At 35.4% G+C, this 72,089-nt stretch overlaps 1 long non-coding RNA gene across 1 annotated transcript; it reads right to left on the minus strand.

Annotated features, from left to right (window-relative positions):
* Window positions 1–17,808: 17,808 nt before the first annotated feature.
* On the minus strand, window positions 17,809–42,462 carry LOC119708243. Its single transcript, XR_005258993.1, has 3 exons — window positions 42,329–42,462; window positions 19,981–20,142; window positions 17,809–18,004 (listed from the first exon to the last, which is right to left on the minus strand). It is a non-coding gene; the product is annotated as an uncharacterized LOC119708243 (long non-coding RNA).
* Window positions 42,463–72,089: the final 29,627 nt, after the last annotated feature.

The raw sequence follows: 72,089 nt of genomic DNA on the forward strand, positions 1-72,089 counted from the left end.
CAGACTTGGGGAATTTAATGTAATTTATTACCAATCAAATCAGAGTAGAATAATGACAAATAAAAAATAAATCTTTAAAATACCTTCCCTCATCCCTCCCTTTTTCTTGTGCTCAACTTCAATCCCAGTTTTCTCCACCTGCATTGCCTTCCCAGCAGCACAGGGGAATGAGGAATGGGTTCTGTAATCAGTCCATAATACATTATCTCTGTCACTCCTTCCTCTTCATGGGGAGGACTCCTCACACTCTTCCCTTGCTCCAACATGGGTTCATCCCATAGGTGACCATCAGAAACATCAGAAACAAGTCCTTTCCACAGACCCTGCTCTTCATTAACTGCTCCAGCTTGGGTCCCTTCCACAGGGTGCTGACCTTCAGGAACAGACAGCTGCAACATGGATATCCCATGGGGTCACAGGTCCTGCCAGCAAACCTGCTCCAGCATGTGCCCTCCAGTCCAGGGGGCCACAGGTCCTGCCAGATATTTTCTGCAGTGCAGGCTTACACATGTGTGTGTATGTGTGTGCCTTGGGGCTTTGAGATCCTGGCTGCCAGCAGCTGGGAGAATAAGGACATAAGGGCTCTAATTAGCACATAGACTGTAAGGCCAGCTCCTGGCCTATATCACACAGATACAGACACAATATCCACAGAGATGTACATAGACATGTTTCTCACTAATGCATCTCCAGTCTGCTCAGCCTGTGATGGAAATAGGATAAGGCTACTGATGCTGTTTCTGCTTGCGTGTATGTTGTGTTTGCTGTCCGTGCTGATCTGTGTGGCTTGCCAAGGGGATACATATGTGTATAAAATACATGCAATCGTCTGTTTGCATATTGAGAAAATGTGCCCAGTCTTGCTGCTGGAGCTGAATCAGCCTTACTTTTCTTGGGCTACTCAGTTCAGCAACCCTAGCAACCATATGACTCTAGCCAGAGGGTGTCAGAACTATAAATGTTTCCCTAAAGTGTGACCCTTCACTAAAAGTGTAGATCAAGAATACCTATAGGATTCTTCTTGACTCCCTTCAGGTATGGGCTTCTCACTGTGTAACACACTTTATAGGGCTCTTTTGTAGGCTCTTTCTCCTTTGATACCCACCCCTTTAAAACTGAAAGTACAAGGCAAAAAGGGGTATTTTTTAAACATTGTTTTGAAGGTGCTTTCAGCTGGATGGCTGTATTTAAAATCAGAAATTGACAGTTTATGTTGGCTAAAAGCATTTTCAGTGGAGAATGTTAAGTCTTCAAAGGCATGAGAATGTTACAGACTTTCTCTTATGATTCATTCTCAGCTGTCTGTGAGAACTTCTTTTAACTATCAGGGATTTCACGACACAGTTACTAAATGTAGATGCAGCCAGGCTTTTTTATAAATGATGCACTTATTCCTAAAATGAATGGGTTTATATCCATTTCTCAATACAAATTATACAGAGATATGAGACGAGGGGTGAAATGGAAGGTGAAGTCTCATCCTACTCTGATATGTCTTACAGAATCTGCAATCTCAAAAGTGTTGCTTTTAAAATAATGTTAAGCTAGTGGTGTTAAGTGCTCTCCCTTCTCTTGGTTGTGGTTGAATTCTCTGTTGCAACTAAGCACCATGCAGCTGCTTGATTACTCCCGACTGGTGAGGAGGGGGAGAGAATGCAAAGAGTAAAAGTGAGGAAACTCAAGGTGGAGATGAAGGCTGTTTAATAGGTAAAGCAAAAGATAAATGTGTAAGCCAATCAAAACAAGAAATTAATTCACCAGTTGCCGTGGGTAGACAGGTGTTCAGCCTCCCCAGGAAAGCAGGACTCCTTCACACCTGATGCTCACTAGGAAGAATTTCTTCCTCTTTCTTCCTCTTGCCCCAGCTTTATATGCTGAGCATGATGCCATATGCTCTGGAATATCCTCTGAGTCAGTTGGGGTCAGCTCTCCTGGCTGTGTCCCCTCCCACCTCCCTGTGAACCCTGGTTGCTGTGCTGGCAGGGTGGGGTGAGGAGCAGAAAAGGCCGTGACTCTGTGCAAGAACTCTACATCAATAAGAGAAGCATCCCTGTGGTACCAACATAATTTCCAGCACAAATCCAAAACACAGACCCATACTAGCTACTGTAAAAAAATTAGCCCTATTTCAGACAAAGCCAGCACACGCTGGCAAGTAAGGATGAAAGCAGGGAACTTTAAAATGCTAAAAGGGCTTATGCAAACTGCATATACTTACAGACCTTTTGAATATTTTTGCGCAAAGGGAACTAGAACATACTTATGACCACGGATTATAGAAAAGATGAAAGCATGATTCTTTTATAAACTTAACTGGAAGAGCATCATGGAAAACTTTATATAATTCATTATTTATTAACTTAATTTAGAAATAGGGACAAGTCACAGAATTGAAGCATGAAAAGTTCTGTGACTGCTAAGTCCACTCTAGCCAATCACTCAATTTCTCTTATTTTGATCAAATCACAGTGTCTGAACATGTATGTTTATATATCTTCTGTATTTTCAATTTTCTCATTAATCTAGCTTTCATATTCTCATAAAGAGAACTTTGGAATATAAAATGGATGCTCTAAACACTACAACAGACCGTCATTTATTTGTGAATTTAACTGGATAAAATTTGATGATGAGAGTCTGAGGGACTTGTTGGCTGAAAAGAGAGGCTGCTTTAAGGAAGCTGAATAGCACCTTTCTAATATTAGGGAGAAAATCACCAAGTAGACAGAGCCAGGCTCATCACAGAAGTCGAAGGCAGGAGGGGAAGAGAGAATGAATATTCGTTTAAATGAGAGTTGGCATAAACAGGACTGTCTAACTAGACATAAGAATAAATGCTTTCACATTTATAATAATAAATAATAAATGTGATAATAAAACCTTGAAGTGGGTTGTCCAAATAAAGATTTTTTTCCCAAGTTTCCATCCTTAGGTGTTCGCCCAACAATATAAATCTCTGAGCAATCTGATTCAATCTCACAACTCTTCCCTGATTTGAGAAGTTTTGACTAAAAACTAAACTAAAAACAAAACTAGTTTGACAGTTTTGACTAAAAACAAAACTGAAGTTTTGACTAATAACTTCAATCTGAGTTATCCTATCATTCTGTGAGTTACACTGAATGTCTTCCCTGAATATTTGGAAAACATTTTTCTCTCTACAGAAGATTGGGTAAGGCTGTTTTGAGCTTTTATTAGAGATGTGTGGAAAATACTAGAGTTTGGGTTTCATTGTTTGGTTTGAGTTTTGGTGTGTGTTGGTTGGGGTTTTCTTAATTTTCTGATTTGGGTTTTTTGGTTTTTTGGGGTTTTTTTTCCAGTTTTTATTTACATTGGGAAAGCTGTGATTTATGAGATCAGGTGATCATGCTGGTGAGTTGATGTGATACATTGGATCAGTCAGTTACCCTTCATTCATACACAAACCTCAGAGCTGAGATTGCAAAAAAGGCAAAACTACCAGCAGGCAAAGACATCTTACATTATTTTGGAAATCGTGTTGGACAGCAGTTTATGCAAGAAATTTTGTGGTCATGGACAAAAATCTCATACTGCCAGAGTTTAGGGCACAATCTAAACCAAGACTTTTAGAGCCCAAAGCACAATGGATGAACCAGCAGGAATTGAACTGTAGAAAGAGAAGACAAGAAAGTCTGTGTGTTTCTGCTCCCAGCAGTACTAGCAGCAGAAACTGCTGGACTGAGTTCTAGGAAGAACAGCTGATCACTGTCCCTCTCATACTGGTTTGCCATGTTCACAATTTGCTGCTTGACTTGCTGCCAGAGGGAGTCTTTCAACTGAAAGAGAATGGAAGAAACATTTGAGATCCTAGTCCCTGACAGATGAATATATTTTGTATTAAATATTGAAAAGCAGAAGCGGTCATGGAAACAAAGACCACATCACCAGGCCACTGTTCCGTAAGTTTATCTTGTATGTTGTATTCTCACAGAAGAACCATCTTTTCTGGTTTTTTTTATCATTTCTTTCTTCATTCATAAGTCCTGTTCAGATGATGATGATGTAGGATTTAGATGATGATTAGGATTTTAGCATAGCACTGCTCAGTACATTGTCTCCATAACAGGACACTGATAGACTGGTCAGGCACAAGTCTCACCTTTCCTGGGGCACTGACAGGCAAGTCTAGCTCTAAAGGTTGAGGAAATCTCCCCACACTAACGGTCAAAGAAATCTCCCCTTTTCACATGATAAACGAGTAAAAATGTTTTGGTGAGAGGTCGTTAACAACAAGAAAAGTACTTGGAATTTTATATTTGTGTATATAAAAACTTGGATAGAATGTAGTAGAAACTTTCTGATCTTTGTCAAACATGAAAAAAGGATTTTGTTGCTTACATACTGTGCAGGGTTCATCCTTGAATAACTTTATAACATTTTATTTTGTGATTTTGTTTATACACAGCTAGAAAATGCATAATCTATGGAGCTGCCAAATATTTTTCAGTGCACTTTGGTAGGATTAAGCTCCCAGACATACTAAAATCTCTGAACACTGATTGAAGTTTCACTTGAACCGCACACTACAAGAAAGTCATAAGGAAACAAATAAAAAACAAGAGAAAATTCTGCCCTCCCAAACTTAGCAGGGTGAATATATTTTTTATCTTTACCTTTCAACATGTGAGGTACTCAGTAATATTTGAGTTTCTATGAATATCTTTCATAACTTCTGTGTCAACTTGAGCCATTAAAGCAACAGGTCATTTTAAAAGTACTGAATAAAGTTCTTTGTGTAATAGTATCTGATTTTTCAGTCAGTTAGGATAAATATATTTGGAGCTGTAGGATTCTTGACATTAAATAGAAAGTAACCTTTATTTTTAAAATCAATATTTATAGTACAAATGTGCGATTTGTAGTTGATTTCAGATATTTTCTTTATCCTACTTTTAATTTTTTTTTGTCTTTCAAATCCTAAATCTAGAGTTGGTTTCCTGTAGGAATTAATGAATTGTGACTTTCCCCCCAATTTTTAATCTCAGGACCAAAATTAAATTGTGTGATTAGAATTGGCTTCCCATTGAGTTTTATTAGGATGAGTTCTGATTTCTGTGTGAAACCCTGATGTTCTCCCCCATTCAGTCGACAGTATGTGTATTTTGGTGGCATTTTATTATCACACAGACTTAAGTTAAACTAATTATAAAGACATATAGGTTTAGATTTATTTTAAGCAAAACCTCAGAACTACATCAAGTGCCCTCTGAAAGTGCACTGAAATTGCTGTATGTTGGCAGGGATTGATTGAGGCTATCAGATCTTCTCTGTGATCATTGCTCCAGGCTGCAGTTTTTTTTCTGTGCCTACTGAGCATGGATAGTGGAGTAGTGGATGAGCACTCTATCAAAGCATCTACCAGTAGGTGATAAACTTCCAGATTGCTACTGGCTGCTCCTAGGTTGTCCCAGTGCCTTGCCAAACTCTTCTCCAATACAAAGTGTTGGTTGAAATATTCTTGAGACTCGATACACAATAGTTCAGAAAATACTATATATAAATCACACTTTATCTGTGCATTTCCCAATCGCTGATTCACAGTGAAAAATTCATGTTGCTCTTTAGTGAGGAAGAACTCTTCTTCCCTCCCTTTTCTTTCCCTCTCTGCTTTTTCTGTCTGCTTAATTTTTTTTCTCATTTAAGTCAGCAACATCAAGGATCATTCAAGACGTGATTATGTCCATTTCTTTTCTTTTGCTGTTACTATTAAAAAAATATACTAAAGGTCTATTTAAAAAAAAAAAAGGTCACATTATTTTGGAGAACTGCACAACTAACACTTGAGAAGTTATAGTACTTAAATATATTTCAAATAAGGACATCACCAAGGTAAAGCAGAAGAAAACAAGAGAAGCAGTAGTTTAATCCTATTTCTGGGAGATAAATACCTCAGATTTACAATATTTGTTGAGTTGTTTCCAACCCTAAAGGACCACAGATAGTTCCCTCAACAAAGCATGAAAAACAAGAGCTGGCATTGCACATGGCTTCTTCTTTTAATATGAAAGATGTTTGAACATAAGTTTCCAGAGTTCCTTTTTCAGAAAAATGTAGTGAGTTCACAAAAGAAAGAATTTCAGAAGGAATTATCAAACTTAGAGGAAAGGAGGTGCTTTCAGGCAGGAAATAATGCAATCAAAGGGTGACCAGTTGTGGCACATGGGAATCCTCTCAGGGGTAGGTGTAAGGATTATGTTTTAGATCTCAAACTGCAAATCTTGTTCCTTCCAGATATGCTTTGCAGCAGTCCTTAAGAAGTGAAAATCACCCAAACAGTTCCAATACTAAGAGTTATCCAAGTGATACTTGTTCTTTCTGCATAAAGACATCCTGAAACATATAGCCTGAAATTTTACCTATTGAGACATCATATTTCAAACACACTTTCTAGACATTGAAAATATTATGGAGATATTGCAATGTCATAGGCATTCACCAGCAAAAGTAAATCCCTAAGTTTCAGTTTCAGCCATTTGTGTACTTCAATACCTAAAATCACAGTTACCCACACAGCATATATCAAGCAGTGAAATAGGAAAATTACAGAGTTTAAAGTCTATTATATCTTTGCTGTTCTCAGTAAATTCTTTAAATATTAATCAAGGCTCCTGGAGATTACCAAAGGGATAATTCATAAAATATAGTTCTTTTAAGGCGCTATCAAAGGCAATATGAACTTATCAATTCAGCAGAAAAACACAACAAAAAGAAAAAAAAAAAAAGAGAAAAAAGAAAACATTGGAATGGCAAATTTATAGCTGCCAAATAACAAAACAGTATGGAGGAGAAATAATGTGAAGAAAAAATAATTAAATGCAGGGAGAAGCAAATATTCTAATGTCAGCCAAATTATAATGTCTTTACATGAAATTAAAAGACATTACTTTTCTACAAAGTGTAATACAGAATTTTTGACTGGAACATAGAGTTAAGTACTTGTGTCAGTAATAAGGCCATCTATATAAAAATAGAATAAGATGCGTAGCTTACTAAGTTCCAATCAATTAAAGAATATTTTAAAATATATTGCATCTATGTAAACTTTAAACCTTATAGCGTGAAGACTATTTACATTAAATAACATTAAATTCTGTGCTACTGACTGAGGTGCTAACTAGATTACTCTCTTTTAACTAAGTGCATTTTCTGTATCTGTGCCCTGACTCCACAAGGCAGAATTGTATTCATTTTGCTAAGAAATCATACAGAGATAAATAAGAAACAAATTTTTGAACCTCATCTGTTTTTAAGCAACTTTTTCCTATTCTTGAAGCAAATAAGCATTTTTTCTTAACTATGGCAGAACATTTTTAAATTGTTTCCAATGGATATACTATATGTGCCTCATGTCCCTAATTAAAATTAGGTTGAAAGTTAGAATAAAGTCTTTCACAAATGTGTTTATGAAATTCTAGAATAGTAATCCAGTAGGTGGCTGCTTGAATAATAATCCAGCTACTTTTAAGATGCTTCCATGTTAATCATTATGCTGAGTTTATATGACACTGTTTTGGTAGTGAGAGGCATCAAGAGATTGTTTCTGTAAATCAATGCCAGAAGTTGCACCCATGCCTGACAGAGCAAATGCCAGCTGGCTCCAAGACAGACCTTCCCCTGAGCAAGCTCGAACTTGTTGGTGACAGTGGCACTGAAAACACAGTCAAGGAGCGGGAAAAGTGACTGTGCAAGAGCAACTGCAGCTGTAGGGAGTGAGAATATGTTAGACAAACAGCTCTAGGTCAGTGGGAAAGGAGTTCATGCAAATCTGCCCATGGGAAAGACTTTGGTTGGAGAAGTTCATGGAGAGCTGTCTCCCATGAGAGGGATCCCAGGCTGGTGCAGGGGAAGGGTTTGAGGAGTTCTCCTGAGGACGAAGGAGCAGCAGAGAAAAAATGCCATGAGGTAACTGCAAGCCCTATTTCCTGTCCCCTCACACTGTTGGAGACAGAAGTAGAGAAGTCTGGAGTCAAGTTGAGCCTGTGAAGAAGGGAGGGGTAAGGGAAGGTGTTTTAAATTTTAGTTCCCATCTCTTATAAATTAGTCTGATTTGATTGGTAATAAATTCAACCTGTTTCCCCAAGTCAGTTTTGCCAGTGATGGCGACTGTTCAGTGTTCTCTCCCTGTCCTTATCTCAGTCCAGAAGCTTTTGGTTATATTTTCTCTCTCCATTCCAGCTGAAGAAGGGAGTGATAGAGCATCTTTGGTGGGCACCTTTTGTCCAGCTAGGGTTTACCCACCAGTGCCAAGCTTTTTTTTATGGATGCTGAAATTAGGTCTTATACTACTTTAATGCTCTTTAGCCAGCTTCTGTATTTCTTCTTTCTCTCCTATTGAGTTTTGATATGATACTGCAAAAGAGTATCTGCATCTACAATGATGGCATCAATTAAGTAAACCCAAAACTGATAGAGTCATTAGGCTTTTTGTCTTAGGAGTAATTTCCTGATGGAATCAAGGACAATCACCTTTAAATTTTAGAACTGCTCCTCATATCCTTGATTCTTGTAAAATGTCTTCTCTTTTTCCATTAAATAGCAAAGACCTTTTGAACTTGAGGAACCTATTTTCTCAGAATTTATGTTATGAAAACGAGGTCGTGGGTACATGCTCAAGACCTATTATTTGTCAATTTCAAAACATGCTATATTCCTATTTCACATCTTTCTTTGTTGGAAGAGTTGGATTTTTTTTTTTTTTTGCTTTTGTTTATTTGTGGTTTGGGGCATTCTTTCCTTTGTTTTGTTTTATATTTGGGGTTGTATCAGGCTTTTTTCCTAGTAGTGTAATTTCTGTCTTCCCAAGGCTTATTTCAGAGTTTATATAAATTGTGCTGTCACCAAGAGAAGATTTTAACTTTATGCTGCCCATTAAATCTGATCAACAAAGGATTTAATCTTAATTTAGTTTTTGTGCAATGAAATTTCTGTTTGATTAGGAGAAAAGTCTCTGCTGGCACATCTCTCAAGGTCATTGTAACAGGCTTCCAACTACGTCTTCTTTGTCTTGAAAGGATTCTAATCATTCGAATCTGCAGACGTAGTCACTGGCTGAGGATCTCCCAGACAGGGCAATTCCTAATTGGAAGCTGGATTCTTTTTTTGAAGTGATTTCTTTTTCTTCTCATTGTTTTATCAAAGATTGAATCCTAAGCATCTGATATATAGATATATATTTCCAGTTTCCAACCACTGGTTGTGAAGAAGTGCAGAATCAGCTGTACCTCTTAGTGAAGTAAGAGGACTTAGTGTGAGCCAAAAAAAAAATCTAACATTTTATAAGCTTAGCTATTTAGGTTGTTTTCTATGACACACAAAGAACTTTAAATATTAGAGAAATTCTTAGAAAATAATGTATTTTTTTAAGGAAAGTCAAATAGACTGATAAAGAGAGAAAAAATGACTTAACTTCCCCATCCTTTTGCTTCTAAAAGGAAAGCTGAAAGAATTTTTGAAAGCTGAAACTGCTCTCCAGAGCCTCAGTTTTACATCAGAAAACAGCATTTTTTTTACTACTGCACTTAACATATTTTTAAGTCTACTCCAAGTTTACAACTAAAGTTCCTTGGTGAATCAAAATATTTGTGTCTTTGTGACCTATGATACATTATTTATTGAATTCTGTAAATTTTTTTCTACCTAAAAGGGAAAACTTTCACAGAATCACAAACTAGGTCAGTTTGGAAGGGACGATAGTAAGTCATATTGTACAACCTCCCCACTCAATCAGGGCCATCCTAAAGCACAGGGCACAGGATTTAGTCCAGATGGCTCTTGAATGTCTCCAGTGAGGGACACCCTACAACCTCTCTGGACAACCTGTTCTAATGCTCAGTCACTCACACCACAAAAAGAATTTTCCTCATGTTCGTGTGGAGCTTACTGAATATCATTTTACTGTGCCCATTGATTCTTGTCCTATGGTTTGCACAATCAAGAAGAGCCTGGCTCCATTCTCTTGATAGTCCTCCTTTGGACATTTATACACATTAGTGATGTCATTAATCTCTCAGTCACCTCTTCTTGAGACTGAATAGGCTTAGCTCCCTCAGCCTTTCCTTGTAAGAGAGATTCTCCAGACCCTTGACTATCTTAGTATCTTAGTGCTCAGTAGCACTGGACCTGCTCCAGAAGCACTGGACCTGCTCTGTATCTCCTTGTACTGAGGAGCCCAGAATTGGGGCAGTTCTTCAAATGTGGCCTCACCAGGGCTGAGTAGAGAGGCAGGATCAACTCCCTTGACCTGCTGGCAATGCTCTTCCTAATGCATCTCAGGATTCCTTTGACCTCCCTAGCTACAAGGACACACTGCTGGCTCACAGACAGCTTGCTGTCCACCAGGATCTCCAGGTCCTTCTCTACAGAGCTGCTTTCCCTATTGCTTATGCTTATTTTGTTCACTCCTATCCATACCCCATTTCCTCAGCAGCATTTTCTCCCTCTCTCCCCATTTATTACCAATACTGAATCAGAGACCAGTATCCTAGTTTTCAACTGATCTTATGAATGTAAAAAAAATAGAAAGACCCTTCTCCTCTTATAAATTGAATCACAGTGTAATAAAGTACCATATCTTGTTGTTACTTATGGTTTTCTCTTTCAGTAGAAGTAAGACAGAAATGGCTCTTACAACTTTTCATTCTTAATGTCAGAGGATTAAAATTGGTGAAATAAACCAGTGCATCAAAACGTACTACAATATCTCTGTTGCCTAATAGCTAAACAGGTACCCTGTGAATGATTAAATAGGAAAAATATCTCATGTGAAACAAGACAATGATGGTCAGGGGATTAAAATCATAGAATTATTTAGGTTGGAAAAGACCTTTGAGACCTTTGACCTCTAACCATTAAACCAGCACTGCCAAATTCAGCACTAAACCATTGCCCTAAGTCCTCATCTACATATCTTTTAAATACCTCCAGAATGGTGACTGAATCATTTCTCTGATTAGTCTCTTCCAATGCTTGACAACGCTTTCATTGCACAATTTTTTTTCCTAATATCCAATTTAAATTTTGCCTTGTTCGACTTGAGGATGTTTTCTCTTTTCCTATCACTTGTTATTTGGGTGAAGACACTAACCCCCACCTGGCTAAAACCTCCTTTCAGGTAGTTGTAGAGAGGGATTAAGTCATCCCCCAGTCTCCTTTTCTCTTCTTGGAAGGTGTAATTGGTCAGATGACAAGAGCTGAGCCATCCCTCACATTATAAACAGACAGTGAGGTAGCAATTACTAGAGCAACAGATTGAAGCTCATTATAAGTTCTCCCATACCTCAGTCCCAATCTGTAGGCATTGTAGTGCCTCTGTCTGGTATCTTTGGACATCATTTTCATTTGTACCTCTCTTCCACTGAGGGTAAAAAATGAAACTGCTGAATATAACTCAGCAAGAAGCCTAGTTATGTTACAGATAAGAGCAGGAAAGCAGGAGTGCCCTGTTGTGTTATGGTTTCATGGTAGAAAATACTGTTTTGTACACCATGCTTTTAAAGCAGTTTAGAAAGCTATAAGGTATTTTTTATTAGACTGTACATGATAATCTAAGGAGATGGAAAGAATGAATGTCAAATAAAGTATGTGTTCCTCTGGGGAAGATTTTAAAATGACAAACTGCAGTGCATTCCTGAAACGGTCAGCTGTCTTCGCTTTTAATCATTTAATAACATCTACCCTTATGTAATGGAACAATGGCCATGGAAAACAGATTTGAAGAATGATCTAGGAGAGAAATATAAATGACTACATATCACATTAGTGAAAATATATCCTGGTTCTCTCATGATATTTGGATGGGATTTCAGTTTCAGTGTAGAGTTTTTTCCAGTTAGAAATTAGAGGAATAAGAACAGAGTTGATCGTCTTCCATGATGTCTCGGAGTGTAAGGAAAAAACCTCAGTGGCAAAAATGGTGCCAAAATGAGCACTGCCATCCCCAAAAAATATTATTGGAAAACAACTACATAAAGATGTATTTTTTAATTTCAAACTCTCAATCTTTCATATTTAGCTTTTGAATGTACCAAACAAATCATAAGCACAGTACTGCAAAATGTAAAGCCCAGTTTAACATGATACTCATTCTGATCATGAGCATCAATAAGATTCCGGTCAAAAGTGTAACAAAATGAAAAGTGGTCATCCAGTTCCAATTTAGGTTATATTTCCATTTAAGCTAAAAAACCCCAGGTAACAGCCAAAGTAAGAAACCACACTTAGTTCCTCAGACAATTGGTTCATTACAAGAATCTGAGTCATTAGAGGAATCTGATCTAGTGCTCAGGAAATGCTGCAAAATCTTTCTTCAGTTACAGGTGGTTTTTCATGAGGTCAAACATAACCGATATCTGTACCCATTACCATGCAAAAACAGTCATCAGTATCCACACACTCCAGCTTGTGATTAGCAGGAAGAATATAGGAATTAGTATTCCTTGATCTTACTCAAAAACAATGCTATTTCTGATATGGGTGACTCCATCCAGCCAAAAGGCTATATACAACATTTCTATACAGAAATTTCTTCTCATTTATACCAAGACAAAGATATTTTAACTCTAGTTTTTGTTTTTAACACAAATTATGTGTCAATAACTTGCAAAGGGCCTGTGCACACATTTTGAGACAGCTTAACTGTGGAATCGTGTGATAATAGAAGTTACACTGAATTTGAAATAGATCTCTGGACACCATTTGGTAACAGCATCCTTCCTTCTGCCTTACCCTCTGAAACAAAGGCCAATGCCATTGCATTTAGATAATTCACCAGGAGTCATGCCGCCCACTTCAGAGATAGTTGGCTTCTTAAAGAACTCAATATTTGCATTCTTTCTCATCTGGAGACCGGTGAAATCAGATCTTCCTCAAGGATATAGAATGCCAAGAATATTGTAATATATTCTATATCTAAAGTTTTCTGAAGCTGAGCAACAATACAATCAAGTTTAGAAGATTCTCAAATTTAGTGAAAGAGAAAACAAAGACTCATGTCACCAAATCCACTGGAGGAAGATCTTGTGTTCTAGTTTCACTTCTCAAACTCTTTATTCTAGAAAGTGAAGATTACACTTTTTCCTCTAAAAGCCATATCAACTTACTTTTTTGATTTCTGCCATATACTGAATGAATATCTTCAGTGAAATGATTATGGTTTGAAATGTCTCCTCAGTAATTTGCTGTATTTTTTTATTTATAAATATAATATGATAATGAGCCATGGTGATATATTCTGCTTTCTAAAGACTAGTTACAGAGTCAAGCAAAAATAAAAGAGGAAAATAATGTTGGCTACTTCAAAATATTTTATGGTGGACCTTATTCAGGAAAGCTCTATGTGACTCCCAGGCTTTCAATGCTGGTAGCACAAGTTCCTTTCTGAGGTAACTGACACAGCAACAAGCTATGTGAGTGCTTCAAAAAGTCAGGATGGATTGTTATTGATCATACCCAAATGCTGTCAAACACATAAAAAAAAAAATCTTCTATAGCATAATGCATAAGTATCATGGATTGGAATAAAGTTTTATTCACATTTTACATTCAGTGACCTTTAATTAGAACTATTTCTGCATTAATGATTTAGAGTAGCAAAACAAACAGAATGCGTATGCTTCTATGATAATTTTGCATTACTCAAAAACTAAAGATAAAAAAAGCAAATATCAAACCCACAAACAGAATAAAACTATCTCAACACCCAAAAATCATTGTAGTTACATGAGAAGCACTTTAATATTCCACATTGTAATTAGAACAAATAGGTATAATTTGTCACTGTGTAGAAAATAAAACCATTTGGTTTGGCATTAAATTATTCTTCCTACTGCATTCAATAAGAAAACCCTGTCCTACTGAAGCACATAGGAGAATGGAAGTACTTTGAGGGAACAGAGGAAAAAAAAAAAGAGAGGAAAGAAGCAAAAAACACAACAGGCATCAGAACTCTTATCTTGAACCAAATTTCACAAATGTATTCATACATCATTTTGCCCTCTGTGAGATTTGTTTGGGGGTGCGTTGGTCTGTTCTTCTGTGACAATTCATTCATTCTCATGTGGAACACTGAAAGGAATTTTATAAGACTGACATCTAATACAGGAAGCTAAAATTATACACTAGCCTTGTATTACAGTGTCATGTGCTGATAATGTGAATTGGTACGGAATGTTATTTATTCCAGTACTGTGCTTTCCTAAAATATTTTGCACATGGTGCCTGTTTCATATCAAATTTGCTTTTTTTGGTGGGGCAGGTTGTGAATAGCAAATTGCCTTGCACACAGTCATGTGTTTTCTTGCCAGTGTTGATTCAGGGGAGTCTTGCGCACTTCTGCATTTCAGGCCTGATTCTGTTCAGAGAGTTTTCATAACAGTAAAAGTCTTTGGGTTTTAACAAAATTCCTTCTTAGCCCACACTTTCTCATAGGGGGAAGAATGAAGCTCTTCTAACAGTTTCCTGTACACCATGTGCTCAATAAGATAATATGGTCTTTGATACACATTCTAGGTGAAGACTGAGGGGCTGTTGATGTAAAGTCTTTAATGCAGACTTGTTGAATGGGAGTGAATTCTGTAAAATTTCTGCTGACTGATTAGAGGATGGAAATTTTTAATTCACAGCAATGCTTTCAAAATTTATTGTTAAGCAGTAAATTAAAATATATTTATAGTTTTAACTAACAAAATCAAAATAAATACCTTAATTATTGTTGATATACACAGTATGGACAATACAAAAAGAAAAGAAAAAACCTGCAAACAGTCCCAAAACGAACAACAGGAACAAGCCCGAAAACCTTAAACTTTATTTCAAGGTATTTTGACTTTGGTTCTTTTTTCTGTTAGGAAAAAAAAAAAAAAAGAAAAAGATCCAGACTCAATTTGTTATTTAATGTCCTTGGAAGGAAATTCCAATTTTCTGAGATTGCATTTCTAACCTGTGAAGGGCATAAAAATACAGAGTACTTCACACTGTGTGTTTGTGATAAAGCCAACAGATAGAGCTGGGAATGTGATGGACTTTTATAGAGTTGATGTAACACAGACAGTCTGGTCTTGCTTTCAAAAAAGTCCTGCATGCCCCAGTTCTGTCACTGATCAGACAATTTTCTGTCATGTCTGAATCTGCTGTTAATGACAACTTTGGGACCTTCTTCATGTTTCTTTCACGGTTCTACCTATGGTCTTTCAGGTTGTCCATGTCATGCCAAAATCTACATTTGAATTATGTGTCTTCAGGTGTCTCAGATACCTGTAGAGCAAACACACCTGTCATGCTGTCTGCCAGAAAGATGGTGTCTACCCTGTCATTATTTTAGCTTTTAGAACAGGGTCCTTTCTAGCTATTCCTGATATCCACTATCCTTCATTGCCTACCTTATCAATTATTTTGTATGAGTTTTGAAACTAGGTGTTGCTTTATATTACTTACATTGTACCTGCTAGACTTGAAGATTTGGTAAAACAATCAATCTGCTCTTTCTCAATGAAAACAGTTTCTGCCAAACTGAAATTCCAGGGGCTTGCACATCCTATTTAAAAAATCTCAGTAACGTTAAAAAGAAAGAGATGTAACATCCATTGTCTGCAGAAAATAAATTTTTGACTAAATAAAAAAAAATCTGCAGCAAGTGGAAATTCTCTTTGAAAATTTCTAAGGCTAAATCAAAATGGAAATAGACATTGAGTAAAACAAGACCAGTGAAACAATTCAGACACTGCTTCCCATCTCTGTTAAAGACCAGCTATTGACTTGTGAGGCTGCATTTTGAAGAAAATTTTCTTTTCCTTTGTAAAGTCTTTTATTAATCTTGAGAATGACTATCAGAAAATAATTCAGATTCATTTGATACGCAGGGACAGTTGGATTCTGAAGCACAGATAAATAAATCAATATGTTATCCATAAACTAAGCTAAGCTAAGCAAATTTGCTGTGGGATCAGTGAGATGCAATAAACACAAAACCCCACAGAACCATTTCATAGTCACTTCATTGTAAAACTACATTTTAATTTCTCATTCCATCTGCTATTGCACCCCCATAAAGTGCTTTGAGATGCATTTTGCATGAACAGTATCAAAGAAAATTTAACTGTTTAACTCATCTGTAGGAGCTGTAGATGTCTATCCACAAAAGAAAGGAGGCATTTTGGAAGTATTTACCAAATGGATCCCATGCAACAAAGTGATAATCTGAAAATATTTCATTATAGATATGTTTGGTATGCACATTTAGTTATAGATATGTTTGGTATGCTCCTTAAAATTTTTCCATGTTGTCAAACATCCACATTTTTCTGATTTATCATCATTCCTTATCTAGGATTGGATGTAAGCCTAAATATTAGATACTCAGTTGTCCTGAGTTGCTTAAAATACTAAGTTGCTTAAAATAAAAAGATGGCAAAAGTCAGATTAGAAAAATCAAAATGATAAATTTTTATTGTAGCTATAGATCTATGTAAAATAGAGTTTACAGTGTACCTGTGTGTATATGTACATTTCAACAAGTGAAATTTACTTTGAGAAAAATTGATTTTTCTAGTATTCAGAGAATAAACTGATCAGATTTCCAGACTGAGGGCTACTTTTCTCTTTCCTTTGTGAGGACAGAAAACTATTTTTTAGAACTTTTGAAAGATACATATGGAGTCAGTAATAAATTCTCCTTTTGTATTTCTGAGGTTGCTGGCCTTGTCTGGACATGAAAATGAGTTGATGATTACAAGATGGAATATTGTAAACGTGCTATAACCTGTGTGCTTTAATTTTTGTATGTGTTTACTAGTGAATTTCTTAGTTTGAGCTATTTTAGTAGTTTGCACATGGCTTCAATAGCAGGACCAAGACACTCTCTGTGATAGATACCAAGTGCCTACCCTGGCACGCAGCCTGCAGTTGTCAGAGTGATTTGCTGGAAGTTAATGAGTGCTGAATCCTAAAGCAAATGCTCTCCTGTCTTACTCATAGTCATTGATTCATAATCTCACCTGTATGAACAGATATATACATATACATATACTATACATATACATAATTAAAATTAATTAATTAATGTCTTCATCTCCCTACTGAATTGTTTGGCAAAGCAGAACTATTTGTTTGCAGTTGTATAAAAGATGTTTTGCTGAGAGGAATTTCTTGATCCTGAGGAGTTGAAAACCAGAACACATGGAAGAGCAGGACTTGACTATACAATGCCATTATTCTAATATATACAGACTAAAATTCTCAAAAAATAATTTAAAAAAAAAGTTGGTGGATTGTTCACAGTCTTCCACAGCTTTCTGGAAGGGACTGGTGTCTTGGCAGTAATTTCCATATCTTCTCCAACCATGTACCAGATTTTTCATTGCAGGACCTTCAGTTTTTCACCATTTGCAGCAGTCAGCTGAAGACTCTGTAGAATCTTCACATTCTTTGTGAACTCTTTAGTTGGGCTTGAGTCTAAATATAGAATGAGCATGCTATTTGTAAATCATGCAAAACCCCAGTGTTACAGAAGATTGATGTTTGAAGTTTCATCAGCACCTGAGAAATATCAAGGTTTAATTAACAAGCCATGCAATGGTGTGTAGAGTCTTTAAATATTTATGGCGTCATTATAATTTTTGGAAGAAACCAAGACAAGCATGACATGAAACTAGGGAATATTTCAAAATGCTTTAAACAAAAACATTTGCTAGCAGATTCAAAACAAAAGGAATTGAGGCATTGATTTAAAAATTAAAAAAAAAAAAAAAATAGAATGGCCGATGAACTTTTAAGTGATTGAAGTTTGTATTCCTAGTGAATGTTTTTGAGATTTATCTGTTTTATGTTATCAGACATATAGTGCATGCAAATCAACATTCCTAGGATTTGATTTGTTCAATTAAGCATGCAAAATGAGAATATATACTCAGTAAGATTGTAAATGTATCCTTAATTCCACCTCCAAGTGCATGTTATTGATAGGTAGGTAGTCCCAGTAGCTTGTGGCAATCTGTGTGCATAGTAAAAAAACAAATGAAAACTCTCACTGCCAAGTCTTTTTTATTCCATAGAAAAAATTCAGCTTTATCCAACCACAATCCTTATTTCTCCAGATGAATTGTGGCTTGTTTGCTGGTTTAAAAATTCTTTTTCTATCCTGTATAGAGCTGATTGTCTGACAGACCTTGATCATTTTGTTTTAAAATTGTAATTCTATTTTACATGAGAAAAAAGAAAATAATCTGTGGCACTAGGGGAAGAACAGATTGAACAGGAAGAAAAACAGGAGTTTCCTAGATTGCTTATTTTTTCAGCCAAATCTTAATCTGTGGGATTTTTTGACTTCTCACAAGTAAATTAGGCTCAGAAATTTACTTGGTAAATGTTTGAAATAAATTTTGCTTGGAAATATTTTTGAGTCAGAGCACATGTAAATCCATCTTTTGAAAAGCAGAAATGTATTTTTTTAGGTAGTCTATTTATTTTGAAATTTTAATCAATCTGAAATAGTGTTTAAAGATTTCTAAACAGATATTTATGTTCATAATATTAAGAAAACCTGTCTTTTGCTACCCCAATGGTGCAGATGGTTTATTCTGCCTCTAACAGATATAATTTACAGATGATGCTGTATAAGACATATTTTACTTGAAATTACCTGAGAGAAGATTTTATCCAGAGAAGTTTCTGTAATTTGATTGAAAGAGTTAGTGATTGTTTAAAACAAGAAGGAAAGGGGGTGGAGATAGCAACTAAAATTAATACAGAAAGAAAAAAAATCCCACTCATTATTGTAACAACAATATTTTTTTTCTACTTTTCCTCTTCAGATCAAGATATCCCCAGACATCCTTCATTGTATCACATGTCCTTTTTAAAAAAATAGCTATTGTGAAGACACAGAGTTGAGAAAAAACCCCTGTTTACAGCATTATAAAATTTAATAGGTTTCTAATATAAACAGTTCCTGTTTTCTCTTTCACTTTAACAGAGTTTTTAATAACTGTGCTTAAAGAAAAAAAAAAAAGTATTCTGAAGCCTGATATTACTTTCCCCAACAGAAAACATACATGTGAAATTAAAAGACATAAGAAAAGATAAAACAGATCATTTTGTTCTTGAATTCTACTATCCCACACATGTGGAAAAAATTAACATATCATCTTATCTGTTGCTCAAATAAATTAATTTTATGTCATGGAATTATTGAAACCTTTGATTTTATATTGCCTTCCTAGCTGTAGGTTAGGGATACAGAAGGTGAATAATTTTAGCTGTAGGTTACAGAAGATGAATAATTTTACTTGGCAAAGTCAGATGTTTTATAGAGAAAAAAAGTAAAAAAAAAAAAAAAGGAGGCAAACAATAGAATTAGTAAAAAGATGTGTAGAGAAAAGAAAATATATTAAGGAAAAACGAACAGCATGAAGTTTACATCTATAGCCAAAGTGTTACTCAGTGGTCAAATAGTTGAAAAGAATATAGTGATGTAATTCTATCTCCTGTCAGACTGCTACTGTATGTTTGAACTTTTTTTTCCCCCAACAATTCTATACTGCAAGGTTAATTGCTCTTTTGCATTTCTCATTCACTTTGGAAAACTTAGGATCCAGGACAACCTTGATAAAATTCCACAATTCCCACATTAATCATGGTAAGCTGACAGTACTGTGCTGTGTTCAAATCCCTGAAAGGATTGAAACCATAATTTCCAATACAAATTAAATAATATTGTGAACTTTTGGAAGGTACTGAGTGGCTTGAAAAATGGTCTTTGAGTGAATTTTAATAATGATCGCCTACATACTCTGGTATGCAAGCATGTAATTTTATTTGTATACATAAAATTTTAATAATAAATATTAAAATATTTAGATAATCACTCTTACTGTTCAGAATTGTAAGAAATACAACTATAATGCAGCACTGACAGTCAGTGAATAAGAGACTGTACCAGAGACTTCAGTTACAGAAGAAAATATTTACCTTTACTCATGTGACCTTGAAGAGGTATAAGCCAGGAGGACATCACTGGCCATGAGAGCTTAAATTTCCAACTGTATTATAACTTCACTGAACCCTCACTCTCCACAGATCTTCCATATTTTCTTGGTGCTGCAGGTATTATTGCTGGATTTTTTAATGGACCTGTTGAAATGAGATACAGGTGTTATCTGAAACAAGGCAGGGTATCTTTGCAGATGGAAATGCTGTCCCTGCTAAGGATTGCAGCAGGCTACTGAAAATGTTAAGGGATGTTGCAGGTGGCAGACCACTTTACAGGATTCTCAGGTGACATCAAATGCTGAACATTTATCATCAGACTTTATCATATTTTACAGACCTTTCTGAATGATATAGGCCATAGCTCTCTGTAATTCAGATTTTGTAAGGCCATATACATGCAAATAAAGAATGGATTGATATTTTTCTTTTGTATTCTGTAAGATAGTGTTAATTTCCCTTAATTTAATGCAATATCTTTCTTGGCTTTATATGAAGTAGGGAGTTAATGATTGATTTTCTTTTTTTTTCCAAATGTGAATTTTTAGGGATTCTTTTGGTCTACATGTAAAATTTGCTTGCAAAATTTAGTAGCTGAATATTTGACTGCCTTAGAGAGGTGACAGACAGAACACATTTTCTGGTCTGCCAACACAAGTACTGAGAGACAGTAGAATTCTTTCACTTTATTTCACCTGATATTTTATTTTGATGACATTACTATGAATAGAATAATCCAATATTTAATATTATGTGCTATAGGGAAATTGCATTCATTCGTGTTGATGTAACTGTACTTCATGTACTCTAGGAACTGAACACTCAATAAAATATCTATCAAATGTCTAACAAGGTATTTTTATGTAGCAAGTAGATACCAAAAAAAAACCTCCTTCAGATAAAACAGTTAGCTTTTCTCCTGTAGTGTCTGAAACCATTATCCTGGTTCCAGAGTTCAGTCATGTTTTACAGAATCATTTTTAACAGATAGTTGCTCCTTGCACTTATACTTAAAAACGTGGTATAGACTCATAAAAGCCAATTCTCAGGACTGTGAGAGGTGTCTAATTTAATGAGAAATTTATCAGTTGAGGGGTGTCAAGCAGCAGTATCAACTGACCTCCCTCAGGAATGAAATTTGGCACATAAAGTTTTAAGCTATAGACAATTTGTAGCACAAGGGCCTCGTTACATTTTTAAACAGAAACCCAGCTTATTCACAAATAGTTCTGAAATGAAGAAAAGATGTAAACAGTGCTGAATATAGAGAAACTGCAAAAGTAAAAATGTGAGAAAACAGGGATGGAGACTGCAAAATAGCTGTGTGCTGCACCTGGACTGGGCTTAAGATATTTTCTTTCCAAATATTGCTGCAACTGAACAATTAGTAAAGTCTGATGGCAGCTAATCAGAAGCTATGGGGCAAAAAAACTGATTAAGAAATGAGGTAAAGAATTCCTTGAGCTCAAATCTGTTACTTAGAATGAAATTATTTCCTTCCTTCCCTCCTTTATTTAGCTATCAGATCTCTCTGGGTGTTAGATGTGCCTAATCTCACGTTTTATATCACAAAACACTAAATGTTTTTCTAGTTTACTATCATTTGTCATGCTTTGCAAAATTTGTTATGGCCTTCATTTAAAATATAAAAATAGTGGCTGCGTGTCATTGAAACTTTGCATGGAAATATCCACACAAATACATGGACCTCTCCAAGATCTTTGCCACCATAGTATCTTAAGGAGGAAGACAGTTTGAGAAAACAGATTGGTTTAAATTCCTATAGGTTTTCATATGAAACATAAGAATTAAATAGATTCGCTTTGTTAGGAATATGAAAATTAATGAAGAATACAAGAGGTTATGCGAGTGGACTGGAATTTATTGAAAAGCTCATGAAGTAGTTTTAATTTTGAAAGATAAGGAAGTTTTAATGTGAGATTTATAAGATTAATTTGCTTTCATTTGGAGGATTTTGGTAGCATTTTGAGGAAGTTATTATAGTTCCAAATTTTAACAACTTTTTTAATTGTGCGCCCTTTATAAAATTATAGATATAATGGATACAACTACAAATTAAAGTACATTCATGAAAAATGCCAATGGTTCTATGAAATATGTTAGTATGCTAGAAAAATAAGGAAGAAAAAAAATCAAATGAAGAAAACCTAAAATAAATATTCTATCTCTGCATGTCAACCTCTTATAGCAGTTTTCCATAAGGAGCTCTAAAACATCTCAGAGTAAATATCCAACATTTTCCTCTTATACTATGGGAAAAATGACACAATCCCACCTTCCCATTTCCTATATAGCATTTGATATTGTCTTTCTTAGGAAGTAGTAAGCTTTTAGTAAGCTATACTCTCTATGAATCATTAGTAGGACTCACAAAACTCTTATTAAACCCTCTGGCATTGAAAGAGCACTAAAAAGGTTTCTTGTGAGGCACATCAGATTTCCTCTATAAACCATTCAACTAAATACATCTTTCTCTCATTATGAAGATGATCTAGAACAATTTGTACCTCAGGTACTCAGGTTGTGATGCTGTCAATCACATCTTGTATGGAGACTTACAACTCTAACCCCCTTCATTTCATCCTTACCCATGCCAAAGTTACTTTTCACAACAACATGTTTTTTCAGATTATGACAGATAACTGATTGTCTGATTGTCTCATCATGTGTTGAACTTTTAATAAGCCACTTTGATCAAGGTATTTTTGAATAAGTTCAAAAGGTATTTGAGTAAATTACCATAAGGTCCATGATGCAATGCATCAGCAAAATGCCTTTATCTTTTGTATAAAATTTGGATTGCAAGTCTATTATTGCAGCCAAAATTTAATGACCATTATACCTCTATGAAAATTTAAAATATGTGTTCTATATTTTTCCTAGGCATAGTGGTCAACATACATGAAATTATAACTTGCAGGATATGGTTAAACTTGCACAACAACACATCTACATAAAGCCAAGAGCTATGTGAATCACCCTGAAGTATCCTTTATACAACCTTAGACACAAATACACTTAATAAGCTATACTGGAAAGAGAATTTACCTTGAGAGAAAATTTTCCAAACCCATACTTTCAACAGATCCTTCTTCATTTCCACACCAGAGACAAATGCCTTAAATGAAACGGGCTGTCCAACATACCAGATGTCCTCCAGCTACATTTGGAAGTGAAATGAAATAAATACTATTCATGAAACAGTGACCACCTCTTCCTGCTCTTTGTTTGTAACAAATGACCAAGTGGACTTGGAACTAGAAAGTATGCCTTCATTGGTACTTTTGAATTGAATTCTTGACTTGAACAGTAGAATATTTGTATAAGAATCCCATGCCCATAACATAGTCCTTTGTGTCTCTTGATTCATTATGTTTACGCACAATGTATTTTTTTCTACACTTGCATAATTAGATTTACCTCAGAGTGGTTATTTGAATCTCTTCATATTTAAGATGCTCACACACTACCTTTGCACAAATTGTGTCTGTAATTGTGCTGACACTAATTTATGGGAACTAGGGTTTCAGAATATTTGAAAATCAGTCTGAATAGGTTTTCCACCTGTTCTGGTTTTAGATTTTACAACAGTCAGGGGTTTTGTGCAGTACACTGTAAATTTTGCTGTGTCTCTCTCCTTATAATACAAGTAAATTGTCTGATGGAATTACCCAATGAGAGGCCTAACACAGTCATTTGAGTGTTTTGTATGCAAACACACCATCCTCAGTTGTACACTAATAATTTCTTATTGATGTACAATTTTTGCCTATAAAATTTAAAGTGACAACTTCATACAAAGTGAATTTTGAAATTTACAGAATGAAATGAAACAGTCATTCTTATCTCCTTGAGGTATAAAAAATAATGCAGTATACTGAAATATACCCTATGATCCAAAGATTTGTATTGTGCTTTCCAAATTATCATTCAATGAAATTGAATTTGTTCTTTATCGAGTATTCAGCAGATGCTTCTAATACCCTTCTAATTCACTATGTTCAGACTCATATTATTTTAATGTAAAAACTTATAAAATATTTATAAGGCGATGGTGCAAGACTACTTTTTAATTATGTTTATGTCTTTCTGCTCCATTTAAAATATTTATTGCACCATGAGAAGATATTTAAATTTGGAGTGAGCAAGAAATACAGAGACTTTTTAAAGCTTATATAGATTATGCCAACATCAATATCTTACATTATTTTATCTAATTAATGCATATTGTGGAGAGTTAATAAGAAAAAATCCCTATGGGTTTGTTTGGGTTTTGATTGGTTTTTTTGGGTTTTTTGTTGTTGTTTTTTTTTTTTATGAGGAGCAAATTCTTTATAAGTTCCAGCAAAACAAAGGCATTGGCATTATTAGAGGAGAAATCAATTTTTTTTGTTGCTGTTATCCTCTTGAAATGTTTGTGTTCTGTAAGCTTTTAACAGAGTGTTTCATCAAAGATTTTTCCTGTCTGTTTCAAAAGTGTAAAGAAAATTGAGGGTAAATTGAACTCCTATATATAGAACTCCCTACAAATTATCTCAAAATTCCTGGACAAGCTTGGATTCCATGGCTTCCATAGATCTTTTATCAAGAGAAGACAGCCAGAAGTAAGGCTGATCCCAACACTACCAAGATGCCAAATTGATTATAGGTTTACATTTGGAACTAGAGCTCTTCTTTACAAATAAAATACCATATCTGTGTCCTGCAACTCAACTGGGTCATTTAAGTACTCAAGGAACAGAAAGTGCACCTTAAAAAAAAAAAAAAAAGCCGGTCTTTTTTGGCTTTCGTCTGGTTCCCTGTTCTACCAACACAAGAGGGAGATTAAACATATCTGAGGTGCTCTGTCCTATGCTGTTTTGAGCAGCATGTGTCACAGTCATGGCCAGGGTTACAGGATATTGCAGTCACACTTAGAAGAAGGCTCAGCTGAGAAAGCCAGTGTCAGAGCAGGACACACTGAAGTTGGGAAGCTGAAGTCAGGAAGAGACATTGCAAAGAACCAGGATAAGAGATAACTGAAGTCAGCACTGGACAGCAGGAAGTGGAGTCAGAAATCCAACCAAGAAAAAGGGCAAGAATAAGGACTCCAACTCTGACACTGAATTCTAAGGATACTTCTTTTTTCCCCCAGACACCCATATGGTATCAGTCTAATGATCAGAAGATTTTACTTGGTGCTACACTATTTTAAAGTCAAAAGTTGCATGGTTGTTGCTCTCTCTCCATGACTTCTGGAGAATTTTTATCAACTGCCAGGGCACTGTACTCTGGTAATGCACAAAAATTCATATTCCACTATTTTTTTTTTCCCAGTGTGGAAAAGGAATGGTGTGAGAACTTTGGTATTATATATCTTTCTATTTCAGCTTAGATTGGAAGATATAAATGAAGGTATTTGAAAAAATCAATTGCACTTTGCATTCAATAACTTGGTGTAAGGTTTTCTTACTTGATATGATTGCATTTGATTAAATTAAACATTTCACTAAAACACTGAAGCCTTTTCTTTTGAAACCTGTTTGATTTTGAGATCAACTATCAAAATGGGAAATATATGCCAGTTGTTTAAATTGGGTTATTTTTTTGAGACTGAACAGGCTTTCAGGTAGGATTAATTGGAAATAGGATCATGCCTTCAAGAAAGTGATCCAGAAAGTCCTCTTCCAGAATTCTTGGAACCAAGAAGCATTTTAAAGCAAATAGATACTCCTTAAAAAATAACATTCTGAGTTAAAGACATTGGAAGCTTAATGGATGTTGATCAAAAAATATAGCTATATTTTTAAGACAGAAAATAAAGGAAAAATGAACTGGTCTTTAAAAGCCGATTCTTCAGTAAGCCAGAAAGACTTGAGGCTAGACAATAACAAGCTAAGCACAGGTTATCTCCAGAAAGATGATCTATGTAAGGTATTAGGAAAGTTAAAGTGCTAAATTCAGTCTCATCTAATTTGTATATTACTGGCAATTTTACTGTAAAAAGTACAAGTCTATATGAACCAGACTGACTGAAACTGACATTTTGTTTCACTGAATTGAATTAGGTGATTCATCCAAATGCATCAGCAGTAAAAGTAAATGTGCCTCTGCAATTCTTCAAGTTTCCAAAGCTTGATGTTACCTTTATGCTACATAGCAATCCATCCAGACTAAGAAGTATTTATAGGACAGCCCCTCAAAGTTCACTGCCCTTCAGAGATGATCCTCTAAATGAACTTGTTTGGAGAAAGAAATCACTGAGTAAAGGAGATCTTGAAGACCTCAGAATGTTTGAAGGAAAGATGAAAAGAACTCTGCTGCACCTCAGCACTGCTTGTTTTCACCTGCTTCCACAGCAGAACTCATTCTACTGGCATTGGCCCTCACAAAGATGTGGATGATTATACTCTGGCACTGTCTTGGGAAACTGAGAGCTCTGAGGGCATAAAATACTAGGAAAAACTTTTTAAATTGGTAAAAAGTAGAGAGCCACCAGAGGCCATACAGCAATTTCCACTTTACTGTTTCCTCTGCATTGATTCTGCTCCTTCCAGGCAGATGAGAGACTCTTCAGCATCAGGTATTTATATAGGAGTATATCACACATTCAGGTGCATCAGAGCTCCATCCCCCTCTCAGAAATCAAAAGTCTAAAATGTGCCTATTCTTTCAGCTCTGACAGTCAATGTCAAAAGCAAACAGATTTTTAAGAAGGAGGTAAGGGAAAAATCAGTGATTAGCAAAAAGTTTAAATAAGTCAGTCTTATGTTATTTTCTCAAGCAGAATGATCTTGAGCCAATTTAATGAGGGTAAGTTACAATTGACTTTGAAGGGATTAATTTATACTCTTGAGTCTTCTCAGATGTAGAGCTAATAGAAAGCTGTCTGAGTACTTGAGTTTTCACACATCTTGCAGCTCAACTGGAGATTCAAAAGCTAAATCAAATACTCTGGAACACCTGGGAGGACTCAGAATGCATACAGCAGTGAGGTGATTGTTCTGATCAGGAGGGTTTTATTCCATCTGTAACAATATTGATAGAGATCCTCATGCACTCTGCGTTAATGTTATTCTTCTAACAATTAGCCTAACAATTCAGTACAAATTAATTATGTTAGTTAAATGTTATTAATTTTACCCTTTCAGAATCCAGTAACTTCACAAGAAATGGAGGATTATTTACAGTATTTATGGTGCCTTGTCACTGCAGTAGCAGAGCTCTAGATAGTTTTTGAGAATATTAATCCTCATGTCACTTGATGTAGAATGCAATGGGGGAGGAAGAAAGATTAAGTTCATCTGGTCTCTTCTCCAGGCTCTGCATGTATATTATATAGTAACAAATTGTCTGATAAAAAGCAACTCAGTAAAAGAAAATAAAAATAGACCTCAGGATTTCCTGTGGAGTACCTTCAACTGTGGCTCAAGATGTTGCTCAGTTTTGTTCAGGCTGTCCCTGATCCTGTAAATTTACTTAAGCCTGTCTTTAGACTGTCACATGGAGCCTGGACTGTGGTCCAGTATACCTGTTCACCTGAGGAAAAAGTGACTGATTGCCACACCACGGAGTGGCAGCTGCTGCTTTAGAAGCAGGGCAACCCCACGCCTCCAGGTCTTGTGCTGAGTTTCATGAGGGAGATCAGGCAGCTGAACAAGACTTCAGCCAAAGTGGCAAACACACTGCTGCAGACTGTATCCATGCTCTTGCACCTTATCTGTCAGCTTGAATTTCAGACATGAACCCCCTCACTGTCCTAAGAGCATGGGAATTATTAGCACAATTATGAAGAGAGATAATGGTGATCACCAGCTCTTTGGAGAAAGAACAGTGTGACCTCTTCATATAAGGTATCTGTTATCTGCTATGAGTTTCAACAATTGAATTTCAAAAAAAAAGTTCAGAATTTTTATTGTCTGATACCAGAAAAATGTCAATGTCCCATATTCCATTATGCAGCTCTTCATTATAGGATTTAAATTTGTAGCATTGCTGTTTGTAATTTCCATTTGCTTTAGTCCTTCACTATGAAAGCCATTGGAAGTAATTTTTCTGTCACTGTTGAGTCAGGAACAGACAAGAGACAACACAGCCTCTAGGCTAGAAGACTAAGACACTAGAAGCCACCAGTTTATTGGAACACCTTCTTTTATACTCTGTTCTGATACAGGTGGACCTGATTGGTCAGTTAAAGAACACATTTCACATGATTGGCTAATTAAGAAGACATCCATTGGTAAACACCTTATGAGAAAAACAACTTATTACAAATACCACCTGCAGATAGTTTACCATTCGTTTACCATTCTTGCTCTCTTCCTCCCTAAAACTTCCCAGACCAATTAATGGGAAAGCTTATCAGGCTTTCTCTTTCTCTGACCAGACTGTCATAGCCACATTTTTCTTCTTGTTTTACTTTATAATGATAATGAATTTCTGTAAAGCAGATGAGCTACATGACCCAGACTATAGTTGGTGAGGGATCTGAAATATGTATCTCAATCATACCCTAATAGTTCAGTGAACTTTGCTGATAAATGGCAAATATAAGGTCAACGTTGATGTCAAGATTTACTACCTAAGTAGTTCTCTAAACACATAGATTCTGATAAAGTACTGTTTGCTGTTAATTTCCATGATTTGTTTTTTCAAAGAATTTAATTTAGCTGGTAAATGCCATCTGTACCTCAAATAAAACACTATGGTCTTTCTAAATATTAAATTAGAAGTGTAAGATAATTTGCCTCAAATGTATAGGTAATTCTTTAAAGTATTATTAGTCCCAGCACTTTAGAAACATAAAATTTCTAGAGCCTTACAGCCTTGGCAGAGCTGCAACTGGAGGCAAAGATTGCTGAGTTTCTTTTCTTGGCCCTGAGATTTCCAGGAGCAGTCAAACTGACCTTGAGTATGAACCCCTGTAAGGCTGACACCCATTTGCAGTGTTATTGGTCCTTAAGCAAGTATGCATCTAGCAGGGGATTAAAACCACATTTAAATTCTGGACTAAATACACCTAAATTTGGGAAAACAACTAGACAAAGGGTTTTTTTTAAATCAATCCCTTGTTGCCAAAAGTTTCACTTTAAGACCAATTTACATTTCTCTGATAGTGCAGTGTAACTTTATTGGACCAGGAAGAATAAGACACCAAATGACACAAAAAATTGTAGGACATAAATCCATACAGCAAATGTGTGCCTGAATTTTTTCTCTTATTTCTTCAAAAAGCTCAAGCCTGAAAATGTAGACAAGAAACACTTCTTGATACTTTTATTGAACTTTTCTGGAAGGTGTTTTGTGGTGCACAAGTTTCCAGATTGTAGACAGAAATATTGCACTGAAACATTATACTTTGGTTACAGATAGCTCCAAAAATTACTGTTTATTAGCCCCTTTTGTCCTTCCAATTGGCAGAAGAAGAGTGATTTCCATCTCCTGGTGACCAGTTGAGGGGTATAAAAGCATTAATTTTATTCTACTTCCTTTGAAGAGTTTGATGTAAATGCAGGGTTTACTATATTGTTTCTGACATCCTTGTGCTTTCGCACTCTTTTGCATAATGCTCTTTATGTCTTCATCACTTGAGTCAGCCATAACTATTATGCTTTCTAAAAATCAGCTTCCCTGGCTGAAATCACAGAAAAAAATACCTCTTGAATGCATAAGCAGCAGTTGATGTTTCTAAGCCCTGTTTGTACCTGCTGCATACTCTTTGCATAAACATAAAGCGGAATTTGTGGTGGGGCAGAAGGAATGAAAGATGAGCTTTGTTAATGAGCAATGCCTCACTGACTCTGCCTTGATTAATGTCAAAGACTGCTGATCAAAAAACTCTCCTGTTCTCTCACTGACTGATTTCTAAATATCAATTAAAAAAAACCTCATGAGAATGGTATTAATAATGGTGTGAAGTTCTGCATGACAGAGAGGGCCAGTAACAGAGCCTCTGATTCACCTGAGTCTCAAAAATGGGTCTTGAGTGAAGACTGAGGCTATAACTCAGAGAGCCCTCTGATCTAAAATTTGCTGTATATATGTATTTTCTTTCTTTATTCATGTTTTTCATTTATTCATATATTTCCTTCAGAATACAACAGACAAGTCCTACAAAGATGGAACATTATTTGAAACTCATCAGAATTTATTCCAGGACTTTAGATTCTTCCCACAGCATCTTTCTTGTTCTCTTTTCTTTTGCCAACCAGAAAAAAAACACGTAATGGAGAGGTCTTTGTGAAGGCCCAATTAAGTGTTGAGGATGCATCATAACAGAAAACTTTTTTTTTTCTTCTCTAAATATACTGTTTGCTTCCAATCTTAATTTCATTTCAGGTTCTTTTCTCTGTGCATGCATGGAGGATACCTGATAAACCTTGAGAAGACTTACGAAAGTCCTATTTCTACTGAATCCCTCTATTGGTTTCAAAATGCAGGCGCTATAGCTAAGGAGTAAAGAAAAGAATTTATTCTCTCTGTCAACACTAACTCTTCTGGTGAGAAGACAAACAGAAATGAATCTTCCCTAGCTCACTAATATATCTGTAAACAGCCTTTCAAATATTCTTCCCTTTTGCTGTGTTCCACTGATTGACATCTTATGGGCAGAACAATCAATTCATTTGAGCAACTGAGAGGGAGCAAGCAAAATATCACCAAGTGGGAGTCAGAGCACTGACTCCTGATGCCCTTCAGCTGTGCTGCTGAGGTGAGGAAGAAAGATGCCCCTGTGGCCTGAGAAATTTGGAATAAATGAAAGCCGTCTCTCCTTCTTTGTGATTGCTGCCTTAATCCTGGAAAAAGAGGACATAAAACATTAAGAAGATGCACAGTTTTTTTGTAGAGGACAAACAAGGCAGAACATATCATGTAGAAAAAGCAGATTATTGGAAAAAATAGCTCAGAAGGCAGAAAGTGTGAGTCTAAGTAGGGAGTTAGGCAGGAAATGCCATGCATTGTGCACATGTTTTTAAATGCAAGACACAATAAAGACAGTTAAAATGTTTTTAAAAAGAGAATATCAAAACTTTTCTACATAGCTTTGTCAAATTACTCCACTTACTCTTATTGTTTGTTGTCTTGGATCTTTCTGTTTCTACTGTTTCTATTTCTGCTGCACTCCCATAAGATATTCTGGTGATTTATTCACTTTGGTTTTCTCCTAGCTAGTCTTTAGACTACTGTTTGCAAACTCTGCCTTTACTGTATATCTAATGAAATTGTCTTGACCCCAAATAGACATTGTAGAATGTCCTGGCAAAGTTGGTTGTTTCAAAGACAGAAAATATGTGAGAAGCAGATGCAGGATAGATACATTCTATTTCAACCATTTCCATTTACCAGTGTGCATCTTTTGCAGCTGGAAATTTGTTCAGCTAACATGAAGTTGCTAAGAGCAAAAGCTTTTCTCACTGGTGTCTTCTGGGGCACTTCTTATTTCCTGTTTCCAAAACAACCAGATGCTTTTCATGCCCAGCTCTCCTAATAGAAATTGCTAACTCATAGTTCAAAAACTCTGAGCCAAATGTATCTCCAGTGTGACTCCATAGCTGTGTATCTGGCCCTCTGTTCTCAAACCTCCTTCATGACACATTCAGACTCCTCTTTGTTCTACATTAGCTGGCATTCTTCAGAAACTATTGCACACAGGGATATTTCCTGCTGCAAAGCTCATGCCAGCTTTCTGAAGTACTTGGCAGTAGCAGAGGATCATTTGTAAAATTGGTAGCCCACTTTTATCTGTTCACTTACAGCATTATTTGGTTAAGTGGCCCATTCTCTGATAAATCGAGCAGAGTACAATTCTGGTCTTTGTTACAACAATTGAGCAGTGCCAAAGCTTTGCTATTGAGTTTAAATGCAATGCTATGAAATATAAGTACTCTGCCATGGAAAATTTAAGACAATGTATTTTTTCTCCTCAGACATACTGTTCTGCTGTTTAATTTATCCATACAGCACAATGGTGACTGATTTCATCCTCCAGAGAAATCTGTCTAATTCCATTTGTCTTGGAACATGCAGGAGCAGAATTCAATCTTGCAGACTGTAGACATCTAACCTGCTTTCATTGTAGGAGCAATTGTGTACCTATTGAGTAAAATAAGAGAGAACAGATTTCCCTTTTTTAACTACTGCTTTCAAAATAATTTCTATCCAGACACCCATTACCGAGTCTTAACAGAAAAAATTGAATTTCACTTAACATTTCAGCTCATAATGAATAACGTTATGCCTTTGCAATTGTTACTTTATATGGTGTTTGCACTAGAAGTATCATAAGTACCAGATTTAGCCTTATATTCTATTTGAGCAGGATTGAAAATTCAGGTTCCATTTGCCTCCCTCAAGGTCTGCCTTATCTGAATAAACAATGTGTGCTAAAAAAAAGCAGTAAAATATGTTAACATGACATTTAAATAAATACATATATTTAAATAAGGTTTGTTCGGATAATATGATCAAAAGTATCCTTGATAGTCCCTATGACATCCCAGAGTTATTTTAATGATTCAAACATGGTAATCTTAATGTTTAACCAAGACTCTTAGACGACATTCTGTCTGAGAAGCGGGGAAATGTGGCTAAGCTGGAGGCACCATACCTGGTCCTGACATTTGTGGGCAGAATGCACACAAAGTTGTTGGCAAGATCAAATGTAGCTACTATTTATAGTCCAATCCCTTTGCAGTATTTGCATTTCACTCCAGCCATGCAGCCCTGTGGGGTACGCAAGGGGAGAAAGAGGCAGTTGCAGGAATATGGCTGTTACTACACTTCACTTCCAAAATCTCCTTGTCCTGCTGAGTGCTGGTGGCTCTATCCCCTATGTGTCCTCAGGAATTTTGATTGTTTTCTCTTTCACATATAATTCACAGAAGAATTATGGATTTTCCTAGACTCTGTATTACTTTTGGAGAAAGCGAATGAAATGTGGGGAAATTATCAAGTAGATAGCTAATACAGGAACATCGAAGAACTTTTGGACTCTGACAGTCAGTCCAGGACAACTTTCTTAAGTACTTTCTCAGGACTCCAAGTTTATTTTCAAAGTAGAAACAACAAAACTCATATAAATAGATGCTTCTAAATATCTGAAATTAAATGACAGAATATTGTCATTCCCATGCTTTTTTTGAATATACTAAAATATGTAAGTAATGAATGCAATATAAGAATCTGATGAAATCTCAGTGCTGCAAAGGCTCATTGTGTGCTTTCCACTATTTCAGTTCTTTTAATAAAACACTGACATTTCTGGTGTAATCCACCTGACAAAACACTGTGGAAGCTGATCCATAGGAAGCTTCCATTTGGTAACAATTTTTTGCACTGTGTGAGTGATATAGAATGAAAGACAAAGAAAACTGGGATTCTGGAAAATTCTAAATTCTTTAAGGATCCCATCCTACTATCTTAGTGCAGGAAAAGTGGTTGGGTGCAATTGAGTGTTCTGTCATAAAAGTTGAAGAGCTGGGTTTTCAGGTAGCTTGCTCAAATTGGAGAAATTCAGTACAAGGCACATCAAATAATAGTACTGAAAGTCCTGCCAGGTGTTTCCTGCAAATGTCCCCAAATTACTCAAACAACTATAAAATGGTGTCTTCTTACACACATTTCCTACTGTGCAAATCTGTTCACCTTATGTTAATTTCCTTCTACTATGAATGAGCAAAGGAAACCATTAGCAGAAAGATAATGAGAAAAGGTTTTCATAAACACGTAAGCTAGCTCCAGCAGGAGTGCCCTGATTCAGTAAACCCACAAAAGAATTCTGAAACACCTCATGAGAACTAGAATTGGTTTTTTAAAAGCTATTCACAATTTTAGTAACTGTGAATGTAGATTATTCTATTGCTTATTGGCAAGAAGTTTAATTTCCCATCCCTCAGTAGAATGTAAGATCTAGCTACATGGAATTTTTTTTCATTTTTATTAATACTCATTTCTTGATTAATTGACTCATGACTGCTCTATTGGTTTTTTGGAATTTTTTTCACCCATGGAAAAACAAGAAAGTTCCCAAATCTAGCTGCGTGCAAGAAAAAAAAAATAAAAGGAAGTCGTAAGTATTCAAGCATCTTCCATGTGACGAATTATACCTTTAACAACAAACAAAAATCCTTTAAATCCACTTCAAGATCATGATTCTTGCTTTCTTGCTTTTGGTTGTCTTGTAGTTGGTATAATGAATAACAGTTTTACGCATTGTATGCACAATTTTTGATTATTAATTATAAATATTACCTTAAAGAACATATTTTAAAGTACTTCCATAATAATTTTATTTATAAATACTTTATATTTCACTTTACAGCCATAAGGTAACACAACAACTACTTGCTTTCAGAACCAGGGCATTAGCTCTTCAGTTTGACTTTGGAACTTTTGCATTTACTTATTTTACATTTTCTTATTTTATAATTCCTTCAGCCTCCACAGCATTTACAAAACCCTGATCTTCATCAGTAAAGTTTCAGAACAGTGAACCACAATTGCCATTAATAATTTCCTCTCTTGGAGAAGCTGCTTGGGACACAAACCCAATTAATTCTTACAATATTTCCCATGACAGATTTTACTTTTCAAACCAATCCTTTTCAGACCCTTTTCATCTATGTCTTTTATAATACTAAACTGTTCTGTGGATTCATTCTGCCTGACTCAATTATAGGAAAGTGGGTGTTTTTATTATCTCTTGCTTTCTACTATTTCTATCTCATTAGTGCTGTACATTACTTAGCAAGTCTAAATACAGTCTTAGGTATGGGTTAACAATAAAAACTAAACTAAACTAAACTAAATAATAATTCCCTGTTTTTTTTTTTATTCTCTAAGTGACAAGTACTGATACATAACCACCCAGAAACAATTCAAAAGTGTAGGAAGTCTGTCTGACTGAGCAAACTCAGGAAAGGCATTCTGCCTCAGGCCTGCAGCAGCTGAGCGGTTGTGGGGAGTATATAACAAATATGTCTGCTTATTTATATCAGTGGGACTTTGATAGGACATTGTTTCCCTCGGAAAAAATTGATTTTTCACAGCAGTAGTGAACAGAATGTCATAATGCTAAATTTCATAAAAGGACTAAAGCACTGATACCAGCCATTTCATGAAATGCTTGACACTTTTAGGCATTTCATCTAATGACTCTGTAGAACAGTTAAATAGTGAAATAGAATGCCTATAATTCCAGGAACGACTTTCAGTCATATCATGGAATGAATGATTTCTCAAGATGACTGCAAGGTATTTATAAAATCTTCACTGTGAGCTGTGAAACAGGTGCTGCAAGCTGGGAGTTTGCCAGTCAATGTTCTGGGCCAAAGACAGATTGTTTTTGTGAAGTGGTATCATAGATTTGACGAATGGTCTGAATTAAAATGTCCCTTTTGTCATTTAAACTGATGCATCTTTTGTAGAAGAACAAGGTTCAGATAATAGTAAGAGCAACAACATCGATGACAAAGTTATTGCTTACAGTACCTTTTTAGAGAAAATAAACACTTTTACTGTCCAGGAAACTGGCTGAAATGTTTCTGGGAAAGCACATTTTTTTCTGAAATATAATTTTTAAATTAATTTAAATCTTTCAGGAAGCTGTATTTCTTGCCAGAAGATTGCTGAGGTTCTAAGTCCAAGTCACCTTCTAAGGTGTACGTCTGTGTGTGTGTGTGTACATGCATGTGATGGCAGCAAAAGCATAAGAACTGCTGGCCTGACCTTTCTGGGCAGAAATGAATGGCATGTGATATACTCACTTTTTTAAAGAATATTTGGCAAGTCCTATCTTCAATCTCACATGAAAATTAAGTATGTTTACCAGGGTTACCAGAGACCAGAATGTATAGCTTCCTGTCCATTTACACCACTTACTCAAAAAAGGTGAAATCCTATCTCGGAACCTAACAACTCCTGCATATAGTTTCAGAAGGATTGATACCAACAAACCTGATTGAAATTGGTCTGGTTGGTCTGTTAGGAGGTAGAGCACTTTTATGACACCAATTTTTAGAAATGTGATTTAGAATGCTTTCAGCCACATAGTTTAAAGTTTTCACATGTGGTAGAGACTGCTACTCTGCAAAGACCATAGCATCAAATGTTTTAATCAGTTTTAATTGACATTCAAAAGTTTCTAATCTGCACATGTCCAAATAGATAAAACACTAAGAGCTTGAATATAAATAACTGCATCAACACTATTCTCTTACTCTACAGTAATTGCATTGACTTCAGTGGAATTAGACCAGCATAAACATGGAATAACAGAGAGGATAAATAGCCCCCTGTGTTTTATTATCATACAGAAAATATGGTTTGGCTCTTCTTTTTAAATAAAAATTTCTATCACAACATAGACAAGCAATGAAAGGAGGATCCATACTCTGAATAAGGAGTTTTGTAATGAGCAGCAGGCTAGAAATAAACTAGTATGTCAAAAATATTGGTGGATTAAAATGTGGAAAGTGTTTTTCCAGTTCCATGGAAACAAGTGAGAAGCAAATTCACCAGTCTTTTCATGAAAGAATTTAGCATTAATAAGACTAAAACGTATAAGGGACTTGCAAGAATTGTAGGTGATATCTCTGATGGATAATGTTTTACTTGCTTCTGGGCAAATTTAAGAGTAACATTTTACTTATATTTTGCTTACAATAGAAAAGAAGATATTTCAGAACTTGATAGATAATTTTGCTTAGGTAGATATACATAATATATTGGCTTTGTAAACATTTGGAAGCGCAAAAATATATTGAAAAGCTCATGTGACAACAATTAATGTAATTGAGATTAAAAATGACCGTACAAAAGCCCACAATGTATTGGATCACATCTAGGTTATAGAGGAAGCCTGACTTATTTACAATATTGTCATAGCCCAACAGCTATGTAGTCTTTTTAAGAAATTCTGTGATTTTTGTAAAGTTATTACTAAACAATGTTAGTTTTGTAATACACTACTGTCTTTCAAATGTAAAACTTTTTGAACAAAAAATTATTACTGCATATGTGAATGTTCTCAGTAAGTTAATTTTACAGACTTGCTGATACCTCACTGACTTAGAGTTCTCAATTGAACTTTTTTGTTAGTGTGACTGTATCATGACTAATGTCTTTATTCTTGGTAAAGGAAAATTGATATGCGCAAAAATACAGCCTTATTTAGATTTAAAATCTCATGTCTTCTGTTCTGAATGTTGCCAGATCTCTCCACATCTTATACTTATTGTATTAAGAACCACATTTGGTATAATACTGCTTTGTTTAGAAAAAAAAAAAAACAAAGGGAAAGAATAATTAAACCAGCACAACTCAAATATTAAAAATTAGTGAATTGCATATCAAAATGAACATTTATGTGCATCTTTCCTTTATCTACAGGGAGCTTTTATTAAAAATCTCTTTACATCAGATCCTTTGGGTATTAAAGATGAGATCACCACCCTTTTTGTGGGTAATTAAAGAATTTTCCCTTTGTATTACCTATTTCTTCTACCATCAACTTATAGAGCTTTAATTTAGAAGTTAAAACACTAAATTAGGGCAGATGAATACCATCCTCAGATACCTAAATTTCATCATATGCACCTAAATCTACTTCTGGATAAGACACTGTGCTTAACATCTGCATATTAAATTTCTCTCATAGATTGTTTGGTCTTTTCTTTCCTTGAAGCATGTAATCCAAACAGTCCTTGTCATCAGACTTCTCATTAATCTTCAGAATTCTGGTATGCTGTGTATTGCCTTCCACTCATTTGACCTGATCATTGCTGCTGCCTGAAGGACATTTCTTCCTCTCAACAACCTTTTGATAACAGCATTGAGATAGGTCTGGAAACTATCAATGGCACATTATTACTCTTTGATAATCTGGAGAATGCATTTAGGACTAAAAAGGTTTTGCTGTTACCCTGATCTAGAGATAAACAAAAAAAAACCTAATAAGGTATCACTTGTCGTTATAATGTCAACATAGTAAATTTTCTTTATACTAATTTAATTGGACTAGTTGTCTTTTCAGCCTTCTAACTAAACACTATCATGATTCTTCATCTATGGAAATGTTCCATATTTTGAGGAAGTGTCATGTAGTGACATTATACTATAAGCAAAGAAACAACTTTGTTTCTTTGATGTTTAGATAAATGTGTGATTGAAACTAGCCATAAAAGTTATTAACCACTTTGGTGGTGTCACAGCTTTAAATTTAAATTTTAGGAAACTAGAATTCCATGCACAGCGAATGTTCTAGGATCACAATTATTTCTCATCTTCACCTTGTTATGATCCATCACTAGGGACCAAGATGTTCACTATGAATTCTCATCAGGCTGAACAGACACTGCACCATGTGTCAGGGGTCTCTTATGCTATTTATGCCAAGTGAAAGCAAGTGAAGGGAACAAAGAGTATCACCAGTCCTTAGATCTCATTTTGGTGCTGCATGGATGGTTTGGAGCTGGGGTTGCAAGACAGAGAAAACAAAAGAGAAAGAGAGGAGAAAGCAAGAGAAAAAGAGACAGAGAGACAGAGAAAAGAGAGGGGGAGAAAGAGAGCCTAATATAAAGAGAGTTAGAAAAGAGAGAGGTGGGCCAATCTACTCCCTTTTTAGTTTACCTCGTTCACACCTCTGATGTAAATTAGAATTTTCAGATATTTGTTCACAAAAGCACAGACAGCCCTTCTGCAGGAACTGAATTGGCAGGGAAGGGGGACAACACTGAGCACGAGTCTCCAGGTGGAGCAGGATGTTGACTCAGAACATCTCTGCCCCACCTCTCAGGACCCTCTCCTCTGACCACTTTTCCTGCAGCAATACTCAGAAGGTTTGAGACAAAACATGCCTAAGTCTGGTCCTGTACACAACTGTGCAAGCTCAGTTTCTTTGTCACTTTTATCCTGCACATCTTGTACGCCATTTTGCCTGGCTGCATAGTAATGTCCACTTTTAACCTTTCTCCTGCGCATTCTGAAAAATGTCTCTTTAGAATCTGGCCCCATCTGCTACCACTTGGCCAAACTCTGCTTAATAATTTGGCTTCTGGATCTCTAAATTAATCTAGGGCTCAGACTAAGATCAGTGCTTTTGCTGCTTGAAAGATCTCAATAGAGAGAATTCTGATAATTTTAGAAGCCAAATGATATGTATGTTACATTAGCGTCAATTTTTGAGATGTTCATAGAGGGGCTAATATTTTATCTGCCTGTTTATATACTTGAAACCATGCCAAATTCTGAGCCTTAGTACAGAGCTTCTCTGTTTAAGCACATTATACCTGATGTAGCATTTTTTATTCCTTGCTAGTTGGTAGATTATCATCCTTCACTGTCAGGCTAAATAGTTGGAATAAAGAAATGGGATAGAGTTTTCAATCATAAACTGGGATATGGATATTAGGACCCAATTTGTTATATTTGAGAGCCCTAAGTGCACTGTACTATTTACTCAGCCTATAAATATGAAACTGCTGTCTTTCTTGACACAACACAATAGCAGTTTTAGTTAACTTTCAGCCTCCAGAAGAAAAAGCGGTTTATATTTGGTAACATTACTTGACTTTCATAGAAAATTTTTCTTCATTTCCCTGACTCTGACAACCACACAGCACCTACACCCAGTGATATGAACTATGATGATTTAATAGACCTGAAAATTTTAACAGACTATTGCTTTTCTTACTACTCTGGTTTAGGGGAAGACTCACTCCACTTTTCACCCTATAGGAAAGTAAAAATTCAGAAAGAAAAATATTTAGGTAAAATAAATGGACAAGAAACAAGCTACATGAAACAAATCAGTATTCTGAAGTTATAGCTTTCAATTAATTTAGAAGACTAGACTTGATTTATCTTCCATATTGACTAGACACCATGACCTGAAATAACTTCTATCAGTAGATTTCAGTTTCTAACATGATATAAGAAAAATTCAGAATAATTTTCCATAGTTTTCATCCTCTTACAGAAGAACAGAATTTTTTCTTCCTCTTTAGCATGAAATTTTCTATTTCTAGAGGAATATTTTTCTTGCTTCCATTCCCAGAGGACTACGCAAGTATGTAAAGAAAGTAAAATTTCCACTGTCTCTGCTGTTGCATCTTGGAAATATTTTCTAGAGAGGACTGCAGCTATGATTGGAGAAAGAATGATATTTCTTTCAAAATGTGGGCTTACTGCTGATGGAAACATGAATTTTAATTTAGGAATGGAGTACTTAGTTGCTCTCTCACTCTATGTCATGACACACCTTTGACAGGTTTGTTGCAGACTTCCTTTTCTGAATAGGGTGTGATAAGTAGGTGGTTCTCTTTTCTGGTCTAGACATAATTGCTGTAATTGAATCCCTCACAGACTAAGAATGATCTGTCACTGCTTTATACCTCAAACATCTTAGCAAACAAAATTAATATAAAGCACACCTAACAAATTGCCTGCTCCAGGCTCTCTAAAGAATTTAGCAATATTCTGTTTGCTATAGCTTGAAAAAAGTTCAAAACACCTAGGAATAATTACTTAAATTTCTACATCAACGTTTAATTTATTCTGCAGGAAGCATTCAGTCTAGTTCTGCAGAGCTTTCCCAAAATGCTGTTCTAGTGTTAGCCTTGTATTGCATAAAATTCTGGTGTTCAGTAAGTACATACTGTAATGGCACAAAAGTTACAACTCCAAAGGTAGACAATAGTCAATCCATCCTCTCTGAAACATTCTGTCTAGCAAAAGCCTCTTGCATGCCAGATAATCTAAGTGTTAGGTACCTTATGGTGTTATCATTAATTGTAAAACTGTTTCTTTCTGTATTGATTTGCTCTATGAGCCTCTGGCAATAATCTTGAGCAGGGGCTTGTGCTTATAAGACAGTCACCAGAGGCAGTTTCTCTCACTCCTCCTCCTCTTCCCCTCCTGGATTCTCTGATGTCCAGAGAGAGAGAGTAATTTATGATGCAGTCTTAACAGCTAACAAGCAAAAATTAATTTGATTCCTTATTTTTGTTCAGAAAATGTCTTATTGTTCCTCTAGTGTGGTTTTGGGGTTTTTTTTGCTTTTTTTTTTTTTTAAAGACCATTTTTTTGAGTCTGTGGGCTTTAAAAGTTGAAATGGGTACTAACATTTTTGCCCATGTTATTGTCATATTTATTCAGAAGCAGAAAAACATCTTCTGAAACATCTACTAACCCTTCATGGAATGAGGAGTAATCTGATCTGTCCTGGTATTACATGCTTGCTAATTAAAACTTTTGATGAATGGAGGATATTTTCCTCAAAGTACTTTTCTCTCACAATTAAACCAAGAACAAGTAACTAACCTCTGGCTTAGACTCACCAGCCCCTCAACCCAGACATGAACTCCAAGTTTGCTCAGGCAGTTAGAAGCATAGTGGTTGAGAAAAATGTAAATTCTAATTCATAACTTTTTTTTCATGTAGCATATGAATATGAGAAGAAAACCTATATTCATTATGGAAGTTCAGAGGAAATAGATAAGGCTTGTGATTCTCTTTTCTTGATTTTTAAGCATTCAGCTGTTTGGGCTCACTTATAAGAGTCTACTAAACATTAATTAATCAAGAGATCCAAGAGGGAAAGTTTATTCCTGTGCTAAGATTTATTCTATTTTTTTTCTCTTGCATTTCAGAGGATTTCAAAATAAATAGATGCTCTTCAAATACTTCAGCCAAGTAATTATTTTCTTTTAACCAGCTTATTAGTTTATTGACTAATGTTGAAGTGGTTTTCCCAGTTATTGTATTTAATTTTGCTAACATTATTTTTGAAGAGTGATAGGATGATTACTGTCATATTAGAGTTTCATAATTTGCAATGCTATGGACAAGAGTTTGCCAGCATTTACATTTCCCATCCCTTTGGTTCAAGAATGGCTTCTTCCAACTTACCTATTAAAAGAAATTTTCATTGCTGACCCATGAGCCTGTCGTTCAACAAATAAGTATAAAATTATTTCTGTAAGCTTCATTAGGGATGAAATAACTTGTATAATTTTTGTAATTTTTTAATATAACCAAATTTTAGAGTTTTGATTGAAGCCATACTTCAAACAGCATTTTAAAGGAATAAACAATATTTTAAAGGCAAATATCTAATATGTATGATAGGTATTTGGATACTTCATATAATAAGGGGTATAGTTTATATTTTCCTCTCTATATATCATGGAAAACACATAGCTTGAAATAACGTAAAACTTGTCAACATCATTATGGCAAGGGCCAACATATAGTGGATGAGAATTAAGAAAAGTTGAAAGCCTTTAAAACATATATAGGAGTAGCCTACCTTGCGTTTGGTAGTGCATCTTACCTAAAATGATGCAATCTTGATCCTTGACTAACATGTTTATGGTTTCTTGACAATCTGCAGGCAAGAAGAAGAAAATTTTCTGTCTCCTATAGCTGACTCACGTTCTCATCAAAAGCGAAGACACTGATTTTTCAATGCAGCTATTCAGCCACTTGCATTCATACATTCATGCCTACGTTCACTGGTATTACCATCAAAGGATAAGTGCCCGCTCTCCTGGGCTGGCCTGCAATACTAAAGCAGCAGTTCCCACGCAGCTGAGCCAACTATGACATTCATCACAACTGAGCAACCATCTGCCTGCATATAAAACAGCTTTTTTACCATAGACTAAATGCTGTACAGGAAATTTGTTAGTTCTCAAAACACGGTCTGAAAGTATTTAACTTAGCCATATTTAACGTTGTTCTGTGAAACTGAGCAAGTGTAACTGTAGCCTACCACCCAGTAGGTTTGGGTTTTTTTCTGACAAGAATAATTGTTAGGAGGGGGATTCATAAAGAGATCTAAGAAATGTGCATTATTTAAATGCATAGGCACTGGTTGTATGGTATGGAGAATGGAGAGGCACAAACATAGCCAGCAGGTTTGTTAACTGTTTTTCCAAAGACTGTTATTTATATTCCTTTTCCCAGAATGGATGAAGAGTATTCTTTTCTCAGAATGAACAGTTTCTTTATCTATAAGACTGGGTACCTGTTACAAATCTTCTTGCCTCTTTGTGAACAGTTATGTTTTCATCATGTCATGCTCTTATAGATGAATCAAGGTCAATCAATGGTAGAGGACACAAAAAAGAGGTATTGACAAGGGTTAGCAGGAAAAAGTATTAAACAAGACAGAGAAATGATGAATAGAGAGAGACCAGCAAAAGCTAACAAAGAGCATTGGAAGCAAGGCCACTACTGTGCCCTTTGGACATTGAGCCAAGAGCACTGTAGTTTTGAGGCCATCTCTACTCTTTGATTGTAAGCTTTAGGAAGACATGGAGCAATTTCAAGCCCATTCCTGAGTCTCAGACTAACTAATGATCTAAACAGAAGCCAAGGTGGCTTCCTAGCAAAAATGCAAAAATCAATTTCTTTTTTTTTTTTCCAAGGTGGCATAAGTCTTTTATTTGTGTCCAAAGTACATTTAATGTCTGAGTTACTTGTTTTTTCTATTTTTTTTTTTTTTTTTACTTTCAGCAGCTCAATAATTTAGTGAGTGCAATCAGCAGATTGGGAGATTAGGTTTAATTCTGATTTAGAGCAGCATTTAATGAGTTTGCAACTTAACAGAGAACTTACTACAGTCAGTGCCAGCTGATTTTAGTGTTGAGTTACAAGGAAATATAGTGTGGACAACTTTCCAGAGTGTTGATGTCCACAGTGAATGAATTCATCCAAGTCTCAGAGGTGACAAATAGCTCCTAGTCCAGGTTTTTAACTGCAGCTACAGAGCACTAACCCCTTATTTCAGTAGTTTTATATAAGAGCCAATAACTTTGGAGCATTCAAAAATTAGTATTGTAAATAAATTCTAAAGGCATTGTGAAATTTGATTCTAGGTAAGAGAAAAGTTGAGCAAATTTATATTACCCTAATTTTTTTTCCTAGGTTCTTGCTTGGTTTAAAGAGTTAGATGAATTTCCATATAATTTTATGACACCATACTCGGTAATAATAATTCAAAATTGAAGCACATCTACATTTAATGACCCATTGAATGTTAATTTCTTAAGCTGGAGCTGTTAATTTCTGAAGCCACATTCTGTTAATTTCTTAAGCCATTCTTTCTGGAATAGGTGTGCACCAACTACTCTTTGCTTACTTGTAAATCCAGTGATACAAAGCATAGCCAAAGGGTTCTGCCCCCAGAAAATTGTGTAAATTGATCTATTCCTCAGATAAGTAAGATCCAAATGACAATAAAATTGGCATATCTCCAGTACCTGCATCAGAAGCTGTTATGGCCTAAAGAGCTTGAGTTTGAAGCCTGCTGGTCTTTGCCATGTTTTTTATCATTCTTTTGCAGGGCAGCATGATGAGGTAGTTGCAGCTTCGTCATTGATATATAGTTTAAAACAGTACCCTCCAACTGTTTCTGATGATAAAATCATTTTCTGTGACTAAGTAAAGCTATTAAAGTTTTGGAACCTTTTGTATTTTGTAATTTTTCCTTACACATGGATGTAGTGCCTTTTTATCATGTCTGAACTTCATTCCTACTGCTCACTGATATATTTACAAGGTGCAATTTATTTTAGAATCCTAAATTAGGTAGACAAGAAATTCTTCTCTACTACTTCAAAAGTATTTTCATTTTTACCTAGTCCACAAGCATATATTCAGGAGGAATGTGCCCTTAGAATCTTAAAATTTTGGCACAATTTAGTTGCCTAGTTTAGATTTGAATTTGTTCTTCCAATTACTTTCTCTTCCTTTTTGCTTTCTCTAACGCTTGACCCTATAGACAAGCTTAACTAGCTGAGAAATGTAATAGAAGTACCCATGACTTTGATAAATGTATATAATACAATAACTCTCCCATTCTCCACAAAAGCCACCAATATGTTCTGTTTTCTGCGAGACTGATATTTTTTATGTGTCCAACTGATAATTAAATAAGCAAAAGATTTACATTTAAAAATATCTATAAATGTTGCAAAATATACATCTCTTTAAAATGTATGCTTTGATTACTCAGTGTAATAAATACCAAATTTTTGGTGAAAAATTGCCTTTCAGTCTCTACTGAAGGAGTATTCAAATGCTACGCATGCCTGAAAAGCTTTTGCCAAACAGATCCTGTGAAGCTACTTACCACAATGTTTCTGGTTGTCGGAGTTGTATGTGCCAGTCAGACTCACTCAGTCACTAGCTGTAAAGATTAATTAATATTTGCAGTCTTGGTCATGCTATACATATAAATCTAACATGCTTTCAGGAAGAGAAGAAGCATCTAACAGGTGCAGGTGTAGATATAGTGCTGGCACTTGATAATATGATTATTTGGAGAAGAAACATTCTTTAGAAATAGTTGAGATGAATATACTATGTCACTTATTCAGTTTTTTTAAGATCCTGTTTATCTGCTATGCCCTATGAATGAGAAGTAGTGCTTGAGAGTTGTAAAATGCTTCATATTTACATGCTCTTTCATTATTTTGGCTTTGCATTTTAAGAAGATTAATCACCAAGGAATGCATCTTACCAGCAATTTTTTTTTCAGAATTGTTATAGTATACATGGATACTAACTTTGACATTTATTTACCAACAATCTTATTTTAAAAGGAAATAAATAGCAATGATAATTTTAAGAGCTTATATCCCTGGAGATTCTGGAGACTAAGCAATAAGAGATTCATTTATCAACATAACATAGTCCTACAGAATTTTAACGCTAAAGTCCCTTATTTTCCAAGTGTGGAATGGAAAGAATAAAAAAAATTCTAATAGGTGAGATACTGATTTAGAATCAAGGAGATCAAAGTTCAAGTCTCAGTCCCACTGGCTACTTATGTATTTAAATTAAATTGATAGAATCCAACAGAAATGTTAGTTCTGGTAACAAATTTTTCCTGGAGTTTTCATATGCAAGTCTGTACTTCAAATAACTTCTCTAGCCTCGAGGGTTATTCCAGGGGCTGAGGGGCTTTCTTTGCTCTATATTGAAAAATCTTTGGTTCATGGAGAAGCTGGATGGGAAGCCTTTCAGATTTCTCAGAAAGTTTCACTTCATTAAAAGTGGTTTCTTTCACAGATTTACATTGTAAATGCCCAATTAGCCAATTCTGGATTTGAGTTTTACATATCAATAGTCTCTTGTCTTTCCTGACAGAAAGGTTTACTCCAGGTGCTATGAAATCACAGTTTCTTTAAAGAAAGAAAGACATTTCTGTATTTTGGTTGAAGAAAGGAAGAGTGTGAAATGAGATATGCTAATTGTTATGAATACTTCCATAGATCATCACAGCTAGGATATTAAAGACTTTTTCTTCAATCGCTTAAGCCAATTATGTAGATATAACATTTCAAAAGCCTTTAAAATTTCTTTTCCAACTTGCCATTGTTTTCTACTTAAACTTCCTTGATTCACATTTGATGAGAAATCTGTTCCCTCCAACAAGATATAATTATCTTTCCTCATAAGGAAGGTGCTGTTGCTCATAAACAAGGATTTTGTTGAGAGTAGCTGCAGGGATTATAAATTATCTGATGTTCATGAAAGCAATGATCTCTCTTGTAAATTGCCATCAAAACAGGGATTTGATTCCTACTTTGTTGAAGCTGCTTAATGTCCATGTAAAAACTAATGTAAGTATTAAATGCAAATTCTCTCTATTTCAAGGAAACCAACAAAGCTGCATACTAAATTTGACCAATGGTCCAGTCTATCAAGTTACTACTTTCTTTTTGATATTTAACTGGTCTCAGAAGCCATAATTACATTATAATCTGATTATAAGACAGTTTTTCAACTCTGAATGTTCAACAATGGATTCTAAAGTTGAAAGATTTATATGCACAATAACATATGCTTCTAATTATATTATAGAAGTTTGTGTTTAGATTCAGTCAGTCCATTTTTTAATCTTGTTAAACGCTTAGTATTACAGCATTAATTATCCAACTTTCAGTTTTGCTGAAAATCAGCTTCTTGTTTTGTAGGAGATGTAACATTTCTGACTGAGATTTCTTTATGTTGAAATGATAAAATATATTTTTAAGATGAAAAGTAGAGTGATATTTTTACTAGTAAAGGTAAGGTACTCATGTATTAAAATGGGAAGCACTACAGATTGTACAGCTTGTTCATGGTGTCCAATTTATTAACTACAAAAAATACAATGTTGTATAAATACACTTATCTTCAACAATGTCTAGAGATGAAAGGCAATGAAACCACTGTTCTTTTTACAGTATAAAATTCCATAGAAGAGTAGGGATACAACATGGTTCTCTTGACATTTAAATCAAGCAAAATTATGCACTTTTCATTTTTTTATCATTGTATACAGGAGGTAGAAGCAGTGACATACTACAAAGGAGAACTTAGAAACATTACCATGCCATGTAAGGATGGTATTAATAAAGACCAGGCTCAGCAACAGATGAGCCTTCCAAGCTACATGAAGGGCCTTAAGGAGCTTCAATTGGTACATTAGTAAATAAAATCTGAGCAAGGAAAATGTGGACACTTCTGAATGAAGTAGGGGATTTATTGACAGTGAACGCAGACAGATCTGAAGTATTCAAAGTGTTCTTTGCCTTGGTCTTTGCCAATAAGATCTCTGCCCTGGCCAAAGAAATGGTTCCAAGAGAAGAACAAGCATCAGTGAATGAGAGTCAAGTCCAGGATTGCTGGAGATGGTTTGACTCATGCAGGTCCATGGGACCTGACAGCCTGTAGGCAAAGGCATGTCCTCACAAGGCTACTCTCCATCATATCTGAAAAGCCATGGAGGCTGGGCTCCAGCAACTGGAGAAAAGGAAATGTTCAAAAATCATTAAAAAGCTTGGATCTAAAACAGTCTAAAGGCCAGCCAAAGTCACCTTGTTACCTAGGAAAATTCTAGAACAAATCCTCCTGGAGCACATTTCTATGGTCATGAAGGAGAAGACACTGTTTGGGAACAGTCAGCATAACTTACCAAAAGGTAAATCATGTCTAACCAGTGTCATTAGACCTGAGGGTCAGAAAAGTGGATTTGTGTATGAGGAGAGAACCATAGATATAGTGTATGGCACAATTTTTTTGACAAGTTCTGCCACAAAATAAAATCCAAACTGAGATATTACAGTCTGTCTGGATAGGTAAATAGATGGGTAAAAAATAGATGTAATGACGAAGCTCCATGGTTAATGGGGCTCACTCAACATTCAGACTGACAACTGGAATACCAGAGGGGTCTTATTTTGGGATATGACTTGGTTAACTTCTTTATTAATGACTTGGAAGAAGCAAATAGAATCCAATGTACGCTCTCAGTCCAGTTTGCAGCTGACATCAGACTGAGATAATCTAATTTACTGGAGGCAGAAGTATCTAGACAGATGGGTGAATGAGGTACAGGAACCTTGTGAAATCAGTAGAGTCAGATGCAAATTCTTTCACCCAGGGAGGAAGAAATTTTTTACTAAGATACAGGCTGGGTACAGAATGTGAGGAGAAGCTCTGCAGGAAAGGCTTTGGACGTCTTGGCAAACAGAACTGAGGATGAACCAGAAGCACCTTGGTGGCAGAGAAAGGCAACAGCAACATGGACTAAATGAGCAGGAACCCAAAGAGTGTCAGAATCCCACAGGACCTGGATGCTTCTTCGGGGTCAGGGTTCCTGCAAAACCATATCGCACACACAAAAGATTCAAGTCTGTCACTCTCTTGTGATATACCATATAAAATGCAGAATGATTTTAAGTTCTTTAGTAAGCAACAATGATAAAACCAGAGTGAGAAGCAAACAAAAAATATCTCAGAAATAATTTGAAGATTATTTTGAAGTGGATTTGCAAGTTTTATTTACTCTGGATGTCAGATCCAGAGCTGATGGGACTTAAATTAAGGGCTTTCATATCTTGTTCATTATTTGTCTGCTAAAGATATTTTTAACATCATCATGACAGTGGGATAACTTCATGTTTTTGCCTTGCTCTTCTATTGTGAACTGTCAGCTTCGAAGCTTTGGAGGCCTGCTGTGACTCTTTTCTCAGATATTTTCTCCAGGCTGAAATACTTTATTACACAAGGTCTATAACTTAATACTTTTTTTTCCTTTAGGCAGCCAAAACTATTCATCATCCATCAGATGTTCAAATTATTTATTTAGCTTGGTACGGATTCTAATTTTGTAATTTGTCTGTGAACCTCTTAAAGCAGCAAAAAAACTCTGGTAAATTAGTGTTAGAAGTCAAACTTCTATTATAAAGGACAAATTTTTATTTTAGGATGCACTAATATTCATATACACCTTCATTATTCTTGTGGAACATCAAGTGAATTTCTAGAGATTGCAGAGGACAAAGGGGTATCTATAATTGGAGCAACCATATTGAGGCAGTACCGAATTTTCTCATTTTGGAGTGAGCAACAGGAATTACTGTTCTTCTAGAGCTTTCTGAAAAGCAAAATAAATGCATATACTGTGGTGTTCCCCAAGGAAGAGAAGGTTATCTTTTGTCATGGGGTAGCTACAGGCAACTTTTTAGGTTGGAGTTTGACATCTTGATTACCTTCCTAAGAGTTCTGTGTGTGGTCATTTGAAGGTAACACAGAAATAAACAGATTCTCATATGCAATATTAAGAATAAATGTGTGGTCTATATACAAATATCAAATATATTCATGATTAAATACTTACTGTTAGAACTTGAAGAAAATGGAAAAAAGTGATTAGAATATATAATGAATGTGGTGATTAAGTACATGAAGATCAGCTAATAAAAATATGGCATGCACAGTTGTTAGACTTACATGTAGAGTTCCATTCATAAAGATATGCAAGCTGGATATTTTTATTTCTAATAAATACATTAGTTGATTATTAAGTGCACTTAGGAGCAATCATAGGAGGAACTTAATACAAATTATGAGGGCAAAATATTTTCATTCTCACCGTGTTACATCTTGAGTTGCTATCAGCCACAATTTGTTGTTTACAGAAAAACAAAGTAGATTTCTAAGAATTGTCAGATAAATCCTTATATTAGTGATCTAGTTTCAGCAGACCATCTTTTAAGAAAAAAATAGTAAAAATACTAGTGACTCCCAAATAATTTTAATTTTGGTGTTTTGATTTCAGAGGTGTTCAGTTGCAAAGAACACATTTTTAAGAAAAAGTAGATTCTTTTTTTACCCTGAAGGTTAGCTTCAGTGTGGCTACACTGAACGTTCAAACCCACGAGCTGTTTTTAAAACTTTTGGTTTGAGACCTTTATATGGTAAAATTGTCTCCCCAGATTCAAAGGAACTGTTAAAATTAGATCATGCATATTTATGTATCCATGCTAAGGCACTCTACCAGAATCAAGTATATATCAGATATCAGGAATATGGCTGTTTTCACTTCTAGTGAGAACTACAAAAGAAGTAAAACGGCATTCAAATCTTAATACAAGTTTTTATTAGAATAAGTACATGATAGTAAAATCAATGGGTGGAAAATACCCCTACATATATGTAGCTTTACTGCGGGAATCTTTCTGTACTACACTGGTTTTTGTTCCTACTGCTTTGAATGGCTTCCCAGATTGCAAGAACACTATTCTGTCTTCCAGCTGTTCATAAAAAATAGGTCTCACTTTCTGATAACTTTTATATGTTGCTTTTTTCTTCTACTTAACACAGAAATGCTTCAACCAACATTTTTCCCCACAGGCTATCTCCTTCCTGTGAATCTCAGACTGCTTTTTCTCAATATACTTAATCTAATTTAGCTATCAGTTCTCTCTAAGGAGGGCTCTTTTGCTTTTCTACTCTCTTCCTATTCTGATACACCATCTTCTTTTCCCCTTTGCATTGACTTCAGTGCTTGTCTAGTGCTTGGTTGGGTTTAGTTCATGGCTCCTAGAGCAGATGTAGCAGAAGTGGGAACATGCAGCTGGGTGCAGAGGCTAATCTTTTCAGGAGCAACCTGAAGTTGGATTTCAAAGTGAAACATCTCCTTTATCATCCTTACATGGCACACCACATTTTTTTCCTAGTGTGAATTTTTCATTGCTTTCAGGAAAGTATCATCTCCACCTCTGTTCAAGTGATTACACCTGACCCTGAGCACAACAGCCAGGATAGATCCAGCCTCGCCTCTGCTGTTCACCTAGATTCTTTTGACAAAATACTAATACCAAAAGGTTTTTCGTATTTTTCTTGACTTGGAGTAAGCAAATTATTGAAATAGATACCAGATTATACCTTGAATTTGAAATATTGGGATGTGGGTATTTTTCTTTTTGATACACCCCAATAACAGGAAAAGAAACACTGATCACAACTATTCCAGGATGTGAACGGATTTTGTTAACATCTTGCATGTACCTCACCTTTGTAGCTGCAGGAAAGATGTGCTATGGCTGAGAGTGGCTGTGGCTGTCACATCCCTATTCTTTTGTTGCTTATGTTGTGCAAAGGCAGGTTACATTAATGACTATCAGACAGCCACAAAAAAACCTCAGCAGCATTTATGTGCTCCCAATTAACTGTTCTATTTTCTTTCCCCACTTCTGCTCTTCTTCCCCCACCCCACCCCAAGATCAAGTTTCATTCAAAAAATGGCAGGGCACACTCAGACCGAATGTTCCTTTTCTTTCTCATACACAGGTAATAATTTCTCCTTTGTTTATTTTCTTTCTTTGGCTGTGGAGTCCCAAATCTTCTTTTCTTCCTTCTGAAAGAAAACAGTTTTCCAAACCTTAAAAAGTTCAGCTTTCAGTAAGTTTAATCCTCAGGGGGGGAGATGGGGGAAGCAGCAAGCAATTAATTTTACGAAAATATTTTCTAGAGTAACACAGGAACTTGCTTTTACATCATAAATCAATATTCTTGATATTTTTTACCTTTCATTTTGTTGTTATTACCTTTCAGCTTAATATAGAACCGAGTCCAATAGGAAATGAAAGCAACATAGCGGAAGGATGTTCTTTCAAGATGAGGGAAACTTCTGAGAGGAAGAACAAGTACAAACACGTTTGAATTAAGTAGGAAAGTTGCAACAGGAGCAAATAGGAATTTCAGATAGTCTGAGAACCAGCCTGTGTCAAAGAAGGATGCTTGGCTTTCCAATTTTAAGAAAGAATGATAGCTGTTATATAGGATTTTTGAATTATTTTGTGACAGCTCTATAGCAAGAACTTATTTTTCAATTTTATTCTGATATTCTCTGAAGGAAATAACCTGAACCATAGGACACAGTTGGTTGACTTCTTCACTCATCTGTCAGTCAGGAGAAACACCACAACATTCTGTCTTCTCACAGCTGGAATAAAAATGACAGTGATATCCCCTTTCTTGATCCTCTGTCTGGGAAATGAAACATGGTGCTGCTCCTTGCCTGTAGCTAGTCAGATGAGAGAAACCAATGATAAACAGCTGACATGACATGAACATTCTTCACATATCTAGAGAAAAAGATGTTTTATATATATTATACAACTATGTGTTTAATATCCATGCTATTACATTCCTAAATTACAGTTTTGGAAGTGGTTGCTCTCTTAGTAATGTGATTGTTGAAACGAGTAAGGTTTTTGATCTTTGTAAATTTAGGCTAATCAGTTTAGCTTCCATGGCACAAATCTTGGCAGTCCTATATTTTCTTTTATCCTCCTATTGATTTCTGCTAGGAAGCAATACTCTCCTTGCGTGGCTCACAGTGCAGGGCAATGCCTTAATATTTACTGTATTTACTATTCCTATGTGAACACAAAAACGTAACACCTAACTGGTAATCACACAAGGATTGGGTAATAGGTGACTCTTACTCTATCTTCTTCATTAGCAACATCAACTGAACTTGACTTTGCTTGAATTGGACTCTTAAAATCTTTAACCCAGCTGGAGAAAGAATGATGCAAACAGTTTCGTTTGCTTTGGAACATGTCTTTCTGGTGAAAACTTGGGAAGTTTGTGGAAATAGTCAGTGATAGTAGCTACTGAGGTTGTAAAAGCACCTACATTTTAAAGAATAGCTTTTTTCATACAAAAAAAGCTTTCTCTCCTTCCTTCCCACAGATGTTTTAACAGGTATTTCAAGTGTTTGTAGTTAATCATCAGAAAAAGGATAATACCTAAATTTAATAATAAATCTTTGGGGAAGAGGAGGATAATTTTTATCTTTCCAGTACTTACGAATTATTCTGTAAATCAAGTGAAATTAAATGAAATAATTTTATTACTCCAAAGATGGAATTAATTCTACTGTTTACAGGAATGAATCCTACTGTTTACAGCCAGTCAGGCATAATGATCTGTGTACCTGTAAGGTGTAGGCTCTGAGGCAATTTTGGGGTGTATGTTTTTGCATTTTCTTAAATTGAACTTTTATGTTAGCTGATGACATTGTAACCTTTGTTTTTAGGTACATGTCCTACTTACTTGTGTACTGTGGAATGTGTTTGTAGTCAGAACAAGCCTTAACATCTGGAACTATATGCCAAAAATGCTCTGTTGGTCTGCCTGCAGCAAGTTCAGGATGCCGAGGGAGCACAGCTGAATTTCCATAGCTGAGACTATGACACAGGAGTGTTACTAATATAGCTGTGTACATTTTCCAGCTTTTCCACAGATTTATTTTTGACTTGATGAAGGGACTTAATAACTGTAAATCATGAAAAAACAATTTCATCCTCTGTCACTAACAATAGTAAAATCATCGTAATATCAACATCTGTGGGAAGTATTGCCATCTAGTTTACAGATTATTTGGAGAGGAAGATCTCTTTTGGTTTTTCAACCCATGAAGCTAAAGACAGTAGATTTTTATAATGTAGGAACTCAGGGACTTGTAAGTTTTGCTGAGGCCAGTAAATCAGATAACACAAAATCTTTCTGACAGAGTTCAGCAATGCTTGAGGAAAGTTGATTTTTGATTGTGGGGGCAAAATAACAGATTGTCCAATACAGGCAAGAAGTTTTTGCTTTAATTTGTGAGTTGTTTTCAATTCCTCCTACTCTCTGTTGGTTTCTCTTGGTGTTGACAGGAAACAAGCAGGAACCAATTGACTTTATTATGCAGAAGCTATTCCCCTTCCCAAAAGGCAGTTGCAGTGATATAAATGCTACATTTGTTAAGCAGATGGACCTCTACATTTCATTTTAGGTATCCGCAGTCTCTAATTTAATGGAAAGAGGAGAAAAGAAGAAAAAGACCATAACATGTAACATCTCTCAAACATTATAGCATGTATTATTCTTTCCAAGTTTTGTCTGAAAAAAAAAGACACCCCCCCAGAAAAGTGGGAGTGGTGTGGGTGGTGATCCATCTATGAATTGTAAGTGGATGCTGCTCATGCACTCTCTGCTGGTCATGCTCTTTAGTGTTGACACTTTGAAAGATACCACAAGTCCTAGTTCCTAGGTACTTGGCATCCTAGAGATAATAGGATGGACTCCACAGCCAGAGAAAGAAAATAGATAAAAAATGTACCAGATCCAGAGGTAGGTGGGGCTTCTGAACAGGCAGACACACTGCAATTATTTTTTTCAATTATCTATCTCTGTGTATGTGAATAATCTAAATTAATCTAGCTGCTTCTTCTCTAGATTTGTCAAGATTTCAATTAAAGTGTCTTGAGTATATATTCTATCTTTGAGTGAGCACCTGCAACATGTTTTCACTCTCAAAAATTCAAAAGTTTTCTTATTCTGGCTAGATTTGTGTCCGTAGAAAGAAAGGAAATAATGAGCTTCCCATACCCAACAAAGAAAAAAAAAACTCTTTCCATAATTCATTATTTCTCAGTTGGTTCAAATTCAAAGGTAGCAGGTGAGATAGCAATACTTAATTTCCTGAGTTGGGTAAAAATATAAAATTAAAATATTATTGCTGCTTTAAGCAAAAGCATATTTGTTCTCAAGCAAAGTTGCTGTATGAACAAACCACCCCATTTTTGAGAATCTGGAATTTGGCTTAATCATTGATGGTACATCCAGGTAAACAAATCACAAAAGCCAGCTACCGAGGCTGTACTTATCCTGATTAGGGCAATATTTTATTACATAGCTTAATTTCTGAAAAACAAAACAAAAAAACCAACCAAAAAATCCAAAACAAAACAAAGAAACAAAAAAAAAAAACCTCTGAAAAAGTATACACAAATAAATTAATCTTGACTTTTGATAAAAATTTGAAATTTAAAGCTATAAGAGGAAGATTAAATTTCTATATTGTGGCATTACAAAGAAAGAGAGACGCTTAAAGCTTTTGTCACTCACTGAGTCAACAAATTCTAACATAAGTCAAAAACTGTAAAACATTTTTGTTTACTGGAATTTTTTTTGCTAATGATTTAATTTGTACCTCAATTAAAAAATTATTATTAATAATTATAACTCAAATAAAAAAACACAATCTAAAGTTATTATAACTCCAGATGACAATTTCTCAATCCTCTAATTAGTAAGGGTTGCTTTTATTTTTCTTGTCATCATCACTATTTAATACAGTCATTGTGAGAAAAATAAAATAATCTCTATGATTAGTAAATGGTCTGAGAATGATATCTGGTTACAAAAGTAGATTTCCTGTGTCCCACTCTCCTGAGGGTGATGATTTGGTATCAGCTAAGACCTTTTTGATTTCTGATTAAATTTTTCCACTGACAGCACTAATACTGTGCCTAGGGGAAGTAAATCTTGCTGATTTCTTAAGATTTTCAGCCCAGCTGTGAATCTCTATAATTTTCACCCCAACACATCTTCTGTGTTTTTAATTGTGTATTTGAATGCCTACATAGTTGAATGTGATAGCAGGCAAAAAATATAAACGTGGCCAGAGCTATAAGAATAGTGGCATTCCTTGTGTATTAATATTCGATATAGTTCCAAAGTTAAATTTAGGAAAAAACCAAATCCTGCCTTATCTCAGTCTTTGTTGCTCCTTTCTACTTAATGTGTAATTTCATTACATTGCTATGTTAATTTGTTAAACTATTGCAGTGTAGCTATTATCATGTCCCTATTCCTAATTGTCAGAAGTGCTTATGGTGTCTTCATTTCATGTGTTATTGCTGTATTATGTCAGGTATGTCAGGATTTGATTCATGCATTGAATTTCTAGCTAGGTAACTCACTGAGTCATAGGCTGTAGTTGTCTTTCCATGGGCACAGAAAATACTGGCTGTCACCCAACATAAAATTCTGGTAGACTTCCGCAGCTCTTACGTCTTCTTGCTCTGTTTGCTTACACAAGTGTTGTCTTCTTGTCCAGATGTTTCTGTCCAGAGTTTTGTTCAGTTACTGAGACAGAAACTTTAAGAAACTTTTACTACTGAATAGGCTTTACTTTCCCTCCCCTGACTTGATTGAAACCCTCTCCTCAACATAGCCTATTTGTATGGCTTTTTTCTCCTCTTTTAGTCACATCTAGTTTCTCACATAGACACTTATTTTCATTAAAAACTAAACTTATTAAGAATAATAATGAAAACATTCTCACCTTCATTTGTCATTTCTTCTCTTAATTGCTCTTCCTCTTTTTTCCTCTGCATATTTATATATCTACTATACTTAATTACTATTTTCATCAAATTTGAAGGTGAAAAATACAGATCTTCAGTATTCCTTTAGCTGTCATTAATCTCCATAATCTACAGTTTACAAATTGTGTGTAATTTTCACAGTGTTGGAATTTGTTACCTTCAACCCACTTCTCCTGTCTAGAGTGTCAGGATACATTACAGTCATAAGAAAAAGTTTTGACTACTGGGACCTGCCATTTGCCTTTCATAACCCTCTCACAAACCTCTCAAATCTTTCCCCACACTTCACATTTTGTTTTCATGCAAAGTATTTTCACACCTGTAATGCTTATCTCTCTCCTTTGGATTATGCTCTCTACTTTCCTCCCCCAGATTCTTTTTGCTGGAGGTACCTGTTTTTCTTCAACCTTGTTTTACTTAAATTTAGTTTTGGAGTTTGGGTTCAATTTAATCTGTCTATTTACATAGAGCAGTTTATAGCTATGGAGTATTTCTGGTTTTAGTAACTACTTGCCTGAAATCTGAAACAGTTCTCAGACACATCCCACCCTACAGCTGACCACCAAATTGAACAACAAATCATGACTGGGCATGAAGTGAGCCGAGATATTGTCATGTCTGCAATTAGTGGTAGGAAAAGTGTGTAAGCTTAAATACTATTATTGACACCTGAGAAGTGCTGGTGTTTCAAAATAAAACACACTTTATTCTGTCTAGACAAATATTAAACAATAAACATATTATATTTCTGTTATCTCTCAGTGCCTTCTTCTCTGAACCATACAATTCTAAATTTCTTTGTCCATGTCAGTTTTTTCCATTTATCATCCCACTCGCCATATGCTGAATTTTCTCCATCCTCCCTAACTGACACTAGCTATACAACATGGATTTGTCTTATTTGCTACCAAAGCATTCCATAGGGCAAGGGCAATTTCTGCATCCATAGAGATCTGGAATAGCACAGAATAAAATGGAATCGCTCCAAATTTATACCATTATGTGCCACAGAGGATTTTGTGCCTCAGCAAATATAGACGTTTCTTCACATAAAGATAACCTTGTGAGTGCATATCTAGAGAAATTGTTTTTGTGTGGTGTAGCACGTTTATTAGCTGCATTATAACTGCAAGCACAGAACTCCATGTATGCTAAGCTGCCTTGTTTCACTTTAACTCTAGTAGAGATGTACTCCCTATATTACCAGATTTATACTAAAAGAGTAGAAGGTTATTGTGAACAACTAGTATTTCTAAATTATTTTCATAGAATCAAATCGGAGTTGTCTGAATTGAAAGCTTTTCCTCAGGTTATAGATCTAGATTTTTCTTGCACTCGAGCATTCAGTTGGATGTAACCACAGCTGAACATTTGTAAACAAGGCTGAAAGATCTGTTTTATATTGACTTTTTTGCAATTTACTGTCACTTTTGAATTTACTTTATTTAATGTCTTACAAAAGAACAATTCCAAAGTGAGCTCAAATTTCAAAACATGCACTTTTCAACCAAGGCAATCAAATAGCAAAGCATGTCAAAATAGGCTCAGAGAATGAATAATAGCAAAGCTGTGAACAACAGTACACTCCTGACAATATTCAATCTGTTCTTTAAAAAAATAAAGTATCCTTAAACCAAAGAAAGAGTTAGTTTAAAAAATAGTGCTTTCTTTTTTTCTTCAGAAATAAACATTGCTACACACTACATATAAGCAAAGATCAGAGCACCTTTAAACATTAAAACAATGCATGTGGCACACAGAATTTTGGAAACAATGGTTTCCAGTAGCTGTTATTTTTTTCTGAACTCACCCAATATCATACAGTATTTACTTACTTTTCCATCTGTCACTGAATGGAATGACTGTGTCTGACGTGTGATATGACACTTAACAAACCTGTCATGCAACACCTGATTCAATACCATAATGTCAGCTATTAGCTGTTCTGTCAAAAATATCCTATAGTTAAATTTCTTAGAGGGTCTGGAATGTTACAGAGCCCTGTTTGACGTGAAGTAGAATTGATTCATCCTTTCTGTAAAGTGACCAGCTGAAAAGCAACAGAAACTAGGTTTTCTGAAAATGTCATTCTTAACAAAAAAAATTAAAACTTAAAGGAAGCTCAAAATTATTGTATGAAAGGTTGCAATAGAATATTCTTTTAGCAGATCCCACTCCTTTGTGCTATGCCTTTTAAAAATAGGTCCCTTCTTTCTCTTGTTCTCTCAATCAAGCAAATTTGATGACATTTTGGGTTACAGTAAAACTTCCATAAAATCTTAATTCCATTATCCCAGGGTGCATCTGAATTTCCTCCTCTATTTCTATATTTTTCCTGGTTTCTATATGTGCAGTAGTTTTTCAAGGAACCATCTAATTATTTTACTTTTATTAGACACTGAAAACTACATTGTCAATGCCTTTGAAGATATTTCAGATGTTACATATTCACATTAAAACCAAGGAGCTAATACCAGAATGTCTTTGAAAGCAGGACCATTTAAATAATTTCTATGCAGATTATTGGGATCCAAGATAAATCTGGAAAATGAAACATATATCACATGACATTGTGTTTGTTGGTGCTACACAGAGCAATGCCTCAAGATCAGAGATCAGTTCAAACCAAAGTTAAATGGCAATGAATAAAACAAATTATGCATCTAAAGCAGTGTACCAAGAGACTCACACTTCAGATTTCCCTCAGACTGTACCTGATTTGAAAAAGGAGGAGAGGTCATATAAATACCTCAAAGTTAATCAGGAAAATTTTCAGGATTGGAATACCTTATTCAACAAGGACTTAGGAAGTGATCTCTAAAACTACTGACTCATAATTGTACTTTACTTGGAAAAAGGGAATTAAAACTGTCAGAAGAAAAAAGACGATAATGGAAAATTGAAAAAGCAAAGTGTACTGAGAGAATTTAACATGGCAAAAGGAAAAATAGATCACTCATCCTTTTATGGTTTTTGATATTTCTGTATTTTGTAAGTGCTTTTGCAAGTACTTTTACTTTCTAAGGTACTGAGACTGTCTCTCAGCAAAGCAAAAATGTAATCGAGGACAATAAATTCAAAAATCGTGAAATGCGAAGACATAATGATAACTTTCTATTTCTCACAGATTGAAAATGAGGATTTTTTCCATTAAATTATCAGACAGCTGGAGTAAAACATTAGGAATACATATTCATTTATTTATTTACTTACTTACTTATATATTTCTTTTTCCTAGTAAACAGCTCAACTCTGGAACTTCTTTATTAGGTCACAGCTAATAAGAACTAAGCAATGGAAATAAGCATCACAAATCCACAGTTGTGGGCATCCCTAAAACTCATACATATGGCATTTGAGAGTACATGCCATGGGAAATACTCCTAAAGGTTCCAAAATACCTCAATATTTCTTCCTCAGCAAAAATCTGTGGGTAATATCAGAATATAAACCAAAACTGGATTTCTACTTGAGTGCTGTCTGCCTGATTTATGCTCTCATTTTACTATCCAAACCATTGAAAGACAGATATTTTTGAAATATTGTTATATATATTAAAGAGTAAATACTAACTTGCAAATTAAATACTATAGGACACTTTTTGAACTGTGTACAGGATCATCTATCTCTGCTGTTTTGTCTAATTTTAAAAAATGGTATTGCTTAAATCAGGGTTTTTTGAAATGCACATTAGCTTTTTGAAATCTGTTTCATTTAGATATAATCTGAGAACAAAACATCTAAATTCAAGGTGTTTTAATCTGATGTGGAGACCCATCCTGTAGGATTAGTGTTTGATATCTTCTGCTGAGAGTCCAGAAATTACTTGATAGAATTTCATTGTTGCTTTTATCCATTTTCATCCTGGTTCTCTTTCCTGCTTTGCAGCAAATAAGATCTGTGTAAGAGAAATAGAACAAGGGTTAGCTTTACTTGTTGCCAGTGCCTGAGGATGTGAATAAATGGGTGTATTTACTCTCAGGAGAATTGGTGATACTTACAGGAAACAATTTGATTACCTGTGGCTCAGTGGTGAAGGTTTTATTTTGATCCAGTGAAGCTAGAAACTAATTCAAAGACACTAAGTAGTACAGTAGAATTTATCAGGAACATTTCAGACTGCAGGATTCATTTTTAGAAGAGTGTTGTTTTTTCAGTGTTTTAGGTGCCTTTCTTGTCTGCCTTCTCTACTTTCAAAGATTTCTCTTTCTCTTACTATTTCCTTTAGTCTTGCCTAAAATGATTTCTCATGCAAAAGAAGCAATTCTTTGTAGAATTGTCTTGAAAAATATACCCTCTGTACCAAAACCGAAATAGTTTCATCAGTACATTTTGTCAGCCCCCAGGACTATACAAATCTCCTATAACAGATACTAATATTTTTATTTAGAAAGGAATAAATAAATGGTCATGATCCTGAAGCTTTCCTTTGAGACATTTTACAGAGAAAGGGCTGCATAATACAAAACAGAGTCCTATGACAATTTCTGGGAGAATTTCTCCTTTTTAATACACCTAACTCAAATTTCATGTTTTGAACTTCTGTCTCCTGTACATTTGCATGAAAAAAAAAACTTTTTAAAAATAGATCAACCTATACTATCAGGAAAACAAGTATTTAAGTACTGGAGCCCCCTTGATATATTAACATTTTTATACATTCTTCCTTTTATCACTATAAATAGTTACATTTTTAATGCATAAAGTACCACGTTAAACCAGAACATCAGCAATTATTAGAGCAAGTTTCAACATGTTCTTTGCCTGTTGTTTAATTTCTTAATTTTGTTTGGTTTTTTTCACAAGATAATTAGCCTACTAATCATGTAGCTACTGTCAAGGCATGCATTGTACAGATCTTCACCATTATGTAAACATTGCGCTAGTGAACACTGTAATATTTAGGATGATTGCAATCTGACCTACTGAAAGAAAATTTTCTTTGATATTTGTAGTTTCCTGTAAAAAAATCTCTGCTTAATTTGTCTGGCTCCATAATATTTCTACAAAATTTTTGCTGGCACATAGTTCTCAATTTTCTTCTAAAAATTTTCTTCTAAATTGAAGCACAGAATTTTATGAACACCCTTTTTCAGCCCAAGATCTGGGAAGACTTTCAACAAAATTTTTTTGTATGTTCAAATAGTGTATTTCCCTTCAAGTTTCTTAAGTTGGGATCACTATATAAGAGAAAATATCTTATAATTAAGTATATTAACTAGAATTCAAATTTGTTGGTTTTTTTTTGGCTGAAAGGCTCATTTATTTATACATTTATCAGAGAGGCAATTAACTGCTACACTAATTTTTTATCTCAGTAATTCTTTATTAGTCTACTGTTTGTCTTATGAAATATTTCTGGTTTTCTTCTTTCAATACTTCTTATACTAGAGGATTTATTAGCAATTTTTTTCTTCCCTTTATTTGCTTTTATATATCAGGGAAACACATTCTTGCAAATCATGGTAGATATAAACCACATTTAAGAATGGCTGAGACTATGCATTATACACTAAATCCTACCAAACACAGTTTGATAAGATTTCAAGATGTATTTGACCCTTATTTTTGGAGAAAAACAAAGTAAAACAAAGAAAAACTAAACGACAAAACCCATTGAAAAACCCCTAAATCTCAAATGCTCAGTTCATTTCAATGCTCAGTTCACACCAGGCCAAGTGGGAAGAGGACTGGTGGATACAAAAAGAATGCTTAGCCCTAAAGACATAATGTGAATTCTTCAATTAATTTGTGCTTTCTTGACAGATGAAAAGGTGAAATCAAAGGTCCCCCAGAGAACTTCAAACATTCTTCCCCAGCTGAATCAGAAGGGGCAGGAAAAAGTGTGTGTGTAAGAGAAAGTGATTAATAGAAAGTCCTGGAAGTAAACAAACCCATACATCAAATTATATTATATAAATGATGCATATACATAAAGTACTTGGAATACATATTATTTCTAAACTTCTATACAATTTCTGCCTCCTCTTCTGTTACTTTTTTAAGTCAGAAAATTCACTTCTTTACTGCTCAAAGCTATATTTAAATTTGATTTATTATTTTATATTAATTGATCCATTATATAATTGGAAAAAATCTTTTACAAATGTAATTGTGCTTATTGTGCAGCACAGAAAAAAATCACAGTATTGTAGTCAATCAATTTTATATTTTTAATATTTCTTTCTGTTAGTAGCATGAGATTTCTCTTTATGATGAACCGTGCCACTATTACTAATGGAAAAAAAAATCCACATCAAAATTTCTGTATAAGGAAACATTCAAAAGTTTTTATAAAAATTATGAAGTATCGTAAAGAATGTTACATTTTGCCCAGCATCAAAAGAAGTCCAATAATCTCTGCAGAAAACCCAATATAATTTTCTAACTGACATATTTGACATAATGTCAACATCCAAATGGGCATGCTATCATGTACACAGTTCTAATTACCTTTTAGATGGCTTTGCCTGCTATTGATTGCTATGCATATTTCTCAACAGATAATAGTGATTTAAAAGGATATTTCCTGATTAGGCCTGTGAAATATTTGTCTTCACACTTATTACCCTAGTTCTTATAATTAAATGACATGATGTTGAATTTGCATGCAAACTTGCACCAATAGAAAGCATAAAATAGGTATTTACAGAAAGCAACTCTATATTTATGGCTGTGATATGAAGATAACAAAGAACATAGGATCCTGATGAATTCTCTGGTGCAGTCAGTGCAGATTTGGAGTCTGGGCAGGAAAGCTGTGTATCTTTGGGTAATTTTTTTCTTTTAATGTTTATTTTTATTTTCGTTTCATACTTATATTATGGGATGCCAAAGGGACTTTTTTAAACTGATGTCCCAGAGAATGACTTTTTGCTTGCTAAATTCTTCCCCTGGAGAAACAAGATGTGACAGCATGCGCAGTCTAAAGTCCAATTCACCTATGCACAATATGCTTCAGTTCACCTCCACTGAAAGTGAGCGTGTAAGGAAATATTTGTAAGTGTGTGACACTGGAGGGTCTGTTGGCTCAACACATTCCAGATGCATGCGTGTGGGGTAAGGGGAAGGTCAGGCCTTGTCCTGATGAAGAGATGCACTGCCCTGTACACCCCACCCTCACAGCCAGTATCCCAGCATGGCAGCGGCTGCCAAACCCTGGTGCAGCAGAGCTGATGCCCCACACCTGCCCCTGGAGCCTCTAACCCAGTTCTTGTGTGGCCAAATTACCTGCAATCCCCCCTGGGGGAAGGCCAAGGGGTATTTAAAGTGGAGCATGCAACAACCACATGTATTGGCTCTACCCTCACTTGGAATCTCTACCAGCTGAACAGTGCTGAAACCAGGAGAAGTAGCAATGTTTGTTCTTTTCAATATATTTTCTTTCTTTGTCTTTCCTCTTCTTCTAATTCCCTATTCTTGGAATTTTTTGAGTAACTTAAAATCAAACAGGCTTAGAGTTTCCTGAGTTGAATGGGTTAAGTTAGTGCTTTGAGAAATGTTTTAAGCAGACTGAATGCTGCTCTAAACTTTTTTCACAGTTCTCCATTTTTCTGAAGTTTCCAGTAAAGTTTTTGTTGTTTTGATTCCTTGAGAATATCTCATTAGTATTTCTGCCATGTGTTTAACTCAGAGTACATGAGCAATCATAAGAGCTGTTAAGTGTCTCATCAAGTGACACCTAAAAGTGTTGGGGCCTAGCAGTAGGAAAGTTTTGGGGCCTAACAGTAGGAAAGAACCATGTTCATTTGCAGTTCATTCTTATTTGAAACCTGCAAGGAGACTTGCTGCACCAAATTAAATGGAAATCTTATTTAAACCATCTACTCCACAACCTCACTGTGCAACCTATGCTAGTCATTCTCGGAGTAAAAAGAAAAAAGTATTTTCTGATGTTCAGACAGGAACTTCTGTGTTGGGTATTTATCCCTGAGCCAGTATTGACCTGCTAAATCCACCACTAGCTGCTGGTCTTGCACTAGAAAATATGCCAATCATCTGGGCGCAAGTGTTCAGTCCCTTTTTAATCCACCTCACTACTGCTCACCCACCCATGGTTCAACAGCTTACCTGTGATAGATGTATGGAATGTTCAGTTTGCTTAAGAGTTCTTAAATATTTACATTACCTAGGGTGAGTCTGCTGTAAAAACACATAGGCAAACATATAAGCAAGAAAGCACTGTGGGAGGTTCTTGTGGGGCCTCTGTCCCCTTGCTCCACTGCTTCATTTAAGCTCAGGCCCTTGCTCTATGTCCTTGTGTGCCCAGCACTGTACCCGTTGTCCCTGACGCTGCATCACTCACCTGGCCTCCTTGGGTCATAACGTGGTCTCAGACTGGCATTCTCACCATGGATATGATAAATGCTGTCTGACTTACTAGTCCCTGACTCTTCTCTTCATAAACACTTCTCTTTAGCATCCCCTTTCAAGATTTGTAAGGCTATTGTAAACAAAATCATAAAAAGAGAATTGATGATGCACTGGGGTTGTGTTCTTCAAAAAATTTTGGCTGGATGTTTGAGCATTCAAGTACTGCATTTACAGTTTTCTATGGAAAAATCCCAGCAGAGTGGCCATTCATGAAAAGGGACAATATTTCCAAACATTCAGATGTCTCATGTAATTGGTCAGGGTTTTGAAAAGTGTAGGTGAAATTATATCAAGCACTGTCCCAGCATATAACCACACAGTTCTATGACAGATCTGAAATTCAGGTCTTTTATTAAAGTGTCATTTAAAGTATAATGCCTGGTTTGCTTGAGTCAGCAGCAAATATTTTCTGCCTGGCACTGAAGTCATATTGCCCTTCTCAATCGAAAGTTACCCTGCAACACTTCTTGATAAAAGAGAATCTACCTGGCATTTAATTATGAAGAAGAAGCAGTTGTTGTAAGAGTGAATATTCTACATAAAGTACTAGAAGGTCATTGTGATTTCCTCCATTTTATTAAAGGAAAAACCTGATGCAGAAAACGACAAATAGTTTGCTCAAGGTTATCTGGCAGTTGCAGATCTACAAATAAGCTTAAGCCCTCTTAATCTTAGAAAAGGTGAAGAAGAAAAGATTGGTTTCCTCATGGAATGTCTTGTGCCTTCATTCAAACTATTTCTGAAATAAATGAGGAAAACAGAGTATTTATTAGAAATTATGCAGCAATTTTCCCCCACCCACTCAAATATTCTTTATATTTCTGAGCACTCAGTAATTAATTTTTTTCCTGGTATTCTCTCCCAGGCAATTTTTCTGAACAAAAAAAAAAAAAATTAAACCATTTCATATTTAAAATATTTTTCCATTTGACATGCTATATCTAAGAGGAATAGGTTGCACTTGTGACATTTTTATAAAAAGCTCTTCTTGTTTATATAGACATATACAGTGAAAGTGTCTGAAAGAGGCTTACTTTTTTACCACTTCTCTTGTATTTAGAAGCTCAGATTATAGTGAATTATAATTTCACATATACTTCATTTTAATCTGATTTAAATCTGATTTTAATCAGGCCTTTATTGCTAGAAACATTTTCTTTGTTCATGATAATCTAAAGAAGACTGCTTTGGAAGCTGAAATAATTTTTACTGAAGCCATTTAGTACTTGAAAAAAGTATCTGTTTTGGAACTGCTGAAAAAAATACTTAAATCCATAGTCTGAAAAATGGTATTTTTGGGGCTTTATATAAACATTTGGACTTATTTTTTGATCTGAAGTAAAATTATTTCTTTCCCATCTGATTCTCTTTCTACCTCTCCCATATTAGCCATCTGTTCTTTCCCTCATCCTTACTCACATACTTTATTTTTTCAACCATAACACTAAGCTTTTCTGTGTAGTAGTCAACTGAAAATGTGAATTTCTTTCAGCCATATATCAAGGACCACAAAGTTTCCATTCTTCCAGGCTTCATATTTGCATGACAGTCAAGTCCAGTACCATTAAAGAAGCTGTGTAGAATGTAAGATTTGATCATCTGAAGGTGCTTGGAGGTATTGTTTTAAAATCATGCTCAAGATTTGAGAATGGCTTACGAATCTAAGGCAGTTTCAAGCAAAAGTTTGCCCATATGCACTACACCACACAGAAATAGAAAACTTGATGTTGCTGGGATTTAATAAACTCATATTGACATATGAGTTTATTAAATATTCATGAAATGTCTTGCATGTGCAGATCTTTGATAAAGATGCCTGATTCACTGGGCATGCACTGAAGTGTATCTGCCTGCATGGACAATGTGTGTATTGGATTCTTGCATGGAAATTCCAGCTGAAAAAACAGGAGCTAAATATATTGAAGACTTAAATTACTAACTGAAAAATCTACTATCAATCCTCAAATCTTTGGATAGTAACCACTGTTAACTGCCTTCTCAAAATGTGTGTCAAGTTCCTTATGTGTCCTAGGGTGACGTCATGATGCTTGTATCGCCAGTTGTGTGTTCTGTTTGTGCTGGATATTATGTTCTGTGCCTTCAAGACTGGCTCTGAAGAGTGAAGTTTTGTTTTGTTTTATCAGCCTGCTCACTCCCCCAACAGTCAGCAGGACACAGAGACGGGGCAGTATATAGTGCAGCTTTTGCTTTTTGCTCTTGCTTTCGCTATGCTCTTGCTCCTGCTTTGCTTCTGCTTTGCTCTTGCTTTTGCTTCTGCTCATTAGTTAGTTTAGTTAGGCAGTGCGAATTTTCCCTGGACTGTTTTTCTTTCCCTTTTCTTGGAACCATTTGAACCTGCTCCAAACTGGGACCTGGGAAACACCGAGAGTTTGCACCTTGAGGCCTGCAGCAGCTATTCACAGCACCAGAGGGAATGACAATAGAGCGATCCCTCCCAGGAGAGACTTTCTGAATTTGCCATCCTTTTCAGAGTGGTGAAAGAGTGTTGTCATATGGTACTGTTCATTTTTGTACTGGGGGTGCTGTGCCTGTTAAATAAACAGGTTCTTTCCACTTCTCTCCGAGGAATCCTCCCCAAACTGGTTGTGGGGAGGGGTTGTGTGGGTTTGCTTTCTGGAGGGGCCCCCTTTGGAGGTTTTCCCCCAAATTTGCGCTAAACCGGGACATAATGAGATAGAACTTCCTAGGTCTGAATAAACTATATATTGGGATCAGTTCACACAACTTGCTTTGTGTTTTGAGTTTCTATGACATCTTTATTCTTTTTTCCACATGTGCTTCTATATTGTCTAAGCAAGAAATTTGCAAAGTCCTACTGGCTCCAACAATTTCTGCCCTATCTACTGGTAGGACACTTAGGTCACTGAGGTCTCCAGGCTTCTCTGATCCTGCAGTTTCTGAGATAAATACTACATAAACACTAGTCTTACTGATATGTTTTATCAGCGCTCCCAAACTAGAGTATCATTTTTTTTTTCCTCCAAAGTCCTTTGTGTATCTGTGATTGTGTCTCCAAAACACTGAAAGCAGGATTATCAGTTAACAGGAAAAGTTAGTCAGAGGTAAAATGATGAATAGACACAGTGAAAATATTGGAGACAGATGGTGATCTTATTATAAGGGCTAGTGAAGGATAAAAGATACACTTTGAGTACCAGAGAGAATTAGGGCAAAATACATTAGGCTGATAATATTAGTCAATATTTCACTGATGCATCTCCATCACAAATTGAAATGTGCTATGCAAAAAGTTGCAAAGCATATAAGAAAAGGATACTCAAACCAGGAAACTGTAAACAAGTAACTTTGTAAAATAAACTAATTAATATTCCTTATTTCATTGTGATTTCAATGACAATGAAGTCCTTTTGTTCCTTTCAAGCAGCTGAACTTCAACACCTCGGAGAATTGACTCTGGAGAGGTTCTAATGAGGCCTGTACTGTACATCACTGTTATAAGTTAATTGAGCAGTTACTGGGAGATGTACATTAGTAAGCATAAGTTTTGTTTCTGGATTAATGTGCAATGTGTGTACTGTTACTGACAGAAATATAGGCAATTTTTCATGGTGATTAGGCATTAAAACCATTTAACTAGTCATTGAAAGGTGAAACAGAAAGATCTATCCAGCCCTCAATTTCTTTTCCTAATAGGGAAAAATGAAATAAACAGACATTTTCCCATCGGTAGTGTGTTTGGAATTGTTCACTCTATATAGACTTTCAAGGGCCCTGAGGAAATGAAATCACTTGTGGTGATCTCTATTTTACATCAAGCCTGACCAAGTCCTAAAAGATTCTTCTGTAAGACTTAAAGATAGTATGTTGCTGGTCTCTTTATTAATATAGTACTTTCAGATGATGACACAGAAAGTAAATGCCAGCAACTTCTCCACATGTGTGTGAGACCTGTGATAATGGGTTGTTTTCATTCTCTTCAATTTTCTTTTTAACCAGAGTATACAAAGTATTATGAAAAATAAAAATTAAAAAGTAATACAAAAGCATTGTTCTATTTGTTTGGTTTAAAGCTCTTGTTTACTTTTCATTGAGTTGAGCAGCTTAAGGAAAAGAGAGGAAAAAGACATAGCTCATATTAAGGTTTTACAATTACTATCAACTATATTGTTTTCTTGCTTAGGATCAAATTATTGTGAAGAAACATGTAAATTTCTGTTGAGGCTGAGAAACAGAGAGGAAATTCTCAGAGAATTCCACTGAAATAAAACGTAAATATTCATGGAATGAGAAGTGTTACGTTGCTGATATGGATCATGCCATGGTAAGCATTCATCAGAGCTTTATATTTCCAGAACTACAGGCAGCTTTTAAAGATGTGAGATAAAGTATGATTTTGGCTTCTTAGCTTTTCATTTTTATTTTGTTTCCTTTTGAATGATTTATAGCTGTTGTACTAGTCTATCCTCAAAACCAGCTTTACTGAATCATACACATAACTGAAAGTGTTCACAGAATCAGACTTACATTAGCAAAATGCTTTTATTTCCAATAGCTTGATGTGATTAAGTCATTTATTCAACCTATGTATGAGTTGACCAAATTCATCTCAAGTATAAGTGGGCATAAATCAAGGTAAGTCATTGGAATTGCACACACTTTCATCAATGCTGAATTTCTCTCACTCTATCAAGGAGTGGTTAAGGTTGACTCAGAGTAAGTGGTTCTACAGCATTGATCCAACTAAGATGATTAAGATATCATTACATAGAAAACTAAGTATATGTCCTGGTTTCAGTTAGGGTAGAGTTCATTTCTTCCCAGTACTTGTTACAGTGTTGGATTTGGAATTAGAATGGTGCTGATAACAAAGTGATGTTTTGGGATTTTTTTGAGTTATGTTTTTCCTAAGTCAAGGCCCATTCCTTTCCTTGTCTCATGCTCTGCAGTAAGGAGTTAAGCAAAAGAAACTGGGTGGGAGCACAGCTAGGACAAGTGACTCAAAGTGACCAAAGACAGAACCTAGAGACATAGAACATCATGCCCAGTATATAAACTGGGGGAGAGTTACCCAGAAGAAGGGGCCAGTCTGGGTTCAGAATAGGGGACTTGGAATCTGTCAGTGCATGGTGGGCAGTGGCATTGTGCATCAATTTTTTTTCCCTTTCTACTACTACCATTATTCATTATTATTATTATTATTATTATTATTATTATTATTATTTATTGTATTTTCTATTATTAAACTGTTGTTATCTCAACATCCAAGTTATACTTTAATTTTCTTCCACATTCTATGGGGGCAGGGGGGAAGAGAGGAAGACTTAATGAGAAGCTGTATGGCATTTCATCTCCAGCTGGGCTTAAAATCACAGCAGAATCTTGCAAAATTATAGGTTAATAGCTGAAAATTCATAAGAAAACACATTTTTATCCATAACCATCAGTTTTACAGGCACTGTTTAATCTTAAGATCACCCCCTCACTAAAAAAAAGAATGCCTTTACACTTTTTTTTTTCCTATGTTGAAAGTCTAAATTTGCAAAAATAAGTACCCATCAATTATATGTCCTAAGGTTTTTTTTCCTAAGGGTTTTTCCTAAGGTTTTTCCACTCTATATTCTCTCCTGTGATATACACTCTAAGTATGTCTGTGCATGCATTATGCAGTATGGGAAAATATGTCTCAGTTTTTAGAGAATTGGGACCACAGTAGTGGAATTTCTTAGAGAAATGTGTTTGGTTTAGAAGGCTATCTGGATGCAAAATTATAGGAATAGGTTAATCAACTATTGACCTTGAATATGGAATAGTGCTAGATATAGGAAGTCAAATCTGATTTAGTTGACAATAAAGTAAATTCATCATAATTGCACATTTTTTTCCTAAGTAAAGGAAGAGATACTACTCACATTTCCAAAAATAGAGATAATTTTTATGCCTACGTATTCAAATTTCAAATCAAGAGAGATTTCTTCCGTGCTTTATGATAGGAACAAGTAGTGCAACAGAAACAATACAACGGTTCTATACTGGGAGATAAATCATCTGTGCCTGTTAATGTTAGAAGCATATATCAGTTCACTCTACAGTTTTTCGAGATGTATTAATTTCCCAGATGACATTGTTAGATGTCGTCTATTACTTGCTGAGGGAAGCCAGAAGCTGAAAAATTTATTTACAGAATTTGCATTGAAGAAATTTTCTTCCTAATATTGTAAAGTAATTCTTGTTTAAGCACGTCTTGAGGCAGAAATCTTTAGATGTGATCCTATGTATAAAGATAACTATTGGTTAGCATGAAATATGCATTCATTCTATTAATGCAAAGTGGTAAGTAAAAGAGAAGTCTATCATAGTAGAGGCAAGGGGAATATCATATAATGCACATGTCTACAGAGACAAAGTAATTGTATTGCATGCATTGAAAGCAAGCTTTCCCTCCCAATTAGAGAACTCTTCCATTAAGCGTTCTGCTTACAAGACTAGAAAGACATAGATTTTATTAAGCATCTAGCAATAATATACACTTGAACTACCAAAAATACTGGACTGGCAAAAAGTTGTTGGCAGGGGATTATGTGCACAGTACTGATCATCAGGGGCATCCAGGAAGAGATTGCCACCCCTCTTGACAAAGTACCGTATTTTTTCTGCAAGTTCAGTGACAGAGCAGAAGGGAAAAAGGAACATATATTAAATCAGCCAAAGACAGCTCAAAGATACATGGAGTGAATGAGTTTACAGTACAGACAGGGCAGTGAGGTTAATTTCTTCCCCAGTGGGAAAAGGAGGCCAAGATGTGGGGATGGTCACATGAGAGGTGAAACACACATGTGTGAGAGGCCAATGGGAAGTCTCACAAATTTTCCTGCAAAAAGTGCCTGGTCCATTGGAATAGATCTGGCCATGTAGGCTTGCATTCACAGAGCTTTCTGTCTATAGTGTTTTCTCATGAGGAGTTTCAGGAGTAGAGATGTGAGGCTGAGAGAACGGAGTGAAGGAATGTGGCCATGATATTTCATAATGAAATGACTGATGAAGCTGCTAACTACCTTTTTGCTTTTAATATGTGCTCAAGAGACAAACAGAGTGTCTTAGTGTTCCCTGAGTCCTCAATAAAAAAGAATACAATCACTGGTGTCACAGAAACATTTAGTGGCATTGTCTTACATCTATCATGATTATCCTTGCACTGTAGAACTGAGCGCAACAGTCACTTAAAACTCAGAT

This window comes from Motacilla alba, chromosome 1A (assembly GCF_015832195.1).
Source record: "Motacilla alba alba isolate MOTALB_02 chromosome 1A, Motacilla_alba_V1.0_pri, whole genome shotgun sequence".
Lineage (NCBI taxonomy): Eukaryota > Metazoa > Chordata > Aves > Passeriformes > Motacillidae > Motacilla > Motacilla alba.